This window comes from Neofelis nebulosa, chromosome 16 (genome assembly GCF_028018385.1).
Source record: "Neofelis nebulosa isolate mNeoNeb1 chromosome 16, mNeoNeb1.pri, whole genome shotgun sequence".
NCBI lineage: Eukaryota > Metazoa > Chordata > Mammalia > Carnivora > Felidae > Neofelis > Neofelis nebulosa.
In genome coordinates this window covers 8994723-9055670 of record NC_080797.1, presented here as the reverse complement: position 1 = coordinate 9055670, position 60948 = coordinate 8994723, and the positions used below count along the sequence as shown (strand labels likewise).

Below are 60948 nucleotides of genomic sequence, written 5' to 3'. Positions count from 1 at the left end.
CGTCGGGCTCCGTGCTGCCAGCTCAGAGCCCGGAGCCTGCTTCGGATTCTGTGTCTCCCCTCTCTCTCTGCCCCTCCCCTGCTCATGCTCTGTCTCTCTCTGTCTCTCAGTAATAAATAAATGTAAATAAATAAATAAATTGCTTAAAAAAAAAAAAAAAGAATGATTTTACGTTGGGGCGCCTGGGTGGCTCAGTCGGCTAATCATCTGACTTCGGCTCGGGTCACGATCTCATGGTTCTTGAGTTCAAGACCTGCGTCGGGCTCGCTGCGGTCAGCGCAGAGCCCGCTTTGGATCCGCCGTTCCCCTCCCTCTGTCCCTCCCCCGCTGGTTCTCTCAAAAAAAAAAAAAAGATTTTATATTGCCTCCAGTTTTGAAACACCTCACAGAAGGGTATAGAGTGTCGTTAGGAGGATGGCTCAGCTGTGGTTCTGGGAGAAGACGTCAGTGGGACGTCTGGGTGGCCTTATTATGACTATTGCTGTTTTGGACGCTTACATGGCCAGGAGCTGTATATATAGTCTCCTTTATTCCTCATAGTCCTTTTCTCATTCCCATTTGACAGCCGAGGAGACCGAGACCTGAGGGGCTGAGTGGCTTGCCCATCAACGTGAGCTATCAGGTTAAGATACCAGGCACGACTCCTGGCTTTAGAAACTTCGGTTGAGACCCTGAAATCATGGTGTTGCACGGTCAAGGGTGGAAGATCAAGGGTGGGATTGGTTGACTTCCGGTGACTGAGTTGCTCGAACCCATATTCCTTTGTGCCACAATCTCTGCCATGGGGGCCATGTCCTAAGGAATGTGTGGAACGGAATCTTCTTCCCCAGGCTCACTCCGTCCCCTAGAAGGAACCAGCGGCTTTGTGTAATGAACTGTTGGGTGTGTTTCCCTCAGAAATCTGCTTGGATCCTTCACTTACACGAAGGAATACCTGAACGATAACAGCTTAAACTTCTTCCAGCTAATGATGGAATGGCAGAGATCAGCCAGAAATCCTTTGCAGGAAGCATGAAGGTCCTCACGTGATTCCAGTTCCAAAAAGCCTGCTTTCCCCCAGTCGTTCCGACGAAGTCCTCGCTTCCCATTAGGTATATAAGGACGCTGAGGTTTCGGGAGAGGCCTTGACCGTGACTGTTAGTAGTTTGTAGGCCCGGGCCAGAATTCAGGTCTCTGGATCCTCCGTTGGGAAATCACATGGAGGAGTGAGTAACTTGAAGCCTCTCCCACCCTGGAATGTTCAGATTCCTGGCACAGGGCGATACTAGGGGCTTGGAACATTCCAGAGGAAACAAACGCAAGATGAGCAGAGGGACAAAGACCCGTTAACGGTAGGCTCACAGTGCACGGGAGAGGGTGGCCGGAAAATTCCCAGGGGTGGTGGCCGCCCAGGTCAAAGGACGCCAACAGGAAATGCTGACTCCCAGGGCCCCCAGGCTGGGAGGAGGCCTTGGCCTTGTCTCCAGGCTGAGCTGCTGTGAGGTCTTCAAGCTTTGAGAGTCAGCCCAAGGTGACTCAGACTTCCTGAGAAGCCTCTTATCTCAGCCGGCACAGACCTCTGTGCCTTCCCTTGCTGGAGATGTCACCCATTCGGGGCCATTCCCTCCTCCAGCCAGATCAATGGCCCTTCACCACTCTAGGGAGGGTCCTGTGAATGGCGCCATGACAAACGCTCGGGGATTGTCTCTCTAGGATTTCTGTTTGTTTCCACTTCCCTGTCGTCCTCCCTCTGCTCAGAGGCTCCCGAAAGTCCCGGAGGAATTGACTCATTCTCCCCATGAACGTTTTGCCTGCAGGAGAAACACAGCCATCGTTCTGGTGACCATTTTTTCCAAACTAAATCAGGACAAGATGCCGAGATGGAGAGAGGGTCCTGGTGGGACGTGAGGGCCCCGTGTTTTAAGTTGGCCTTATGAACGGGTTCTCTGGGTAGGGTCTAATCACAGGGAGGCCATGTGGGGGGGGGGGTGCGTGCGTGAGGCACACTCAAGCTCTCTCCAACCTGATCGCCAATGTCCTGCCCAGCTAGATTACTGCACGTGTCCTCAAAGACCATCGAGGAAGGGCCATGGTCGAAAATCCTGTCTGCCTTTTCTTGTTGATGGCGGTGGAGACCATGGGGCTTTACCACATGAGACACCGCTATATGGTCACTAGACTGTTTCAAAAGAAAGTTCTCGGGGCGCCTGGGTGGCTCTGTCGGTTAAGCGCCTGACCTCGGCTCAGGTCACGATCTCACGGTTCGTGAGTTCGAGCCCCGCGTCGGGCTCTGTGCTGACAACTCAGAGCCTAGAGCCTGCTTCGGATTCTGTGTCTCCTTCTCTCTCCGCCCCTCCCCCACTTGTGCTCTCTCTCTCTCTCAAAAATAAATAAATGTGAAAAAAAAAAAAGAAAGTTCTCAGCAAATTTACACCCCGAGGGCTATTCCTTTTAAGTTGATCTTTAGTTTTAGAGCTGTTAAGGATCTCCGAGACCCTTCCATTTTGGTGTTGAGGAAATAGAGTCTCAGAAGAGTTAAGTGATTGACCCAAACCCTTACAATCTTAGAGATGTTCAGACACAAATGGAAGATTCCTGGCTCCCGGCCCAGCGTTCTCCCCGGCAGATCAATCCTCCCCCGGCCGAGCAGGTAGCGTTTAATGTTCTAAGCAGCTCCTTTGCTCGCTAATACTTTGGTAGAAGATGTCAAGGCTCAGTAGGACACCATTCTAGCCCGACCAGGTTGATTCCAGAACCCAGATCCTCCGACTGAAAAACAGCCCTTTTATTTATTATTATTTTTTAAACTTTTTAACGTTTATTCAATTTTGAGAAAGAGAGACAGAGCATGAGTAGCGGAGGGACAGAGAGAGAGGGAGACACAGAATCCAAAGCAGGCTGCAGGCTCTAAGCTATCAGCACAGAGCCCGATGTGGGGCTCGAACTCATGAACCGTGAGATCATGACCTGAGCTGAAGTCAGCCGCTTAACCAACTGAGCCACCCAGGTGCCCCCAAAACAGCCCTTTTAATATGAATGGACAAAAGGTACACGAAAAAGTGCATCACTTGTCCTCAGGGAGATGCGAATCAAAACCACAACGAGAGATCTCGCCTCCCACGGGTAAGAATGGCCAATATCAGGAAGAACAAAAGGCAAGTGTTGGCGAGGGTGTGGAGGAAGGGGAACACTTGTGCACTATACGTGGAAATGTAAATTGGTGCAGCCACTACGGGAAAGAGTGCGGAGAGGGTCCTCAAAAAGTTAAAAATGGAACCCCCTGGGGACACCTGGGTGGCTCAGTCGGTCAAGCATCCGACTCTCGGTTTTGGTTCAACTCATGATCTCACCGGCGAGCTCGAGCCCCACCTCAGGCTCCAAGGTTAACAGTGTGGAACCTGCTTGGGATGCTTTCTCTCTCCCTCCCTCTCTCTCAGCCCCTCTCCCGCTCATGCTCTCTCTCTCTCTCTCTCTCAAAATAAATAAATAAACTTAAAAAAAAATGGAACTACCACATGACGCAGTGATTCCACTGCTGGGCATTTATTCCGAAGGAAATGAAGACACTGACTCGAAAAGATTTCTGCACGTCTGAGTTCACTGAAGCATTATTACAACGACCAAGATATGGAAACAACTTAAGTGTCCATCGGTGGATGAATGGATAAAGTTGTGGAGTATTATTCAGTCAGAAAAAAGGTAATCCTGCCATCTGGGACAGATGAATGGACCTTGAGGGCATTATGCTAAATGAAACAAGTCAGAGAAAGACAAAAACTGCATGATTTCACATATGGAATCTAAGAAAAATGAACTCAGTGGGCACCTGGGTGGCTTAGTCGGTTAAGTGTCCGACTTTGGCTCAGGTCATGATCTCGTGGTTCATGAGTTCAAGCCCTGCGTCGGGCTCTGTGCTGATGTCTCAGAGCCTGGAGTCTGCTTCAGTTTCTGTGTCTCCCTCTCTCTCTGCCCCTCCTCCCCTCAAGTTTTGTCTCCTCCTCCTCCCTCTCTCTTTCCCTCTCTCCCTCCCCCCCACCCCTCAAAAATAAATAAACATTATGGGGCACTTGGGTGGCTCAGTCAGTTAAGCATCTGACTTCGGCTCAGATCATGATCTCCTGGTCCATGAGTTTGAGCCCTGTGTCGGGCTCTGTGCCAACAGCTCAGAGCCTGGATGGAGCCTGCTTCCGATTCTGTGTCTCCCTCTCTCTCTGCCCCTCCCCCACTCACTCACTCTCTGTCTCTCCAAAAATGAATAAACGTTAAAAAACATGAATTCATAAATACAGAGAACAGATTGGCGGTTATCAGAGGTTGGGGGTGGAGATTGGGAGAAACGGATGAAGGGGATTAAGAAGTACAAAGTTCCAGTTATAAGCTAATAAGTCCCGGGATGTCACCTACAGCATGGTGACCATAATGAACCATAGCGTCACGTACGTTTGCAAGTTGCTAGGAGAGTAGATCTTAAAAATTCTCAGCAGAAGAAAAAAAAACAACATTGTGACATTACCTGGGCTTATTGTGACCATTTCACAACATATGCAAATATCGAATCATTGTGTTTTACACCTGAAATGAATACAACATTATACTTCAATTATGTCTCAGTAAAACTGGGCTGACTCCCCTCCCCTGGCCCTTTTAAGCCATTCCAAAGACGAGGAAAGAGAGATGAGCTAAGAAAACCATTTCTGGGACACTCACCCCTGGGGTGCTGAAGGCACCCAGAAGGGAGGGTGGAAAAGATCAACATGGGGTGGTCCCCTCCAACCTGCTTCCCACTGATCCGCTCGCCATCTGGGAGGCCCAGCTGCCTCCAGAGACTCAGTTCCTAGAGCACAAACACTCCCAGAGCCTGGAGCTGTGCTGGGCCCTTGGAAAATCCAGGTGGGGGGCGGGGTGGGGCGTGGGCATCGCCGCTGCCTTTCCAGGGGCTCACGGTCTGGTGCTGGAGACAGATGCTGAAACAGTTGCTTAGAGCTCAAGCGATGACTATAACACGAGTTTTCATCACATAAATAAAGGTCTGTAGAAACACAGGGGCGTGAGATGTTAATCCAGAGCAGGCGATGGGGGAAAACTTGATAGGTAGCTATGTTGTTGGACTGGGTTCTGAAGCAACAGTGGGGTCTCGGCAGCCAGGGAAGGGTTGAGGATTCTGTCAACGTCATCTGGGGAGAGCATGAGATGCTTCTGGATCGCCACGAGTCCTGTTTGACTAAGGCGGTGCTCCTTAGACTTGTTCCAGGGAACTCTAATCCTTCCAGACGAGCCACCAGAAAAGGGCTCGTAGCTCATGTGCATCAGGGAGCGTTGCTGGCTCTATAGGCTTGTTAGATTTCCTCCAGGTCAGAAGGATATTGAAGGCTCTTAGCAAAACAAACAAGACACAACCTGTGTAACCATTTACCTCCCCCCCCCCCCCCCCCCGAAAACATCTACTTTCATCCCCAGGATCCAGAGCCACACAGGACTCATTCTGGCTCACAGGACACAAGGAAGGGTGGGGAGTTTGGCTTTTAGAAAAGCCAGGATCTGCTAAGGACTTGAGGATTTCATCCCTGGGCAGTGAGAGCAGTGGCAAGATTTTTTTTTTTTTCCTTATTAGCTTTCTTTTATTCCTTTGTAAGTAACCCTTATCCATTGTAGAAAGCTTGCAGGGGGGAAAACACCCCAGGAAAGAAATCTGAAGGCACACATAAGGCGACACACAGAGACAATCATTTCTTGACTGCAAATAGATATATTTATTGACTACCTTCAGGAGGCCAAGCTGCGTGCTAAGTCCCGTGTGTTCAGCAGTAAAGAAAACCAACGCTAATCCCCACCGTCGTGGGAGCGCCCCTTCCAGCTGGGACACAATGGGGTAAGGATGTAGTGGGCTAGGTGGTGAGAAGGAAAATGAGGAACAAGGAAGCAAGACCATCGGTAAAGGGAGTGGAGAGTCCTGCCACCATAGGCAGGTGCGGGGTCCAAGGAAAGCCTCTCTGGCAAGCTGACGAGGTGACGTCTGATGAGGACCTGCGTGGGGTGAGGGGGTGAAGGAATGACGGCTACGAAGAGCTGGGGTTACCTATACGAGGAACAGCAAGACGGCTGGGGCCGGAGGGTCAGGGGAGGAGGGTAAGAGGTGAAGAGACCAGAAAGGAGATTGTACAAGCTGGGATCGGGGACCTTGAACGACGTGGCATCTGTCTGTATGAGGCAGGGTTTGTAAATAGCCATGTGGAACTGTAATTGACGTGCCATACAATTCACTCACTTAAATGTTACCGTTCGATGGTGTTCAGCGTATTCAGGGTTATGGAACCATCGCCCCATGTAATTTCGGAACCCCCTTCTCTGCTGGCAGTCACCCCCCATTCCTCCCTCTCTCCCTCCCTCCAACCCCTCGCAGCCATCCGTCCACTTAGATTTGTCTGTCCCTATGGATTTGTCTGTCCTGGCCATGTTACATACATGCAACACATAGCCTGGGATCTTTTCTGAAGGGCTTTCTCTGACTTAGCACAATGTTTTCAGGGTTCGATCCATGTTGTAAGACGTACCCCCGCTTCGGTCTTTTTTATTTCCGGGAAATATGCCGTCGTATGGGGATACACCGTATTTTGTTTACCCATTTGCCCATTGATGGTTATTTTGGTTGTTCTCCATGGCAGCGGTTTTGAGCGGAGGAGTGGCAGGACCTGGCTTTAACGGGACCCCCACCCTCGTGACTGTGTGGAGGGTCGGCGGAAGGTGGGCAAGCGCGGAGCCTGGGGGGCTGGTTGGGGGCTGTCGAGATGCAGATGATAATGGGTTTGGGCGCAGGGTGTAGCAGTGGAGGTACAAGGGGTAATGGCCGGAGGATCCCACGGCTGCATCTGGGTTCTCTTTTCCGTCTACACTCGCTTGGTGATCTCACTCATTGTCACAGCTTTGAGTATCTTCTATCTACTAAGACTCCCGACTGAATCTCCTGCCCAGACCCCTCCATTTGCCTACTTGACATCTCTATTCATTAGCTCCCTAGGGGCATCTCCAACGTGACACCTCCCACACCGAACTGTGGGCCCTCCCCACCCCCACCCCGGACCTTATCTCTTACTGTTTTCTCCCTCACTTTCTCTGCTCCAGCTGTCTGGTCTCTGGGCTGGGTTTTTTTTTTTTTTTTTTAATTTTTAAATATTTATTTTTTATTTTGGGGAAGGAGGGGCAGAGAGAGAGAGAGAGAGAGAGAGAGAGAGAGAGACACAGAATCCGAAGCAGGCTCCAGGCTCTGTGCTGACAGCGGGGCTTGAACCCACGAACCGTGAGATCATGACCTGAGCCGAAGTGGGGCGCTTAACCAACTAAGCCACCCAGGCGCCCCCTCCTGGCTGTTTTTTGAACTTTCCAAGAACTTCCCTACCTCAGGACCTTTGCACCAGCTGTCCTTTCTTCCTGGAATGCTCTTCCCTGATATCCACAAGGCTATTCCTTCCGGTCCTTCAATCTTTGTTTAAATGTCACTGACCAAAGCATGCCATGGCCTTCCATTTAACCATGAACTGGACACTTCACTCACCTTGCTTTACGCTTTCTTTTCTCCTAGGCCTTGAGAATCCTTTTAGCATCCAATATAATTTACATGTTATGCTTGTCTTTTGTTCATTATTTCTTCCTCCTAAGATACAAGGTCCAGGAGGATCTTAGTCTGTTTTGTTCACAGCACCAAGAATAGTGCCTAACACATTACAGTCAATCATGAAATTCAAAATGTATTAAATTGTGTTGATTCAAAATGAATCAGTCAGTGAACTTATCATGTGGCTATTTACATAAATGCCACCACACAACACATTAGACATTTAATTCACTTACTCAACGAATCCTGATGAAACACATGCTTAACCCCAGGAAGTATGGGGATTAAACCCTGAGATGTGACTCGCTCCAGAGAATGGAATATTATTCAGCGATAAGAAGAAATGAGCTATCAAGCCACGAAAAGACACGGAGGAAACTTACATGCACATTACTAAGTGAAGGAAGCTGGTCAGAAAAGACTACATGAAGTATGACTCCAATGATCTGATATTCTAGAAAAGACAACATTGGAGGCAACAAAGAGTTCAGTGGTCGGCAGGAGTTTGAGGAATGAGAAGGAGGGTGAATAGTTGAAGCACAGGGTACCTTTAGGGCAGCAAAACTATTCTGCAGCACTGCAATGGTGGATACGTGACATTACACGTTTGTCAAAACCTCTCGAAATCGACAACCCAAAGAGTGAGCCGTATGGCCAACTATGGACCTTAGTTAATAATACTGTTCCCATATTGATTCATCAGTTGTAACAAATGTAGCACACTAGTGCCGACTGGGAGAAGGAATGTACTGGAGCTCATCGTACTTTCTTCTCCGCTTTTCTGTAAAACTAACACCACTGTCAAAACAAATAAAGTCTAAGGTTTAAAACACCAGCACCAACGCTCACCAGCTAACTTCTCCCTAAAACCCAGGAATCCAGGAGTTGACTTGATCCCTTCCCACACTCAATTCTGGGTGTCATTCATCAGCAAGATGTGCGGCCTTGACCTCCTGAACGGTTCTGAATTCACTCTTTTCATGTCCACCACCCTTCCTGTTCGTCACCATCACATGGACCACTACGGCAGCCTCCTCGCAGTCTACCTGCCTCTGTCTTGACGTTTCCATTCTCTTTCGCGTGGCGTCTACCGTGACTTCAAAACACAAACCTGTGGGGCGCCTGGGTGGCTCAGTCGGTTGAGCGTCCGACTTCGGCTCAGGTCATGATCTCACGGTCTGTGAGTTCGAGCCCCGCGTCGGGCTCTGTGCTGACAGCTCAGAGCCTGGAGGCTGCTTCGGATTCTGTCTCTGTGTCTCCCTCTCTCTGACCCTCCCCCGCTCATGCTCTATCTCTCTTCCTCTCTCAAAAATAAATAAACATTAAAAAAAAAACCCTCCACAAATCTGAGAGTATCAGTTCCTGCTTAAAACCTTATGCCTTCCTATTCTTTTTAGGATGAAAACAAACCTTTTTTTTTTTTTTTTCCCTTCCATATGGCTTCTCTTCAGTATCTGTCCCTGCCAACTCTTCCGGGCCCATTTCCCGCTGCACCCCCTTGTGTATTTGAGGCATGTCCAGAGTCACTCTTTTTCACGACTCACCTTTGCACATTCTGTCCCTTCCCCTGGAATGATTCTTTCTCCGTTCTCCTCACTGGGTGGCTTCTCCTCAATCCCATAACCTTCAGTTGACTTACTACGTCTTTAGAGAAGCCTTCTCTAACCCCGGATCACCTCTCCGCATTTATGCTTCAAGCACCTTGGACTTGGATGTTAACTTGTGATTGGGGCCAGTCTGCGGGCTGTACAAACCGCACACCAGGAAGGGCCCCACGCTCCCGGTACGTAGAACGGAGCCCGCTTTTGCGGATTCTTGTTTCTCGTCCTTGACTACAGCACTCAAAAAAATATCTGTCGATGGGTGGACAAATCAGCAAATAAAGCGTCACTGATGATTTTGAGGTGGTGAATATCCACTCAAGCTCTCACGCGTGGCCATCACCTTTGCCTCTGGTTTAAAGCCAACAAAGAGACTGTGTCCTTTGTGTCTGCGTCCAGGCAGCAGACCTGTTCGAATGATTCAGAATTTCAGAGGGAGCTGCAGGTGTTGAATCTGTTATTTAAAACAATTTTTTAAGGTTTATTTATTTTTGAGAGAGAGAGAGAGAGAGAGAGGGAAAGACAGAGCACAAGTCGGAGAGGGGCAGAGAGAGAGAGGGAGACCCAGAATCCAAAAAAGGTTCCGGGCTCCGAGTCACCAGCACAGAGCCCGAGGCGGGGCTCGAACTCACGGACCGCGAGATCGTGACCCGAGCCGAAGTCGGAAGCTCAACCGACTGAGCCACCCAGGCGCCCCTCGAATCTGTCATTTTAGAATGCTGCTTTTTCAGAAAGCTCACCGACTCAGCTGTAAGTATTCACTCCATCCGTGATCTCATTCAGGGAGGGAGCCTTTTGGATTTAAACACATTTGGCTGTTGAAGAATCCTGATTTCAAAATAGGGTGACTTCATGCTCGTCTTTACAGCCCCCTTTAGAAAAAGCACAGCTCTCTTTGCACTGGGCCAGCCTGGTGAGAAGTTCCCTGAAGGAACAGAAAAACAGCCTTTAAGAGACATCCAGTGCTAGCTTCGTAAAAGGACCATTGTAGTGGGGTGTTTGTGTGTTTTTTTTTTTTTACATGTCCATTTGTAATGAAATTTCCATGTGTCTGTTACAGAATGTCACAGCAGCAGGCATTAGGTTTTCCAGTTTGGATGAAATTATTTATTACCCCCTTCCTGGGGTTCAGAGACCCACCCACCTCTGCAGATACCTTCCCATGCTTGGCCTTTACTACCCATTTCTCCTTTTTTGTGGAGGGGGTGGGGAGCGGGGAGATTAGAACTCTGGTTTTCCCTGGGGGAAAAAAATCCTCATCCTACTTTCAGACCCTGGGGTAGTGGGTGGAGGCCAGCCCTACGCCCAAGATTTAAGTCACTGACACTGGCTTCTAGGTCTTTTGTTGGAATTCCTTAGAAAAGAAGCTCTCCTCCCAGAGGGCTTGACCCAGGAGAGTTGTAGGTCTGTGGTGTCTGAGAGTTACCATGTAGCGACAGCTTGCCTGGGAGTGGAGCCCAGACTGAGGAGAGCCCAGCTTAGAGAAATCGAGAAAAATCGAGTTCTGATGACCCGGCGTTTTCTGCTTTAGCTGGTGTCTATCCGTGTTAGTTTCCCGGACCTGTTGCCACAAAGTATCGCAAACCGGGTGGCTTAAAAGTCGGGTCATTTGGGATTCAGGCCCACCCCGATGACCTCATTTTAACTTGATTACCTCTGTAAAGACTCTGTTTGCAAACAAGGGTCACCCACGCAGGTGCTGGGGGTTAGGGCTTCCAACATTTTGTCTTTATTTGGGACGCAGTTCAGCCCAGAACACATGTCATGCGGTCTGAGATCTGTCCGTGCGTCATGTTTCAGTTCCGCGGAGCAAATCCTGTATTTTGCAGGCGGCCATCCAAATGAAGGACAGGGATTTCCATTTCTTTTCATACAAGTTTTCTATGTCACCGGGAGGAAGGAGGCCAGAAACAAAACAACAAGACAGCAAACTGGATTTGAGGGAGAGAAGGCAGCATTGTATGTATCTTTTTGTTTGTTTTAATTTTATTTTATGTTTATGTTTGAGAGAGGGAGTGACAGAGTGCCAGCAGGGGAGGGGCAGAGGGAGAGGGAGACACAGAGTCCGAAGCAGGTTCCAGGCTCCGAGCTGTCAGCACAGAGCCCGACAAGGGGCTCAAACTCACGAACTGTGAGATCAAGACCTGAGCCAAAGTCGGATGCTTAACCGACTGAGCCACCCAGGGGCCCCTGTATGTATCTTGATAAACATAAATATCCATATACACACACGTAAACACACATATATGTGTACTTATATGAATTCTATATAATTCTATCTTATCTATCTATCTATCTATCTATCATCGATCATCAATCAATCATCCGTCTGTCATCTCTATGCTTATGGTACAGAATGTCTCAGGGTGCAAATGCTTTTCTTTCTCATGTGTTAATCCCAGGATAAAAACAACATCTAACCTGACTACTATTCGTCCCCTCAAAAAGGGGATTCTTCTTATTTCCCTGAATGCCTTTTGGGGGGACCAATAGCAGTCTCCCCCTGAGAAAGTCTCCCCCTGAGGCCACAGGTCACCCCGCCCAGCAGCCGGAGGTCTGGCAGAAAGGCGCAGAAGCTGGAGTTGGAGGCTACCCCAGCCCGGGGCGGCTGATGTCGCAGATCGGGTCTCCTCTGCGGCAGCTGCCCCAGGGGCTGAACCGACGCCCGATGTCGACATTTCTCTCTCAGGCTGGTTTCTTAGCAAGTCCACAACACCATCGCAAGAAGCTCTTTGGTGTCAGGCGCTCTTCTAGGTGCTGAGGACCCGGAAGTAAGCAAGAGAAACAGAGACTTGGATGTTACGGAGCTTACGTTCCGGTGGGGTTAGTGGAGTCTTTGTGTCATTCTAGGGAAGCGGGTCCAACACCATGAGCCCCCCGGCCCCGTCTTAGGGAGAATGCAACATAGAGAAAGGTCTTCCTTCCTTCCTTCCTTCCTTCTTTTCTCTTCTTTCTTTCTTTCTTTCTTTCTTCCTTTCTTTCTTTCCTTTTCTTTCTTTCCCTTTTTCTTTCTTTCTCTTCTTTCTTTCTTTCTTTCTTTCTTTCTTTCTTTCTTTCTCTTCCTTCCTTTCCCTTCCTTCCTCCTTCCTTCCTTCCTTCTTTTCTCTTTCTTTCTTTCTTTCTTCCTTCCTTCTTTCCTTTTCTCTTTCTTTCTTTCCTTTCCTTTCTTTCTCTTCCTTCCTTCCTTTCCTTTTCTTCTTTTCTTTCATTTTCTTTCTTTCTTTCTTTCTCTTCTTTCTTTCTTTCTTTTCCTTCCTTCCTTCCTTTTTTATTTCTTTCTCTTCCTTCCTTCTTTCTTTCTCTTCCTTTTTTCTCTCTTTCTTTCTTTCTTTCTTTCTTTCTTTTCCTTCCTTCCTTCCTTTTTTTCTCTTTCTCTTCCTTCCTTTCCTTTTCTTCCTTCCTTTCCTTTTCTTTCTTTCTTTCTTTCTTTCTTCCTCTTCCTTCCTTTCCTTTTCTTCTTTTCTTTCATTTTCTTTCTTTCTCTTCTTTCTTTCTTTCTTTCTTTTCCTTCCTTCCTTTTTTCTTTCTTCCTTCCTTCCTTTTTTTTTCTTTCTTTCTTTCTCTTCTTTCTTTCTTTTCCTTCCTTCCTTTTTTTTCTTCCTTTCTTCCTTTCTTTCTCTTCTTTCTTTCTTTCTTTTCCTTCCTTCCTTTTTTCTTCCTTCCTGCCTTCCTTCCTTTTTTTCTTTCTCTTTCTTTCTTTCTTTCTTTCTTTCGTTCTTCCTTTCTTTCTTTCTTTCTTTCTCTTCTCTATGTTTACTTATTTTTGAGAGAGAGAGAGAGAGAGAGAGAGAGAGAACGAGCAGGGGAGGGGCAGAGAGAGAAGGAGACACAGAATCTAAAGCAGGCTCCAGGCTCTGAGCTGCCAACACAGAGCCCAATACATGTCTTGAACCCACAAGCCATGAGATCATGACCTGAGCTGAAGTGGGATGCTTACCCAACTGAGCCACCCAGGTGCCCTGACAAAGGTCTTGTTTTCATGTTACCCGTGGGGACTGTGCCCATGTGCCTAGCATCTCTCACCAGGCTTCCTTGGGATATATGTCACCTAGACCCTCTTCCAAAGGGACACAAAATCCAGTAACGAGTCTGATTTTTAGTTGTCATTTTTGGCTGCTGTGGTTCCCATACTGTCGATGGTTTAACCTATCTCCAGTCCTTTGGCACCTTGAACCAGCAAATACCATGAGAGTCTCTATCCTTTTATGTACAGTAGCTTTTAGCTACCACTGTGAAAAAAATTTTTTTACTCATTAAATGTACCACATCAGATGCATCAAACACAGGGTGTTTTGAATTTTTTTTCTTTTTTGTTGAAAAGTCCTTCAAGCTTTCAGGAAAGTGGAAGTGATCTCTGCTCTGTCCCAGGAAATGAGAGTTTAGAGTGGCTTCTCACCGAGGGTTGAACAAATCTATGGACGGCCAGGGAAACTTGACCACTCTCTCTGGGATGGGGGAACCACGTAAGGCGGGGAAAGACTGTGGCCCCACGGGACACCTTGCTTTGAGTCTCAGTCTGACTGCTTCACAGCTGTGAACAATTTGGGGTCAGGTCCACTGGACTCAGCTTCCTCATCTAAGGACTTTGAAAAAAATATCCATTTCGTGGGCTTGTTTAGAAGTCACTCAGGAGGACTCTGGGGTCTCGAGTGGGTACCAGCGGGGGGCGTCTGAGAACCATTGTCGGGTGAAAACCCAACTGAAATTGATTCACATGATCAGCGCTATGTTGGAGAGTTGGTTAAACCAATCAGAATTAAGGGACTCAAAGTCTGGCTCTGCCCCTCTCCAGCTGTGTGTCTGAGCGAATTGCTCACCCTCTCTGTTGAGTTCGTGTCTGTAAAATGTTTAGATCGGGGCCTGGCACATAATACACTTTCAGTACATGTTAGCTAGTATTATTATTATTTTTTAAGTTTTATTTTTATTTATTCTGAGAGAGAGATAGAGAACCAGTGGGGGAGGGGCAGAGAGAGAGGGAGACAGAATCCCAAACAGACTCTACACTGACAGCGCAGAGCCCAATGCAGGGCTCGAACTCACGGACCGTGAGCTGAAATCGAGTCGGACGCTTAACCGGCTCAGCCACCCAGCCGCCCCAATTTTAGCTATTATTATCGATCCCCCCCATTTGGAAGTAGCTGATAACCCCAAGAGTGGCTTTCAGCTGGGGAATCATACTGGAATCATGATATTTAATTTCTAGTATTTATTAAAAAAAAATAAATAAAAATTTCTAGTATTTATTTATTTGAAACTTCAAATTGCATGAAGGATCTCCATTTTCATTTTCCAAAAGAAGTATGGGATTAAAAAAACGGTTGTCCTGCTACATAGTAAGATTGGGCTTGCCTAGTATTGTGTGCATTACTTAGCTCTTGCTTCGTATGGTGGTGAGTCTATTCTGTGTCAAATGTTTTATTTTGCACGTAGATGGAACTATTCTCCGTGCCAAGCCTGGCTAATCCACTTATAAAGAAGAAGCTGATAGCAAAACTCATACATTGGCATGGTCCTTGGACAGTTTATGAACATTTCCAAATCTATTCTTTAATTTAATGCTCCAAGTATCCTTGCAAAGTGAAGAGAACACGTGCTATTATGGTCTCTGTTTTATTTTATTTTTTAATTTAACATTTATTCATTTTTGAAAGGCAGAGAGAGACAGGGCACAATGGGGGAGGGGCAGAGAGAGAGGGAGACACAGAATCCGAAGCAGGCTCCAGGCTCCGAGCTGTCAGCATAGAGCCCGACGCGGGGCTCGAACCCACGGACCGTAAGATCATGACCTGAGCCGAAGTGGGCAACTCCACCGACTGAGCCACCCAGGCGCCCCACGATCTCTGTTTTATCATGAAGAAATTGTGCCCTTTGAGAAGGAAAGGGTCTTTCCTAAGGCTCCTAGGTTAGCAGAAAAAGCAGAACCCAATCCCTTCCCCACTGTGCCACAAGGTGCCCGGAACAGGAATACTTTCTGCCTGGGGTTTATAGGTGATCAGTGGCCACGAGAGCAATATGCTGGGAAGAGACCATGGCTATGTTGGGTCAGTAGGCAGAGACATGACTTATGGGATTATTATAGGCACACGGCATCCTGTCATCTAGGGCTGGAAAAGGAAATGGAAATGGTATCCCCTTTGTCTCATAGAAAAACCACCAACTCCTGGCACTGGTCCCTCTTAAAGGAATTTGGCAACAACGTAGCACGTTATCAGCGGTTATTTCCTGAATACTCTCTATGTGGGACTTGGATGTGCGCGCAGGGTCTGTTGTAGGTCAAGAGGGCCACAGGCCGCTTGAGGGTCCCTGGTTTTGTCAAACGCAGAAATGACAGGTTTCCAAACGTGTTGTGATATACACTCTTAGTATATGAACCAGCAATTGCGTTCCTGGGTATTTATCCAAGTGAACGCGCGCCTCCGTCCGTACAAAAAGCTGCACACACACGTTTTTTTTTGTTTTTTGTTTTTTTAAAATTTCTTTTTTTCAACGTTTTTTATTTATTTTTGGGACAGAGAGAGACAGAGCATGAACGGGGGAGGGGCAGAGAGAGAGAGGGAGACACAGAATCGGAAACAGGCTCCAGGCTCCGAGCCGTCAGCCCAGAGCCCGACGCGGGGCTCGAACTCACGGACCGCGAGATCGTGACCTGGCTGAAGTCGGACGCTTCACCGACTGCGCCACCCAGGCGCCCCTATAGCGGCTTTATTTATAATTGCCAATACTTGGAAGCAGCCAGTGTTGTTCTGCTGCTGAACAACAGATGAAGAGTTAAAGAAACTGCGGTACCTCCAGACAACGGAATGCTATTAGCATTCAACAGAAATGGGCTATTGGAGCACCCCGGAGGCTCAGTTGGTTGAACGTCCTGCCTGACTCTTGATTTTTGACTCAGGTCGTGATCCCAGGGTGGTGGGATTGAGCCCCCAGTCAGGCTCCACGCTGAGCGTGAAGCCTGCTTAAGACTCTCTCTCTGTCTCTGTCCCTCTCCCCTGCTCGTGCTCTCTCTTTCTAAAATAAAAATAAATAGGGGCGCCTGGGTGGCTCAGTCGGTTGGGCGTCTGACTTCGGCTCAGGTCACGATCTCGCGGTCCGTGAGTTCGAGTCCCGCGTCGGGCTCTGGGCTGACGGCTCAGAGCCTGGAGCCTGCTTCCGAGTCTGTGTCTCCCTCTCTCTCTGCCCCTCCCCCGTTCATGCTCTGTCTCTCTCTGTCCCAAAAATAAATAAATGTTAAAAAATAAAATAAAATAAAATAAAATAAAAATAAATAAATTAAAAAAAAAAGAGAGAGAGAGAGATGAGCTATCAAGCCATGAAAAGCCATGGAGGGACCATAAATGCGTATCAGTTACGAGTGACAGCATCTGAAAATGCTGCCTACACTGTGATTCCAAACCCAGAGAACACACACCACCAGGAGCGAACCCTAAGATAAGCTACGGGCTCCGGGTGATTCTGAGGTGCCCGTGTAGGTCCGCCAAGCGTTAACAGGTTGTACCAGCCTGCTGGGGGATGTTGATCACGGAGGAGGTGATGCATCTGTAGGGGCAGGCGGTACATGGGACATCTCGGGGCCACCCTCTCAATTTTGCTTAGACTAGACATCACGGCAAGAAAAAGTCTTTGAAAATCAGTAATGCTTTTCAGTATACTAAGAGGGCTGTGCAATATACTTGCGTTCTTTGCATTCGTTCTGGGATTTCTCAAAAGTAGTCATTCAATCGTGCACAGCGGGAGGTGTGGCCGGCCCTGGGCCAGCCCTTCCTGCCTTGGATACAGTGGTAACTAAAACACAGCCGCTACCCTCTGGAAGCCGCTGACCCACTGGAGTAAACAAATGAGAAGGGCCGCCAATATCCCAGTGGGGTAAGTATGAATGGCCTGCTAGGGGAGGTACGAAAGGAGTGGGGAGCTTTGCCTGGGGGGATCAGAGGAAGCCTCCCAGAGGTGAAGCTGACACTAAAGGATGGGTAGAGCTTTGCAAAGTAGAGGCGAGAACATTCCGGATGCGGGCAGCAGCGTGAATGTTCCCGATGTAGCCAAGAACGGTGAGCGTCCTGGAGCGTCCCCCTGACACTCAGAGGGAAATCCTATGATATGTATCCAATTTAAATGGTTTTAGTTTCCGTGGGGCAAGATTTTGCCTACGTGTCTCCGAGTCCTTACGAGACAGTTGAGTCCTTCCTTCCGCTCGGTTCTGGGGACTGATGAACAGTAGACGGCCCTAGTTGATGGGTCAGTGAGGGTCCCCAGTGGACGCCAGCTGGACACAGGGTCCCTTCCTCTCAGTGCTTCAGGGCTCTTGGTTCAGAGAATCTCTCTTTTCTCCTGTCTCGCTTCCTGTTCCCTCTGCTGGCACCCTGGGTAGCTCCAGACTTTCTTCTGGGACCGAGAACTTGTGTGAAGAGTTGCCAATGAAAAATGGAATGAGGCGAGTGGGTCTCTTGCAAAATAGATTACGTAAAGTGTCCCAAAGATAAAGGAAATTCCTATGGGTTGGCTATTCTGGATAACTGTATTACAACATTGCTTCTCCATTTCAAAGCTGAACGGTGGCCGGGTGAGATATGCCTTATGCTCCAGCTGGATGACGTGATTCAAAGGGGGGAGTTTTGAGGTACATCTTAAGAGAAGTAACAGGCACCCCGAATGATTGGGGGCACCGGAACTGGTGAGAAAGTGCCAGGTGAGCTGGCGGAGGAAGGACTGTGTCTAGATAACTTGGTGTTTATTACTACTGTCTTTGCTGTTTGACATTTTCTTATTTTATTTTAATTTAATTTAATTTAATTTAACTTTTGAGAGAGAGAGAGAGAGAGAGAGAGAGATATGGCGCATGAGCGGGGGAGGGGCAGAAAGACAGGGAGACACAGAATCCGAAGTGGGCTCCGGGCTCCGAGCCGTCAGCACAGAGCCCGACGCGGGGCTCGAACCCACGAACCGTGAGATCATGACCTGAGCGGAAGTCGGATGCCCAAGCAACTGAGCCACCCAGGGGCCCCAGAAGAGCATGTGATTTTTGATCTTGGGGTCATGAGTTCAAGCCCCACGTGGCGTGTAGAGATGACTTAAAGAAAAGAGTTTTATTGAGATATAACTCACATTCCGTATAAGTCACCAACTTAAATCATACCATTCAGTGGTTTTTCATATGTTAATAAAATTGTGAAAACGCCCCCACAGTCAACTTTTAGGGCACTGTCATCACCCCAGTGAGAAACCCCATAGCCTTTGGCTGCTCCTTTCCAGATTGTTCCATCCCTCACTCCCCCCCCCCCCCGCCCCAATCATCCTTGGAAACTACCACTCTACTTTCTGTCTCTGGGGATTTGCCTATTCTGACATTTCAGATAAATAGGATCGTACAATATGGTGTCTTTCATGAGTATTTCTGCTTAGCCTGATGTTTTCGAGGTTTAACCAGATAGTAAGTGTTGTTCTTTTTAAAAATTTTTTTAATGTTTATTTATTTATTTTTATTTATTTATTAAAAAAATTTTTTTTAATGTTTATTTTTGAGAGACAGAGAGAGACAGAGCGTGAGCAGGGGAGGGGCGAGAGAGAGAGGGAGACACAGAATGTGAAGCAGGCTCCAGGGTCCGAGCTGTCAGCACAGAGCCCGATGTGGGGCTTGAACGCACAGACTGTGGGATCATGACCTGAGCCGAGGTCGACCCTTCACTGACAGAGCCACCCAGGCGCCCCCAAATTCAACACTTGCGAGCAGGCAGTCACCCTCTTTCATGAATTAGGCTCATTTGTTTGGGACATTTATGTTCCCAGCCTGCTCCTTGTGGCCCTTGAGTTCTGTGCCCCGCTGTGGAAGATGGCCTTTGACCTGGAACTTGAAGTCTGGATCTGAATTAGCCAGACAGGAGGCAAAAGGGGGCAGGATGAGGGGGTGAGGATTTCTTATTTACTTACTCCCAAGTAGACAGTCCCACAACATGGATTAGTGTCACATACTTCCTTTTAAGAGTTAGTTTTTTGGGGCGCCTGGGTGTCTCAGACGGTTAATCGTCTGACTTTGGCTCAGGTCATGATCTCACGGTCCGTGAGTTCGAGCCCCGCGTCGGGCTCTGTGCTGACAGCTCGGAGCCTGGAGCCCGCTTCCGATTCTGTGTCTCCCTCTCTCTCTGCCCCTCGCCCCCTCTCAAAAATAAATAAACATTAAAAGAAAATTTTTTTTTCAATTAAAAAAAGAATTCGTTTTCCCACAACAAAGAAGTCATGCAGGCACGTGGTAAAGCAAAACTGCGGAACCCAAAGCAAGGCTCCCATCTTGGTCTGTGGTCTTCCTCTCTCTCCTTGGCTGCCGTCGGAATTTTGGAATTCCGCAGCCCTCCAGAAGCCGATCACCCGTGCGGATTCAAACATTTACACGCGCGTGGATCCCCTCGCCTCCTTTTGGCTTTTCTTTGAAAAGGGCCACACTTTGAAAACACTTTTAAAATAAAAAGTGAGGGAAAACCCACAAAAAATGAAAACACAGCCCAGAACCCTGTGGTTTTGTTTTGGTTTTCACTGTTATTACAGACGTTTTTGCAGAGTACAAACGAACAGAGACGCGAGCACAACGAACCCTCGCATCCCTCCCATCTGCGCCTACGTTGAACTCCCTTTTGCCCATTTTTTTTTTTTCATTCATAACCTGTTTTCTTTCATTTTGCTCGTTTTCCCTTGGGGTTGGAGTATGTTAAAGACCTTGCCGTTTTTGCGTAAATATGTGTTGTGATCGTTGTGTAGAGAGATTTGCCTCGTTCGTGGAAACAGAGATGTAAAATGTCCATTACGTGGATATTCCATATATTTAAAAAAATCTTTTTTAGGTTATTTACTTATTTTGAGAGAGAGGGCGAATTTGAGCAGGGAGGGGTAGAGGGAGGGGGAGAGAGAGAATCCTAAGTAGGCCGCGCATTGTCAGCGTGGAGCCTGATGTGGGGCTCGAACTCACTAATCGCAAGGTCGTGACCTGAGCTGAAATCAAGCGTCTGACGCTTAACGGACTGAGCCACCCAGGCGCCCCTGCGTATCCCGTATTTGAATCCACCCCCCTTCCTCCTCTTATATCAGCATTGAGTTCGTTTCCAGACTCTTGACATTATAAACAATGTCACCAGATGCATTCAGTTTCAGGCCGTGATGTCGTCATTTGACCTTACCCATTCTCCTGCCTGGGAAGTAGCATTGAGTGGCAGAGTTAATATTCCCCACCACTAGCCGGAGGGTCCGTACATGGTTCGGTGGAGAAGACATTTGCGTTACATTTTGCCTCCCCACTCCCTGGGTAGGAGTTTTATCAGTTAGGATTAGGTTCAACTGTGAGTGGCAGAAGATCGCAAGCAGTGGCTGAAGCCAGATAGAGGTTCATTATAGAAGTTCGTTTCTGTCTCACGTGAAAACCTTTACGTACTGGCTCCAGGGTGGGAGTGACCCTCCACGGTGTCAAGAACTCGAGCTCTTTTTACCTTGTTCTCCTGTGAGTGGTTTCCATTCCCAAAGTCATCATATGGTACAAAGTGGCTGCCCTAGCTCCAGCTATCGTGCCTGTATTCCAGGCAGCGAGAAAGAGGAAAGAAAAGGAAAAAGCACACTTCTGCTTTAGGCGCCTTTCCTGAAAGTTGCACATATCACTTCCACTTACGTTTCATGGGCCAGAACTTAGTCGCCACGGCCATCTGGTTGCAAGGGTGGTGAGAAAGGCAATCTTTATTTGGGGTGAATGTGACCTCGGCTACAAATCAGATGTAGGCATTTCACTGCTAGTGTGTGAACAAGGTGTGGTGGGGGCTGCCAACGATGCCTGAAGGGAGATCAGGAAAGGCTTCCTAGAGGAGGTGATACAGGAATTTGCCTAAGACAGGCGAGGTTTGCTTTTTATGAGATGAAACAGAATAAGCTGGGCATTAACGGGAAATTCCATTTAAAAACTTGAAGTTGTTCCCAAACCTTTCTCATTTTCTAAGAAATTCTGTATTGAGTCCGTGGCAAGAGTTAACTACCCCAGCTGAGGAATTATTTGTTGCGTGGATGAGTGAATGAGTGAGGAGAGAGGGTTGTGAATGACTCCCAGCGCTCTGACCCTGGGGGGTTCCTGGGGCAGACCTTCTTTTCTGAAGGTAGCCACGGTCATCCCTCTCACCTCACGGGCCCTTCCGCAATTTGTCCTTGTCGCTCCTCCGGAAGGTGGGATCTATCGCACGACCCCTGGGAATCTGGGCAAACGCTGTGGCTCCTTTGGCCCACAGAGCCGGGTACACGTGATGCTGCGTTAATTCTAGAAGAAGCCCTTAACTGGCCTTGTGGTTTCCACCTCCTGCTTCTTGTGACGACCCGGCTGGTGAGGAGCCCGAGTCACATGGAGAGGCCTGGAGGAGGAGACCCCACGGAGAGAGAGACGGAGAGAGAGACAGAGAGACAGAGAGGAAGAGAGAGAGGAAGGGAGAGACTAGGGCGGGTCAAGATGCCAGGCAAGTAATAAAGAAGTTAATTATCTTGGAAATGGACCTTCCAGTCCCGCTGCCCTGGCTGATGCCACGTGGGTTGGAGAACCGTCCCGCCGAGTCCTCCTTGGATTCCAGACCCACAAGTGCTCACGTGAAATAAATGTGGTTTGTAGCAGAGCAACGGATCTCTGGAAACCCGCCTTGAAAGGCTAGGCTATGGAGCATGCTGGGCTGTCCCTGGCAGAGCCCCATGACGGAGGGCCAGTGGAGGACATCTGGGGTGCACTGACGGGGTGACCAAAGCCAGCCGTGGGCGTAAGTCTCGTGTGGCCTCCGTCAGCCACCAGCCATTCTGCACGGAGAGAGAGAGGGCTCCTTAGAGGCACTATTTCACGTTTTAGATGCACCCAGAACTAGCCTGTCAGAAAAACAGCAAGGGAGCTCTCGGAACACATCTAGGCTCCTATCAAAAGGACTCAGGAACCCGCTTGAGAAGGTCCAGACTGGCCAGAGAAGAGACAATGTGAGCCTTCGTGAGGACAAGAGCCGGGATGGGCCTCGCCCCTCCCGGAAACTCCTCTCCCCGCCATGACACGAGCCTGCCTTGACTGCCCATGAGCCGGAGCCCCGCTCGGACCCTTCCTTTGTCTCTGTCGTTCTCCAAAAGGCTTGCTCCGTCTTCTCGATCCTCCCTTCTCTCCAGACACCAGATCTGCACGTCTTTCCCACCCCGTGACTCCCACAGCAGTGGGGCCATGGCCCCAGCCTCTCCTCGGGCATCATGGAGGCCACTCCAAGCAAGGATGGAGTGCGTTGGGCCTGGCTGTTCGGAGGGGCCGTAGGGCATGCATGAGCAGGGAAGGAAACGAGGTCTAGGCCCGTTCCGTCCTGTCTCCTGGTGAGTCCGGGGAAGACGGCGGGCGTCTTTGTGTGCAAAGGCCAGGAGCAGGGATGGGTTTGGAGTGCGGAGGATGGCCGGTTGACCTACCCCACGGTCTGGCAAGAACCTCCAAAGGAGAAGCCTTTAAAGCTTTTGGCAGCTTGAAGGGGTTGGGTTGCTGGTAAGCCCAGTGCCGCAGGTGACCTGGACTGGAGCCCGGATGGGAGCCAGATCTATTTTCCTCCCACAGGACCTGCCTGGCCTTTGTCGGCTGTAGGGAGGTGCATTTCCCCCTCCTCTGTGGGCAGCAAATTCCCCACGAGTCAGCAGGAAGTGCCTCTGGGCTCACCCACCGGCTTCTATTGGCTTGTGAGATGGACGAGCCAAGTGAGTGTGCAAGGCCTCTGTGCCTCCCTGGGGCCCACCAGCCCGGAGACGCCCGCGGGTGTCCCTCAGTGTACCTCACCAGCCCGGTCACTGGCCCTCCTTGTCACCTCCCGACATCCAGGTGCTGAGCATGGGCTCCTTCCCTTCATTCAGTGGAGAATAAATTAAGGCACCTGCGGTCAAGGCTTAAGGCTCTCGGTCCCCTGTGCACGTACCCCGTGCCGGGCACTGTCCTCAAGTTTTCACGCGCTAACCGGCCCAACGTCCGAACTCTGTTGCACGGACCCAACAGGTACGTTCTACTATTTTACTCCCCGCTTCACACGTGCAGAAACCGGCGAGCGACCCAAGGACGCACGGTTCCTCGGTAAGATAGCCAAGTCCCGCCTGGCTCCCAGAAGCTGTCCCAGGTTGACTCCCGCAATGACCGTGCCTTGTGTCCCAGCCGGCTCTGACTCTCCCCATCCTCTTGGGATCTTGGAGGATCTTTCAGATTTGGGGTCACGGGTGAGGCTAGAAGGTGCGTACCCAGCCCGCTGCAAACGTGGTCGGGTCGCCGGAGTGGCGGAAGAGGGGCCGATTCCAAACAGCTGCTTGGTGACAACAGTTCTCTCCTCCTGTTCATCCAGAGAGCATTTCGTTTCACAAGAATGCTGTAAGGGGCTGGCCGGAGAGGGCTCCCCGCCCGCGTCAGGTACTGATCAGAAACTCCGGGCTGGGACCAATAACGCGCTGTGTCTTCATAAGCTCTAGATGATTGTTGGCCGTAAGGAAGCTGACCGTTGGTCTCATCCGTCCCTGCACCTGGCCAGGGGTGGAACAGAATAAGTGCGCGTTACAATGAGTGAGATCAATAGCTCGTCTGCTCCTCTGCCATCAGAGACCTCAAATGAGACCGTGGACATAGAGTGCCTGATTGAAGGCTCAGCACACAGTAGGCCTTCACTAAGGGGGGGCAGGAAGGATTGTCCCGGGACCAAGGTTGGAGGGCTGCGCGCTGGGAGCCGGTGGGGCTCGCCGAGGAGGGAGAGAACCAGGACGGAAGATTCAAGGTTGGGGGGCATGGCGACTGCTGATGTCACAATGCCCCCATTTGCCTGGATGTGTCGGGCTCCTGGACCCCCCGAGGGTGGAAGAGGAGATGGCCGGCAGCAGCGAGAAGATCACCGGGGAAGTGGAATCCAGGACCAGGGGGACATTTGCGGACCAGAAATAAGCACGGGGCAGAAGAAGCACCAAGATACTGGCGGAGGCATGGGGAATCACCGAGACCTGTCAGGTACTGGTCCGGGTGGACTGGCAGGTGTCCCTGATGGGGAGAGTCCAGGGTCCAAGTGAAAGTGCACACCCCCAGCTACCAGGAGGGCACGTCCTTCACAGGAGCCCCCCCGTTTGTTTGCGGGTTCCCGGGGCATCAGGCGGTCGTTTCCTGGAGTGGCCTCAATTCTGGTCCCACGGCCTCCCGGGGACTCTGTCCAACGTACTGATGTCCCAGCCCCACCGCTCAGACCCTGATTCACTTTGCAGAGGGCTCGGGCACGGGTACATTTAAAAAAAATGGTCAGGTGATTCTACTGTGCTTTCAGGGCGACAATTCTACTTAAACAAGAAAACAAAACGCACACACACACACCCCTACACGATCCAGCTATGTCTTCTAATGAGCAGCGGGGGTCGCGTGTCGTGTCCCCCCAGAGATGCTCAGACTCTGGACAGAGCTCAACACCAAGAGAATGTTAAGCTAGGACTGGTAAAGTCATGATATTCACTATCAGGAATCTATAGGAACCGGGGCGCCTCCGGGGTGGCTCAGCCGGCTGAGCGTCCGACTTCGGCTCAGGTCACGATCGCGTGGTTCGTGAGTTTGTCCCGCGTCAGGCTCTGTGCTGACAGCTCAGAGCCTGGAGCCTGCTTCGGATTCTGTGTCTCCCTCGCTCTCTGCCCCTCCCCTGCTCACGCTCTGTCTCTCTGTCTCTCACAAATAACTAAGTGTTAAAAAAAATTAAAAAAAAAAAATAAATAAAAGCAACACTCAATAAACCTTATGACCGGTGAAGGCAGCGCGGTGTAGACGGGGTAGCGAGGAGAAAAGGCACTTTCTGCTGGGCCCAGCACCCAGGCAACCACCCCATCGTGGTGTTGCTGGAGGCCACAGCCCCAGAGGCCCCTCCGTGCCGGCCTCTCTGGTTCTATGCTTGATCCGGCTACACTGCGTCCGTCTGAGAAAAGCCGAAAGGCAGGAATATGAGAAGCCAGAGTTCTTGAGTTCAAATTCAGACCCTGCCGCTTGTCTGGGGGAGAGCTGCTGACTGTGTTCAGACAGTTGGTCCCTGCATGCTTGGGACCCGGGGTCACAGCCTCCAGACTCCCTGGCGGGCACTTTTCTCCCTGCGTTTTAGCGGACGTTACTGCAGGGATGCCTCCCCCGTGCTTGACGCCTGGGCTTGTGCAGGGCACCACGGTGGCTTCCTCCCCAGCTGAGCAATGTTCAGGCCCCGCAAAGCCCGGGTCTGCTCTGGGTGTGACAATTGTAGAAGGCTTGCTTTGGTCCCCGGGCTGAGCAGTGGACGGCCCTGGGCTTCCCTCCTCGCTCCCTCTGGTCAAAGCGAGAGCCCCTTGGTGCCATATTGGAATCGGTCAGTGCGTGTCTGTGTCTCCATGTACGTATGTCTGGGTGTCTGCGTGTCTGAATGTTTATGTGTGCGCACGTGCCTGGCTCTGTGTGCATGGCCTGCCCACCCACGCCTCCCGGAGTCCCCGATCGCTGTGCCTTCTGCTTACGTGTCACCCCACGGGCTCCTTCCTGCCCAGAGGTGGTCATGGAGCTGTGAGGACGGACGCCAGGCTGCAGAAACTTGGGGGGGGGGTGAGGAAGAGGGCAACAGTTAGTACAGGCCACTCCCTGGGGAACTGTGGCCGAGAAAAGGAGCAAAACAGAAGTCAGGGAAGCTCGGGGTCAAGGGAAGAATTTGTTAGAGACGGGGAGATGCGGGTTGTTTGGACACAGAAGGGGAGGAGCACAGGAGAGGGGCAGTTGGGAAATGCTGGCGGGGAGGCAGGCAGTGGGGCTGGATCAGAGAGGCTGAGGAGGGTGGGGCCGGTCCCAGGACTTGTTTCCCAGCCCCGAGGCCATGCGTACCCCCAGCGTCTAGTGTTGTCACCGCCCCCGGAATGAGCGCTCACCTGCAAAGGGGCGGACGGAGGCCAGCTTTGCCAAGGCAGCAAGCACTCAGTGGGGTGGCAGTAGTGCTCGCGACCTCCCGCGGGTCCATACCCTCAGTTCAGCCCGGCCAAGTCCAGCCAAGTTCACGCCTGGGCTGGGAGCCCATCTCAGTCTTTGACGGGCTCAGGATCCTCGAGGACACAGATGTGTCAGGCCTCTCACACCTGAAGGCTTGCCTGGCTCCTGGGTCTGAACCTCTGCCTAGGCCCAGCCCCAGCTCCGTAGCCATCCAGTCTCCCTCTCTGTGCCCATCCCCCTCCTTCACCGGCCCCAGGCTCACCTCTATGGTCATCCCCATGCTCACCTCTGTGCTCATCTCCGTGCTTGTCCTCAGGCTCATCCCCAGGCTCGTCCCTATGCTCATCCCCAGGCTCATCCCCAACCTTGTCCCCATGCTTGTCCCCAGGCTCATCCCCAGGCTCGTCCCCAGGCTCGTCCCCACCTCCGTCTCCAACTCTGTGCCCATCCGCATTCGTAATCCCAACCCCACACTCATTCTCGACATCTTCCTGTCTATACAATTCCCACTTTGCCAGAGGACAAAAGAGGTCAGTAACAAGCCCAAAGTTGTACCACTGGCTAGCCAGATCCAGCACTCGAACCTGACACCATTGGACACCAACGGTCAGGCTCTGAACTCCCACGCCACACTCCGGCATGGCATCGGTCCCTGGGTCCCCGGCCTCTGGCCCTTGTATGACCTCTGACCGGATTGCCCGCTTGACCTCCTGACGCCACTTTGCCGGCTCCTGACTTGGTCCCGATCGGTTCAAACTTCAGCCAGCCTGTGCGTCTCAGCTCAGTTGTACCAGCTACTGGCCCCTGGCCGGACCCTTAGCCCTGTTGCCTCCCCAGGACTTCATGGGGCTTCCCCATTCCCAGGTTTCCCCAGGCCACCACAACTCTGATGACGGGACGGACAGGCAGGTCGGAAGACAGGCTCAGAGGAGGGTGTCACGGAGGAGGTATTTTGGGTTGGAACGGGTCCGTTCACGTCCACGGCCTCCAGTCAATGGCATGGTGGGTTCTCCACTGCAGAGAGAGAAGATGGGGAGGAGAACCCACGGCTCCACAGAGGGTGGGGCTTGTGGAACGTGCCAGGGCATCAGCGAGGAAAGAATGATTTTGTTCCGGTTTCAGATGCTTGCTTTTGGCCGGAGGGAGACAGGGGCCAATTGGCTAATTATAGCCTGAAAGTCACTGGCTGATGGCCAGATCTCTTTTGATAGGTGCGGGCCACCGGCACTCTGTTCTTCTGCTAATTTCGCTGCTATTTCACTCACCTTCCCAAAGACCCAACCCTCCCCCACCCATGGCCGCTGGTTTTTCCAATACACTTGATCGTCTGTATCTTCTTCTGCCTCACCCCTGGGTCTGAGTCTCCTCACCGAGGCTAAAGAGAATCTTTCACGCAGGCGCACACCCGCCCCCCCCCCCCCCACGTCCACCCCACCCCTCCTTTTGGCAGCTTTTGTTCCATTTCTGCCCGCCCCACCCCCACTCCCTTCCCCCCGCCATCCTGAGATCTTAATTTTATTTCCTTATCCTTTATTATTACTATTTTTGAGAGACAGAAAGTGCAAGTCGGGGAAGGGCAGGGAGAATGTCAAGCAGGCTCTACACTGTCAGTGCGAGTCTGACGCGGGGCTCGAACCCACAAACCGTGAGATCATGACCCGAGTCAAAGTCAGACGCTTAACCGACTGAGCCTCCCAGGTGCCCCTGATATTGTCTTTTGTGACGAGCCTCTTCAAGTCTCTATTAATTTTCTATTTTTAAACAGATTTTATTATTAATTTTTTAATGTTTATTTTTGAGGGAGAGAGAAAGCCAGAGAGAGAGAGAGCATGAGTGGGGGAGAAGCAGAGAGAGAAGGGGGAACACAGAATCCGAACCAGGCACCAGGCTCTGAGCTGTCAGCACAGAGCCTGACTTGGGGCTCAAACCCACAAACCGTGAGATCATGACCAGACCCAAAGTCAGACGCTTAGCCAACTGAGTCATCCAGGCACCCCAGTTTTCTTTCTTTCTTTCTTTCTCCTTCCTTCCTTCATTTCTTCTTCTTTCTTTCTTTCTTTCTCCTTCCTTCCTTCCTTCCTTCCTTCCTTCCTTTCTCTTTCTTTCTTTCTTTCTTTCTTTCTTTCTTTCATTCTTTCTTTCTTTCTTTCTTTCATCTTTTTCTTATTGATTGTAGGGTTTAAAAATTTTTTTAAATACATTCTGGGGCACCTGGGTGCCTCAGTCGGTTCAGTGTCTGAGTCTCTTCTGAACTCAGGTCTTCATCTCAGGGTCATGAGTTCAAGCCCCACATTGGGCTCTGTGCTGAGCATGGAGACTACTTACATTTTTTTAAAAAAACTTTTTAAATGCATTCTGTATACACACTCTTTTTGATTATATGGAGTACCACAGTCCATTTGGACGGACGCTTGTCTTTTCATGCTCTCAGTGGTATCTTCCAGTGAACAGAAATTTAACTTGAGGGGCGCCTGGATGGTTTAGTCAGTTAAGCATCTGACTCTCGATCTCTGCTTCGGTTGTGATCTCACTGTTTGTGAGATCGAGCCTGGCGTTGGGCTCTGTGCTGACAGAAGGGAGCCTGCTTAAGATTCTCTCTCTTCCTCTCTGCCCCTCCCCTGCTTGCTCTCTCTCTCTCTCTCAAAATAAATAAACATTTAAAAAAATGTTTAACAGTAGAAATCTTTTTCTACTCTGAGGGCATGGAGATATTTTCCTCTGTTATCTTCTAGAAGCTTTATTGTTTTACTTGCAACATTTAGAGGTACGACTCATCTGGACTTGATATTTTGGGTATTATGAGAAGGCAATTATTTTTCCATGTGGATCAAGTGATCTAGCACCATTTAATGAAAATACCGTCCTTCACCCACTGCTCTGTGGAGCCATAAAGTGGATCTTTTCTGAGCTTTCTATTTTTTTTTTAATGTTTATTTCTGAGAGAGAGAGAGAGAGAGAGAGAGAGAGAGAGGCAGAGCATGAGTGGGGGAGGGGCAGAGAGAGGGAGACACAGAATCCGAAGCAGGCTCCAGGCTCCGAGCCGTCAGCACAGAGCCCGACGCGGGGCTCGAACTCACGGACCGCGAGATCATGACCTGAGCCCAAGTCGGACGCCCAACCGACTGAGCCAACCAGGCGTAACCCGCCCCCCACCCCCAACTTTGATATCTTTGAAACAATTGTACAAAGTATCTTTTTAGACATTTTATGCTTATGGCTGATGTTTAGAAATGCAAATGATTTTGATATGCTGTGTTTACATCCAGCAACCGTCTAGGTTTCTTTGCGTTTCTACCTATGTAATCAGGTATGCTAGTTGAAAACTCTGGTTTTAGAATCTGATTTTGTTTTGACTTTTTTTTTTTTTAACTAATCAATTTACGTAAAGTAGGCTCCATGCTCAATGTGGGACTTGAACTCACGACCCTGAGATCAAGAGTCCTTCGCTCTACCGACTGAGCCAGCCAGGCACCCCCTTGGTTTTCAATTCTAACCTCATCATTTACTAAACGTAGGACTTTGAGAACATTGCTTCATTTTTCTGAGTCTTGTTTCTTTTTCTACAGAGTGGTGATATTCTCTCATAGGCTTATAGTGAGGAATAACGAAACAAAGCACGCATCGTCTTGAGCCAGTGCTCACACACACTGGCACAATCCATTTGTGATTTGTTAATACATTCCTCGCCCTTGATTTCCCCTTTCCCGTTTAACTCCATAGCTCTCCAAATTCTGGCTTTTACCCTGTCGTTTGACAGAATTGCCCTCAAAGGTGTGTTCCTAGTGTCTACTTTCGTGGACTGCCCTGTTTCAAATGCTGGTTTCAAGTCCCATCTGTTCCCCTGGCTGACTATTAATTCGGGATTTCCCACAACCCCTTCATCCGGTTCGACGCTTTGCCAGAATGACTCCTAGAACTCAGGAGAATGCTTTACTAGGTTTACCAGTTTATTATAAAGGATACAAGTCAGGAACCGCCGCGTGTAAGAGATGGGGGTGGTTTCCGTGTCTTTTCCAGGCACGTCACCTTTCCAGTATGTTGATGTGTTCACAAACCTGGAAGTTGCCTGAACCCCATCACTTAGGAATTTTTATAGAGATTTCGTTAGGTAGCCATGATCGATTAGATCATTGGCCATTGGTGATTGAACTCAATTGCCAGCCCCTCTCCCTTTCACGGAGGTTGGGGGTGGGGCTGAAAGTTCGAACCCTCTACTTACCTGGTTGGTTCTTCTGGCCACCAAGCCGCCATCTTGAAGCTATCTAGGCTCCCCTACGTGTCATCTCATGAGTATACAAGAGGCAAATTCCAAAGGCTTCAGGAGCTTTGTGCCAGGAACAAGGGACAAAGATCATTTTTTTAAAAAAATTATACTACAGTCTTCTCGGCAGATACCTTCCCTTGGCTTCTTGAGACTACTCCCCTACTTTTCCTTCCTCTTGTCTGGGATCTCTGCCCAGTCTCCAAGTGGGCTTTTCTTTCCTCCCATGCCTTAAGTCCTGATTTCTTTCCATGGTTCAGTTCTCATCCCTTTTCTCAACTTAACTTTTGACCACATCTTTTATCAAATTTGTCTATCTGTAACCATGGCCGTTTTCTTGGATACCAGGTTCATATGGACAGTGGTTCACTGGGCATGACCACCTGGCTTTTCTATAATGCCCCGAATGACACGAAGCAGGTTTCCCCAAGCCTGCTCTCCCTCTCTATTAATTCCGTCCATCCCCTAACTCAGGGACCTGAGCATCACCTAGACCCATCTCACTCCTTCATCCCTACCGTTAGCTGTGGCCATGTTCTTTCCCTCATGTTTGTTTTCGTTGCCATTGACTTGGTTCACTTTCCCACAACTTTTCCCCCCAGTTGGGCAACACCAGCTTCACCTGGAAACTTATTAGATTTGCACATTCTCGGGCTCCAGCCAAGATCTATTGAGCCGGAGACTCTGGTGCTGGTACCTGACAGTCTGTGTCTTACTGGGCTTTCTAGGTGATTCTGGTACCAGGGAAGTAGACCACTGGTCTTGCCCAACTCTCTACGTGGCAGGTCTGGCCCCAGAATGATGACTCACTGAAATGAAGTCAGTGCTGCCCCTGGATGTTATCCTGACCTTCCCAGGCTGGGTGAGACATCACTCCCGTCTCATGACACCTTGTGTCTCCTTTGGTTGTGTCCCACCTCGTCCTGTAGTGGAACTGCAAATGGTGGCCCCGGAAAGGTAGGGATTCAGCCATATTCACCGTTCTCAGTAAGCGTTCATACAGTTTTGGGTCCTGAGATATATGTGGAAAAAGACAGACAAGTGCCTTTGTCCCATGGAACCGAAATTCTAAGAGGGCAGGCAGAAAAGAAATGGTAAACAAATTTAAGATAATTTCAGATGGTGGTAAATGCTGTAATGAAAATGAAACAAGATAATGTGATGGAAGGGGGCTGAGGGCTAGTGTAGATAGAAAGCTAAGGAACGCCTTTCTTGGAAGGCGCCATTGAGTTAAGATCTAAATGATCAGAAGCCAGCTATGGGAAAATGTGTAGGGAAAACCATCGTAGGTGGAGGGATAGCTGGAATTTGGTGAGTTTGAGGGCAGAGAGAAGAGCGATGTGATTGGAGGGGGAGAGAGGAAGAGAGAGAGAGAGAGAGAGAGAGAGAGAGAGAGAGGCAGAGGCAAACTCCTAACTCCATGGTCAGAGTTTCTTGGGATTTCACTCCAAGGGCTGTGTGGAAACCCTTGGGGAGGGATGTGAGTACTGGTGTGTGTTTTGGGAAGACCACTCGGGCTGCTGTGTGTATAATATAAATCCTATGGAGACAGGAGTAGAAGCAGGGAGGCCAGTTTGGAGGCCACGTGAGTATTCCTAGTGGATACAGAAGCAACCCTGGGAACGTGTGTTTAATCATGTGGATCCTGGTGCCCACCTCCAAATCCTGGGCCCTGCACAAAAGGGGTGGCTTTGGGCAAGTGACTGAACCTCTCTGTGTCTCAATTTTAACCTCTGGAAGAGGGGATAAAAGCAGCACTTAACTCATAGGTTTGTGGGGAAGGCTCAATGAGTTAATATAGAAAAGCATGGGCAGAGCTCTATGAGTTATTATCATTATTACTGGTGGTTGTTCTCCTTATAGCACGGAGGGAAAACAACGGGTTCAGGGTATTTCTACTGGCCGAGTTGACATGACTTGAGGATGAACTGGATCTTAAGGATGAAGGGGAGAAACGACTCCCTGGGTTTTGGCAAAAGGTTTAACACAATGGGGAGGGGCAGGTCTTGTGTGTGTGTGTGTGCGCGTGTGTGTGTGTGTTGAACAGGGTTCTGAGGCACCCCTAAAACATCCAAGAATAGATGCTCGGCAGGAGGTTGGATGCATGAGCCTGGAGTCTAGGGGAGAGCTCAGGGAAGCCTGGAGACACACGTGTACGAGTCGTGGCGGAGTGATGGTGTCCCCACGGGAGAGCGTGCAGACGGGGAAGAGAAGGACACCCATTAGGACAGAGTGCTGGGCTCTCAATCCTCTCCTGGACGGCCAAGAAGGATTCGCTGAGCCCCAAAGACAGCGGACCGAACAGCTGCCACGGAAAAGATCCCACCTGCTTCATTGCTCCTGAGCAGAGAAACGACCCTTGCCTCTTTTTCACCATAAGGTTTTAGGACCCACCAGTGAAAGGGGACCAAGCTGAGGTGGAAAAAGCGTTTCTGAAGCTGGACTCAAACATTTCCAATGGCACCACGGTGGGGCACCGCTGTTTTGAATCCGGGAGCATGTTAACGCACCATTTCTAAGACTTTCCCGCATCAGACCCGTAACCTTTGACACGAGTCTTTTCCCTGTTACCCATGGAGGTGCGGACGGATCAGATCAGTGGTTCTCAAACTTTCTCGACCATCGGTGTTGGCTGCGGGCTGGCTAGAGGGCAGGTGGCCGAGTCCCGCCCCACAGTTTCTGATGCAGTTGGCCAGGGTGGGACCGGAGAAATTGCTGACAAGCCCCCACGCGATGCCATCACCACTGGGGGCGCCGAGGTCCCTGGACCACCCTTGATAACCTCTGGTCCAGATTCTGTGCTCCCTGAAAGCAGCGATGGAATCCGTCTTATTCACCTGGTTCGGTAGGAGGCACTCAATCCGTGTTAAGTGAGGGAATTAAATGCCCCTTCTGTGGATCCCTCCGGGCTTAGGAATGGGCGGTCAGGGTCAAAGACAGGCTGTCCCCTGATTTGCTGTTGCCCCTAAGCTCCCCAGCAGCCCCACCTTCCTCATGGAAGCCTCAGAGTTTTGGGTGGCCAAGAGCCATCAAGAACTCTCTGCGTTGTTCCCCCTCGAGCCATTCCCAGCCCGTAGGTCTCATCCCACACATTGATTGTCGGAAAACTTTTAACAACTTGGTTCGTGCCCTCGTCTCCGTGGGTGGAGTTTAGGCAGAATTTGAGGCGGAGGGACACTGTGACACAAGTGATTTAATGTGTAACGTCTTTCTTGGATCCATTTAGGCGGCCCCTGGGTGAAGCCAGTCCTCCCTCTCCGCTCTCCAGGGCCAGGGGAGATGGGGTGGGGACCTGGCACAGGGCTTTGGAGGGATGGAATTAGTTAAGTCTCAGTCCAGGCGGGATGAACGCTGGTGGCCACATCCCACGGAGCTCACACGTCTTCTAGTTCGAGGCCCAGCACCCAGGCCGTGCACACAGAGCCTTCTTTCTTCGTCGAGGAAGAGTGCCCCTTTCACAGCCTGCCACAGGCAAGGGAAATGGAAAATCCCAGAGCATCCCGAGCCCCTCTCAATTTCCAAGGGCACTTCGCCTCTCCCAAGTTCAGGGACAGGACAGGGCGTTTGCATGTGGGCTGGGTCCTGTGGCGAAGCAGCAAGTTCTATAGCTGGAGGGCTGCGGGCAGCACCGGCCCTGTCTGCCCGGGAGGGGAGAGGTCCCCGAGTGCCGACCGCCCAGCCTTGACCGTGTCGTAGTCAGAAAACAGCTCCGGGGGGCGCCTGGGTGGCGCAGTCGGTTAAGCGTCCGACTTCAGCCGGGTCACGATCTCCCGCTCCGTGAGTTCGAGCCCCGCGTCGGGCTCTGGGCTGACGGCTCGGAGCCTGGAGCCTGTTTCCGATTCTGTGTCTCCCTCTCTCTCTGCCCCTCCCCCGTTCATGCTCTGTCTCTCTCTGTCCCAAAAATAAATAAAAAATGTTGAAAAAAAAAAAAAAAAGAAAACAGCTCCGGAGCCCCTCCTGGCCCTCCTGGGCCACAGCCCCAAGCAGAGTAGCAGAAGCGATGGCTTTTCTGAGAAGCTGCTGATCTCAACCCTGCTGGCTGTACATTCCTGGATGATGAGGGAGGGATTCCAGTGTTTACTTTGAACAATGTTTTCCTGTGTCTGAACCGACTGGGTGTTAAATTCTTCCAGATTTCTGGCTCCGTGTTGCAAGTCCAACGGGACAGAAACAGGTTTACGGCAGTTGGCAGGGCAGCAGAAGCGGGGTCGGTCTGGGCACCTTCTGCGTCTAGAATTTCCACTCGGTGGATGGAAAAACCGTCAGTGCCAGCTCTGTGAGCTCGGCGCCTGGGAGGGGGGTTTGCTGTGGTCCCAGCTCGGAGCCTTGCACATTTCCCACCCGAGAGGGCAAAATTAGCTTGTCTTTTGTTTTTTTTTTTTTTTGAAACACAGCAAGGAGTGAGAACAAGCTGAATTTTGAAGGTCAGGCCTTGCAGTGCTTTCTCCGTTAGTATAAACCCAGAAGTTGTGCTCATAAGGAATTCATTTGGTGGGATATTGGGAAACCGGAGTGAATTCCGGTTCCTGGGGCCTGCGGTGTGAGGAGGTTTCAGGGACACGCAGGAGCTCAGGGCTGGACGGGGGACGGGAGACCCGAATCCTTACTTTTACACAGGGGGAAACTGAGGCACGGAGAGCCCCTCCCCCCCTCCCCCAGTGACATGAGGGTTAGGATGTTGAGTTGGAAGGAACTGTCCCCGACGGAGCTGGATGGATCTCTGCAGGGGTTGGGGGACTGTGGCAACTTGGAGCTATTGCTAATCCTTTTTGCCCAGGAGGATGACCATATAACCACGTGGGGCCACGGGAGGAGGCATTCTTCATTACGTGTTCATAAATCAATGGCTTTAACGATAGAGAACTTCAGGAAACCAAGTTCAAAGATAAGGGCGCTCTTGACTTGCACCGCGCACATGAACGGTGTCTCTATTCTCACGTTCTCAGATGTGCGCGATGCAGGGGGTGTCTCCCACGGGACCCCCCCCCAAGGACTTGCTCTCTGGAGAGTTCTCGGGGAAGCTCCAGCCTCTGGGCAGGTGCCTGTCAGCCTATTTAATTGGAGCAGCCCAAGTCCCAGGAGGGCATGGGGCGGAGGGTGGCCTGGACACTCACATCATTAAAAAAAAAAATTGTTTTTTAATGTTTATATTTATTTTTGAGACAAGAGGGAGACAGAGCATGAGCAGGGGAGGGGCAGAGAGAGAGAGAGAAACTTCTGCTGTATCAAAATGGCCTCCTCAAAATTGGCTTTTAGAGGATGGCCTTAATTCTGTGGTGTTTTGTAGCCATAAATTCTTTACCGTACGCACTCCCTTCTTCTAGCAGAAATTGCTTCTAGCAGAGATGGGAGTGGGATTGAGGCGGCGGAATCACTCCCACTGCTGGAAGGATAGGACGTTCTCTCCCATCTCATCTCTGGGGTTTCCTTAGCATGTCTGGTAAGGACCCTGTATCAGTTATCTCTTGCTGCGTAACAAAGTACCCCAAGACTCGGTTGCTTAAAACAAACATCTGTTATCTCGCAGATTCCGTGGGTCAAGAATCCGAGTGTGGTGCGGCCGTGTGCCTCCGTGTCAAGGTCTCTTCATGAGGGTGCAGTCGTGGCTTAGGCTGGGGCTGTGGTCCCATCTGGAGGCTTAACTAGGGGGCGGGGGAGGATCCACTTCCAAGCTCACCCATATGGCTGTTGGCAAAATTAAGTTTCTCACAGGCTGTTGAACTAAGGGCCTCACTTCCTTGTTTGTTGTTGACCACAAGTCTTCTCCAGAGAGCGGCTCACAACATGGCAGCCGGCTTCCCTCGGAACGAATGACTGGGAGAACGAGAGGGAGAGGGAGCATGCTCAAGATGGAAGGCACAGTTTTTTGTAAACTAGTCTCACAAGCGACGTCACACCATTTTACCGCGTTGGGAGGGAGTCGCGTTGGTAGCTTATACTCAAAGTGAGGATGTGAATACCAGGAGGTGGGATCACTGGGGGCCATCTTGGAGGCTGCCTACCATAGGCCTTTGGGCCGGGCTGCTTTTGAGTCTGTTCAACCTGTGGGCCGTGACACCTCAGCAGTTCTGATACGCCAGTGGCTGTGAGGGGCAGAGGGAAAGGAACTCTGTGGTCCCTCCTACTTCTCCTCGGGGGTGGGTCCCTTCACTGGCATAGCCTTCTGAAGACCTCTCAGGGGCAAATGATTCTAAATTTCTAAACTAGGTACACTTACCCTCCACTCTTCCGACCCGTCCCACCTTCCTTCTAAGGGAAGAGCCCAAGGCAGCCCTCTCTCTGAGGTCTTTGTCACTTCTGAGTAAAGCTCCACGACAGGGCGGCCTTCCCCAGAGTTCACCTGATGCTCACCTTGGGCGCCAATGTTAGTCTGTATTCTTGTCACCGAAATGAGCCCTGGTCACAAACCAGAGAGTGAAAGCTCTGCCATTCGTTCAGGAGTTCATGGTCTTCAACACAAAAGCAGAATGTTATAAATATCTTTACGGGTCACGGAATACTCGCGTCTCAGTTAATCGGATCGTCCTCGCGTCCTCACATGAGGCGGGATGTTTCTCCTCCTGGATATGAGGAAACTGAGGTTCAGATAGATTAAGTAACTTGCTCGAGATTGGACAGAAAGAAATGAAGCTGGGGTTTCGAACCCGTTCTCCTGACTCCAGTTCTGTGCTCCGCCCTGCGTCCCTTTTAAAGTTGTTTGCAGCCCCGAGTCCCCAGATTCTTCCCAGTAGGAATCTGGCGAGACTTCTCGGCCCTGGTTTGCTCCTTAAGTCATTCTAGATCAGGGCTGCAGTGACCTGAGAAGAGAAATAGAAGCTGGGCTGTTGGGGCCTGGAAAGTGGGGTAGGGTGGGTGAGACGTGGGCTCGGCAGTAGGGCAGCAGTTGTGTTGGGGGCGAGGGGGTCCCCTGAGCCCAACCTCTGCCCTCTCACTGCGCCAATCTCTTCCCCGATCTTCAAGTTATTGTCCCATTTTTGATGAGACACATTTGGCCCGTGTCTCCAGCCGGAAAGCCGGACCACCTTGTTTTGGCATTTGTGAGAGCTGTCACAGTCCTGCATTCGTGATGATGATAACGATCCGCCCCCCCTCCCCCCGCCACCAGCGGGTTCTTACCACGTGCCTGGGAAGCATCTTCCCACGAGGCTTCGTGGGAATTATCGCATGACCAGCATCCTCGGGGCCATCCAAGGATAAGTTCTTGCTATTGCCTCAATTTTATAGATGGGCGCACAGGGATCAGGAAGTGAACCTGTCTTATTTCTGGTCACACAGCCAAGGAGCAGCCGGCCTGTCCTGAGCTCGTGTTCGTCGTTCCACACTGTGCTCTGCTGCAAACAATTGTCCGACACGCAGCCTCGCCTTTTTTAAGAGCTTTGGCCGATTCTCTCATCAGCTGCCCTCTTGAGATGTTGAAACACACAACGAGATCACGGGAACACAGCAAGAACAGCCAGGAGAGAGTTGGTTTTCCTGCAGGGATTGCCCGAGGGTGCCTCTCGAAGGCCAGGCCCTCGCCGGGCAGAGGACGTCCACGCAATGCCCTCCATGAGGGGCCTGTTCCCGGAGTTTCAAAGCGTTCGATGCCGCCCTCCCGCGTGCCAAGGCCTCGTTGTTTCATTGGGCCTCTGACTCCACAAAAACTCCCTTTGTCAGAACTTCAAAATTTCCTGGCATGGTCCCCACACATATTTTCGATGTGGATGGCTGTGACGTTTCACTATGCATTTACTTGTGTCTATTTGTGCCTAGAAAGATTCGTTTGAAGCTAGCAGCTAAATATTTCTCCCCAATTTCTTTTTTCTTTAGGTTTATTTATTTTTGAGAGAGAGAGAGAGAGAGAGAGAGTGAGCGTGCTCACGCCCAAGTGGGGAAAAGGCAGAGAGGGCGGGGGACCCAGGACCCGAAGCAGGCTCCAGGCTCTGTGCTGCGAGGTGGGGTTCGAACCCACGAACGGTGAGATCATGACCTGACCTGAAGTTGGATGCTTCACCGACCGAGCCACCCAGGTGCCCCTATCTTTCTCCCCAATTTCAAGAGGCCTCCCCCCCGCCCCGCCCCCCCCTGCTTCCTCCTTGACCTCTGGGAGGTTGGCTATTTTCTCTTTCAGCTGGAGGGAACAGAATTCTATATATTCAGTTGTCTGCTTCCCCTCCCAAACTATCCATGTTAGTTACACTATCTTATGTTTTACAAGTTGACTTCTCTCATTCCTTCCCCCCAACCCCTCCAGAAACCTAGTTAAATGAACTGCACCAGGGACTTGTAAGAGCTTCCAGATGGGAGAAGGGAGGACCAGAAGAGATCAGAACAAGGTAAGCAGGTGTGGCCTTAGGTCTTGACCGTGGTCTGTCCTCAAAGTAGGCGACGTGAGGGCCAGGAGTTGCTTGGAAGTCAAAGATCTTCCTTCGGAGCTTTAAGAAACACAATTTAGGAAGGGAGAGAGAGCGGTACCAGCTCGGTAGCACGCACTGGGGATACGTGACCCTGACTGGTGAGGCGTGTGTGAGCCCACGCGCAGGGCTGGCCACCCGCCAAGGGAAGAGTCCCCGGAGCAGCCGTGGAAGGAGAGATAAAGGGACCTGTGGGGGGGGAGGGGCGCGCATCTAATTTGTGATCATTGTGAGGGAGGAAAACGTCTCACATCCAGCAACTCCCGATGGAAGATCCCCCAGGTGTGGCGTCCGATGTAGGCGACACCTGGCCGTGTCTGGGGGGCGGGAAGCAGCGGGGACAGGACACAAGCTGTGCCGGAAAGGGATACACAGGCAGGTTGGCAGGGAAAGCAGACTCGGGCCTGAGCTGGAATTCAGTGCATTGAGGCCCCGTGGACTTTTCCTGCTAGATAAGGTTTCACTTAGCCTTTGCGAGAAGCCCGAATCCTGGAGGTCACGGCTGCAAGGGATCCCATTGTTCTTTCTGGGCACTTCACGCAAAGTGTCTCATTTAACCTTCGTCAGAATCCTACAAGGGAGGCGAGTCATCCCCATTTTACAGATGGGAAAGACTTCAGGCTCAGAGAGAGAGGGGAAGTGATTTGCCTGCACTTAAAAGCAGTGAGGGATGGTGCCAGGAATTGAACCCAGCTCTCGCCAGGAGCCGTTATCTGTGTGTCATATTTATTAGGGTGATGCCCCGCTTTCCCCGATGAATCTTCTTATTTTTTTCCCCCAAGGTTTTTATTTATTTTGACAGAGACAGAGGGGGTGCAAGCAGGGGGAGGGCAGAGAGAGAGGGAGAATCCCAAGCAGGCCCCGCGCTGTCAGCACAGAGATTGTTTGAGATTTTCGAACTGGGCAGTGTGGTGCAGGGTGATGGCTTTCTCTGAGATGGAAAAGACCAGAGAGGAAGACTTCCGGGGGTAAGGTGGAGAGCTCTGTTTGGACCCTGAAAAGTTTGAGGTCTTATTAAGATATGCAAATGATGACAAAGATGGCCGCTGGATATATAAGTTTGGTCTTTGGGGATTGGCCACAAGATTTGGCAAACGGATGAGCTTTGAGGCAACAGAACTCAGCGAAGCCATCTTGGGGACATGCAGGGATTAAAAAAAAAAAAAAAGGGAGCCCAGAAATCATCTGTGTGGGGACTGAAAAGGAGCGATGGCACCACGGGTCTGAGTGGCGTTAAGTCTGTTTGGAAGCCAAGTTGGAAGATGTTTCAGGAACACGAGGGGGGTCACCTATTACCCATGACCACTTTTGGAAGGTAATGAGGGAGAAGCTTGGGCTGCAGGGGAGAGGTGTTTTGTTGACAAGAGTCAAAAGGGAAGTGGGAGGGAAGGCAGCACGTATGTGTCATTCATGAGATGTTCAGAAACCACTGTTGACGATAAGGGTGACGGTACAAAGGGAAACCAGTGTTCCAGAAACTGAGGCCGTCGGTGGCTGAGGACAGAGGCTGGCAGCAACCAGGTGGGAAGGGGGTATGGTCTGATAGGATGAGCTTCAAAGGGGAGGGAGGAACATGGTCTGAGAACGGCGGATTAAGGCGGATGAACACCCACCTCCGGGTCCAGAAACCTGCGGGTCACGAGGGGAGAAACAGCCCTCCATTGAGAGGAGAGAGCGTCTATCCTTCGGTGGTGATTTGACAAAGCATTCTTGGCAGGAAGTCCCAGGGATGTATAGGGGTGGGGGTTTCTCCAAATTTCGGGTTCTGATCCTCAGCTTTTCGGGTTTTGAACACAATTTTATCCATTTCCTCAAGGCTCCAGATAAATCCCACACCTTTTGCTCCCTGGCAGTTCTCTTCCCGTAATGTGGTGGATGCCATTTGTAATAGGGTCATTTTTTTCCTTCTTCCAAGAGCACAGGGGAAGGGTAGGGTCTCTCCTTGGGAGGAGTTAGGAAAGGCTTCTCTGAGTGGTTGAGCTGTGCTCTGGGTTTTGGGGGACATGCAGCCCATTAGAAGTGGGAAGTGAGGAGAAGGACTCAGGACATGCCCATGAGAAGGACCCATGCCCAGGGCTCGAGTGCGCAGGGGGACAGTCATGGTGACAAGAGCTCAGATTGGAAGGCGCTTCTGGGACTAGATTGTGGGGGGGGGGTGCATTTTATCTCTAGGAAATAGGTAGCAAATACGTTTTGAACAGAAGCGTGACCTTCCCGAGACCGGGACCTTCTCGGTTTTTCTCTGATTAGAATGTCATGCCTGGCGTAGTGCTCGAACAAGCACTCAGTAAATATTTGTTGAATGGATGAATGGATATATTGATCAATGATGCCTCTTGCAGCCGCCGAACGGAGGATGAGCCGGAGGGAAAGAGAATAGAGGTAGCAGGACGTATTTGGAGAACAGAGCCTGAATTTGGGGTGTGAGAGGGAAGGAGGAGTTGAGTTTTTACTTTGAGGGCACGCGATTTGACAGCTTCTTGATGGCTCAGGGACCTTATCAAGAGCATGTACGGTTTCTACTGGGAGTGATAATGCCCGGGATGGCCTCGTTACAGCCGGGGGCTGGAGTGGGGAGTTGGAACCGGTGACCCCTTCCCTAAATGGCTCATGCCCATTGTGCTTTTCTAGAAAACCGGTTGGCTTTTTGAGGTTCTTTGGTTCCTTCAGCTGTCACCCAGGGTCCTGACAATTGGCTGGAATAGTTTGTCCCTCCTCGTTTGGAGGTGGGGTGACATTCGTTGAGAGGCTTTCACTTGAGTCCTACGCCTTGAACTCTAGGCCCCATACCTTGAAAGTTTAGAGCACTTGTCATTGATCTCACTGCTATCTCCTTGCTAGCATACGTAGTCTTTTTTAATTTAAAAAAATGTTTATTTATTTTGAGAGAGGGAGAGAGCGAAAACACATGCCTGCGAGTGGGGGAGGAGCAGGGAGAGAAGGAGAGGGAGAATCCCCAGCAGGTTCCTTGCTGTCAGTGCAGAGCCCAATGCGGGGCTTGACCCCTCAAATTGTGAGATCACGACCTGAGCCTAAATCAAGAACTGGGCCCTCAACCGACTGAGCCACCCAGGCACCCCTAGTTCTCCGCTTTAAAGGACAGTGTCATCACTTATAGTGGCTAAAATTGGAAAGATCTTAAAATCCCCAAATGCAGGCATGATTTTTTAAATGTTTATTTATTTTTGAGGGAGAGTGAGTATGAGAGAGGGGGCGGGGCAGAGAGAGAGGGGGACACGGACTCTGAAGCTGGCTCCAGGCTCTGAGCGGTCAGCGCAGGGCCCAATGTGGGTCTCGAACCCACAAGCCATGAGAGACCACAAACCTGGGCTGAAGCTGGGTGCTCAACCGACTGATGGATCCTGATGGATTGTTAGGCGGCCTCTAACATAACTGTGAGGAATCTCTAAGAACATGAGAAAATACAATCAGATGTTTGGGCAAAAATGATGGGTTCAGAAGGATACGGACATTTTGCGGCCACAATCACATAAGCCGGGAAGGAGAGCACGAAGATAAATGTTGTGTGATGGTAATGGGATTATGAGGTTCAAAAAATAACCCTTTCCAAACTTTCTATAATGCGGATACGCGATTTCTGTTACGAGACCACATGGGAATAAATACAGCAAAATGCCACCGGCCGTCATCGACATGACTCATGCCTAGAATTGCTTTTCTAGGAAAGCTGATGATTTTTTTTCTGGTTCCTCCCCACAATCTGCTAGTGCAGGAGGGGGCTGGCCACGGTGCGGGAAGGAATTTGGGACTCTGCTAATCGGATAGAGCTGTCTTGGCACGGCGGCGGAATTAACCTCCTTCACCCCACCGGCCACAGCTCCCCCCAGACGTTTGAGAGCTTTGCTTTCATCGTGGTCGGGAGTTCTCTGTGACCCAAGAGTTGGGTGCGTGATGGATGGATTTGTTTACCTTCTGGTGGGAACGGGGATAACTGTGTCCTCCTGAGGACACGCGGGCGATAGGCTGACGGAATAACTGAATCCTACGGAAGGCAGCTACCTTCGTGCTTTGCTTTGAGGCCAAGCCTCAAATACAAGTCCCGTTCTTCAAGACAAACACCGGCCTGGATTCCTAGTGCGTTGAGCATTTTAAAAGGGGGTGGCCTGGCCCATTGATTGAGGCCAGTCCTGGGAAATCCCTGCCTGTTTCCACTATGAGTTCGCTGGGTTCACAATGACCCCATTGTTCCGGGGAAGCAGGACTTCCTTCTTCTGATTGATTGAACATTGTGGGGCCACACATTGTCATAGTCCCGCTGCTCACGAGCCGGCTGTCTGGCAGAGAGAGGGTCTCCGAGCACAAAATGCTGAGAGCCTTCCTTATTTGGTTTCCTGAATGTGAAGTTATAAGACTGTTTCTCGCTGCCTGTTTTTCCACATCTTTCCTACCTGTCTAGCCTATCCATTTACAAGTGTCCCCCAAACGTCCACGGAAGGGAAAGGTTGAAAAGCTCTCTCCTCTGATGTTGCCTGTTTGGTTTGTTCTGGAAGTTTCGTTTTGAAATTTGGAACTTGATCTCCAGACAATAGGATCCCACGTGCTTTGTGCCTAATGGGTCTTCATGTGACATCATCTTAAAAGGGAATTTTAATATTTATGGTTGGCTATTCCTTGGGTAAATATGAAATTCAAATCCGTAGTTCTACCGGAACGACGTCACAACGCCCAACGCCCAACGCTTCTTCCGGTAGTGAATTTGTAAAGCGGTCGTTTAGCCAGCTCAACACTGTAGTTCGTATGCAGAAGACGTACCGTTTGGAAACAGGCTTTAAGATTTGCATACTGGGGGTGCCTGGGTGGCTCAGTCGGTTAAGCGCCCGACTCCGGCTGAGGACGTGATCTCACGGTTCGTGGGTTCGAGCCCCGCGTCGGGCTCTGTGCTGATGGCTCAGAGCCCGGAGCCTACTTCTCATTCTGTGTCTCCCTCTCTATCGGCCCCTTCCCGGCTCACGCTCTCTCTCAAAAACAAATAAATGTAAAAAAAAAAAAAAAAAGATTTGACTACTGGAAGAAGAATGTGGGCCCTGATCACATCAGTCAACATTTGAAAACACTGGAGGCTGCCATTTGAACCATGCCCATGATTTCCCTTGTCTTTCAAGACTCACCATAAACCTCTTCTCTTCTTGAATCTTGTTCCTTGACCTCCCTCCCCACCCGGCCGAGTTAGGAAGCTCGTGCTCTGTCTACTTCAAGGGGCCGTGAGTTCCTTGAACCAAGGCTGCGCCTCGTTCTGTTTTGTGTCTCCAGGACCCAGCACAATACTCGGTACACGGAGCTGCTCAGTAATCATCTGCAGAGCGGCTGCCGTGCCTTGCGTTGGCCTGTGTACAGGGAACTTCTCCGCTTTATTTTTCTTGACGATAAAGACAACGTGGATTATTCTTGTTTGATTTGTTATTGGCCTTGGCAGAAAACAAATCTGCCTTGTGAGCCTTTGACATTGAGAAGGGTAGATCCCAAAGCAAGAGGTGAATGTGGAGAATCGGCCAGATGTTTGGGGTGAGCACACAGAACTAACTCACAGGCATTACAAGTCTCGTGTTTGGAACTCAATGTTGAAGGCATGCGTGAGTGAATGAATGGATAGCCTATGGCCGTAGGTACTTGAACTTTGTTGCCACTCTGCATCTCTCAAGGCACACACGTGACCGTAAGAGGAAATAGGTAGCGTCCAGAAGCGTTTTCGAGAAGCAGTGTACCCCCTCCCACCCACCATAAACGATGAATCAGGAATGCCAGGTCTGTGTTAGAAGATGGGCATTTCTTTTCTTTTCTTTTCTTCTTCTTTTTTTAATTTTTAAAAAATGTTTATTTATTTTTGAAGGAGAGAGAGAGAGAGAGAGAGAGAGAGAGAGTGTGAGCAGGGGAGGGGCAGAGAAAGAGAGGGAGAGAGAGAATCCGAAGCAGGCACCAGGCTCGGGGCCGTCGGCACAGAGCCCAACGCGGGGCTCGAACTCACGGACCGCGAGATCACGACCTGAGCCGAAGTCGGACATAGCTAACAACTATGCCATCCACTGTGTGCAACTTAATAGGGTACAGTAATAGGCTCACTTCCCCTCTCTTTAGAGCGGAGTGTGTGTGTTTGGGGAGGGGCAGGGATGGGGGGGGGGGAAGGTGGCCAGCATATCGTTGCATAAGGAGATGGGGAGACCAGCTTGCTTCTCCCCACCCTCGCTCTCCTCTGGCTTAACGGTTCTGGGATTCCCCACACTCCCGGCCTCAGTGTTTCTAAAGACACATCAAACCCGTATGTTGTAGGTGCCCCCCTGGAGCCCATCAGGGAGAGGTGAGGCTATGGCAAGAGTTTCCGTATCGTCCACAGGGAGGCAGGGTAGAGAGGTGGAGAGAGTCATGATGAGGCAGGGCTCCTGGGAAGCTCGTTGGGTGTGCACTGTATTTCCCTGGAACACAGGGGGTCAGAGCATGCACTTGGCCTGTAAGGTGGGGGGGTGTTCTATGTGTCTCCCGGGAGGGCCACTTGGGACGGACATCGGTGCGTCAGCCACGCACTGCACCAGGAACATTTCTGCTGATCTTCGAGATAAACCTTCCAAGATGCTAACAGCCTAAGTGGCAGCTTCCTCTTCAGCCAAAAGAAATGAAGAGTAGCCAGAAGGCAGAAAAGGAAACAGAGGGCAGGGGTGAATAGGCAAGGTTGAGGGGGGATAACGCGCAGAGGTGAAACAAAACTCTGCATCCGCTTCCCGTTTGGGAACTTGTTCTCCTTCTGGGGCCAGACCAGACTCTGGGGTGTGGGAAGACAAGACGCCTGCAGACTGCAGCAGGGGAGAGAGGAAAGGGGCTGAACAGAGGAAAATAGGGCTAGTTCCCAACGGAGCGCAAGGCTCTCACGTTGGCCTGTTCCTCTCCGTATGGACGCTCTTGGGGGACCAAGCCTCTGAGGCCGATTTCGGAGGAAGTGAGTCATTGAAGACCCGGCTATCCCTTGAGCAAGTTCACCCTTCCATTCTCTTATGTTATCACCGTCTATGGTGCTCCGGGTTCCAAAAGAAGGCTGGGGAAGGATGTTGCTTTGGAATCCACACCCATGTTCTCCTGGTAACTAGTTCCAGGACATGCTCTACCCAATGGATGGATGGATCCTTCCCTGGTCAAATGAGGTTAGGGGGTACTGCCTAACAATTCCCCCTTTTGGAGGGTGACAGAGTGAGGCAACATATTTAGAGGCTCTGAGAAGTGCTGTACTAAAGGCATTTGTTTAACAGCTCATTTTCCAAACTTCCCTGGCCGAGGGCAGGCTTGCTGTATTTATATTGCATAACATCATAGACCGTGTGAATGGTGTCCCCTGGATTAAATAATCCATGTGGGTTTACAGGGTGACCCTTGGCATGGACCTCCCCTGTCCCCTTTTTAAAAGAAAAAAATATTTTTTTTTTTATTTTATTTTTTTATTTTTAAATTTTTTTTTTCAACGTTTTTTATTTATTTTTGGGACAGAGAGAGACAGAGCATGAATGGGGGAGGGGCACAGAGAGAGGGAGACACAGAATCGGAAACAGGCTCCAGGCTCCGAGCCATCAGCCCAGAGCCCGACGCGGGGCTCGAACTCACGGACCGCGAGATCGTGACCTGGCTGAAGTCGGACGCTTAACCGACTGCGCCACCCAGGCGCCCCAAGAAAAAAATATTTTTAATGTTTATTTTTGAGAGAGAGAAAGACAGAGCGAGAGCAGGGGAGGGGCAGAGACAGAAGGAGACACGGGATCGGAAGCAGGCTCCAAGCTCTGAGCCATCAGCACAGAGCCAGAGGCAGGGCTCGAACTCACAAACCGTGAGATCGTGACCTGAGCCGAAGTTGGACGCTTAACCGACTGAGCCACCCAAGTGCCCCCCTTTGGTCTGCTGCTTTGGGGAAATTCGGAATTGGTGGTGGGCTCACCGCAGTGGGTTTCCTTTTCTCTGATCTGCTGGCGCAAATCCTGGTGGTCTTAGTGTCAAAATGATGCTCTCAAACAGATTTTGAGAAGTTTGGTCCGATTGTTTTCACGGTTCTCAGCCAGGAGAATTTATCTGCTACAAGCTGCTGTACAAGAAGCCCCTTTTAATTTGAAAACAAAAATTCTTTATTTACTTTGAAAGGGTTTATGTTAACTTCATAGATTTTATTCGGAAAAAAAACCCAAAAAACCGTATCTTCCCTTGTGGGTTGGAGGGGTCAAGCCCGGCCTGCCCCAAAATGTGCCACTTTGTCACGTTGATTATTTTATTTTATTTATTATTTTTAAAAAAAATTTTTTTTCAACGTTTTTAATTTATTTTTGGGACAGAGAGAGACAGAGCATGAACGGGGGAGGGGCAGAGAGAGAGGGAGACACAGGATCGGAAACAGGCTCCAGGCTCCGAGCCGTCAGCCCAGAGCCTGACGCGGGGCTCGAACCCATGGACCGCGAGATCGTGACCTGGTTGAAGTCGGACGCTTAACCGACTGCGCCACCCAGGCGCCCCAATGTTGATTATTTTAAATGAAAGTTATTTAAGAGACAGACTATGCAGGAAGGGCGTTCGGACCCTCTGCTTCCCCTTGAAAACAGGACATAAATCTCCCACGTGGAAACATCCTCCCTATATGGCGAAGTAAAGAGAGCCTGGGGGGCTCAGTTGGTTAAGCATCTGATTCTTGGTTTCAGCTCAGGTCGTGATCTTGCCATTTGTGAGATCAAGCCCTTCACTGGTCTCCGCACTTATGCAGAGCCTGCTTGGGATTCTCTCTCTCCCTCTCTCTTTGCCCCTTCCCTGCTCGCTCTCTCTCTCTCAAAATAAATAAATACACTTTTTTTTTTTTTAAAGACACCAGAGACAGGGACTTTAAAGCTGAGAAAGCTGTACAAACAAACCTTGTTACTTTTTTTACTAATTTACTAACTCAGCCCAAGTTCTGCTTTAGAATTCCTTAGTCATTAAAACTCCCAAACACCCATTTTCCTTATCCTGTAAAGTTCTCACAAATTTAATGTCTCTTTATCCAGAAGGTGTAAAACCTGCCCGCCTCTGTCATTTCTTTGGGTCTCCATTTTGTTATTGGGCCTCTATGCCTGTGTAATAAAACTTTGGGTTTTTCTTCTGTCGTTAACCTGTCTCGTCTGAATTTTTGTTTCTTTTTTTTTTGTTTATTTGTTTATTTTGGGAGAGACAGAGACGGCATGAGTAGGGGAGGGGCAGAGAGAGAGAGAGAGAGGGAGAGAGAGAGAGAGAGAGAGAGAGAGAGCATGAGTGGGGGAGGGGCAGAGAGAGAGGGAGACACAAAATCCGAAGCAGGCTCCAGGCTCCCAGCTGTCAGCCCAGAGCCGGACGCGGGGCTCGAACCCACGAACTGTGAGATCATGACCCGAGCCAAAATCAAGAGTTGGTTGCTTAACCGACCGAGCCACCCAGGCACCCCAACAAGTATGTATTTCTTGATTCTCGATAGGAATTTTGACCAAGAATGAATGAATGAATGAATGAATTAATTAATTTCTGAGAAGTTATATTAAATGTGACCAGGTTTTTCCAGTCTTTATCAAGAACCCGTTTTTTTTTTTTTTTTTTTCTATTTGCAATCAGCTCTGATGGGAAATCCTATCCACATTTTTCTTAGTATCGACTTATCCATTTTTCTAGCGAACTAAAAGCTACCTTTTCATGGGGCCATTATTCTTTTGACGAATTGTTGGGTTATTTTTAGTAGTTTATTGAGGCTTTTTTGGTGTTTATATTTATAAACTAGATTGATTTTGAAGTTTCTGGTGTGGTTTCTTAATACGTTTTAGTCTTAGGGTTCTATACAGGCTGTCACAGGAGTGGAGACAGCTCCGTTTGTTATGTTTCGTTACGGGACTTCTGTAAATACAAGTATTATTGGGTCAGCAATGGAAATTCTCTGGTTCTAGCAGAGTGATCCTATGAGCTTTGGAACAGCCCTGGTATCTTCCTCAGTTTTCTGTTTCACAATTTGTTTCCTATGGAAGTGTTTGGACTCTTAATTTACTTTGATGATTTATATATTTTTCTAGGACATCATCCACTTTCTTCAGATTTTCTAACTTACTTTTTAAAGTTATACAGGCGTTTCTAATTATAGTTTTAAACCCTCTGTATCAACTTCCTTGTTCTTAATTTTGCACATCTGTGCTTCCTTTTTCTTGATGAGCCATGGTGGTGGTTTCCCTCTCCTATTTTCTGAAAAAATATCATTTTTGTTAATTTTGCATATTTTTTCTTTTTCTTTTTTTTTGGAACCTTTATTTATTTTTGAGAGAGAGACAGAGCATGAGCAGGGGAGGGGCAGAGAGAGAGGGAGACTCAGAATCGGAAGCAGGCTCCAGGCTCCGAGCTGTCAGCACAGAGCCTGATGCGGGGCTTGAACTCACAGACCGTGAGATCAGGACTGGAGCTGAGGTCGGACGCTCAACCGACTGAGCCACCCAGGCGCCCCGTTTCCCCCCTCTTTTAAGTAAGTAACATCAGTTAACATCTTGAGAGATTCTTGCTTTCTGTGGGACACGGTTTAGGAAACACTGGATTACGATAATGTTTTGATCATCGTGAGTGTGCGAATGGCTTCGCCTCCACAGCATTAGTGGGCTAGAAAGTCTGAGCGGAGTTGACTGGTATCAATACGCTTATCTCTCAGTCCTGCCTGGAATCCACAAAATCCCTTTGGAAGATGGTTTCCTGAGATAAGGATGCGGCTTGTGGCCGCAGACAGAGGGTGAGATTAGCTTTGTGTGAGATTACCACCCCGCAGCCACAGTTTTCTTAGCTCAGTACTTTAAGGCTCTGGCTGTCCTTTGATCGAAGTAAATTCTCGTATTGGCAGGTGGTAATGGAAATGTACTAGGGTCCTTTTAAATGTTTAAAGGCCACTGACATTCGGTACTATATATATATGGATCCATATCTATTCATGAATGCATCAATGAAAATATGTCTTAAAACAACGAAAGGGCTGAATGATGCCCCTGATCTGTTTCCTAATAAGGCTAAGTTTCTTAAGTGGCTAATACCCTCTAAATCTTCAGTGTTTTTTTGACTTGGTCGCTAAAAATGGTGGTTCCCAAACCTTGCAGTACATTAGAACCAAGCTTTTGAATTCTCATGGTTGTATTGCGTCTCATTCTTACTAAATCACAATGCTGCCAGGCATAGGACTTTTTTTTTTTTTTTTAATGTTTATTTCTCTTTGAGAGAGAAAGACAGAGCCTGAGTGGGGAAGGGGCAGAGAGAGAGAGAGGGAGGCACAGAATCTGAAACCGGCTCCAGGCTCTGAGCTGTCAGCAGAGAGAGCCTGACGTGGGGCTCGAACTCAGAAATGGCGAGATCGTGACCTGAGCTGAAGTTGGTCGCCCAACCGACTGAGCCACCCAGGTGCCTCCTGGCATATGAATTTGTAAAAGATCCCCGGTAATTCCAATGTGCAGCAAAGGTGGAGGACTGATGACTTGGAAACCCTTTAAGCTGCAGACAGCTTATTATAACATCCATACCTCCGTAAGAGAAATAAGACAGGAATTCACATTCATCTCCTAAGTTGAGATAATGGAGGTCCTAAGACCATGTCAAGGAACGTGACCAAGGTCACAGATTTGTGTCTGATTCCAGGCAAGTGTCTGGAGGCACTTCAGGCAAGGCTGGCCGAGGCCAGCATATCAGGCAAGATTCTGGAAATGGTAGGACAAGAGATTGGGTTCGGGTGGGAGGAGATGGGCTTGAAAACCCAGTGGACTGAACACAGGCCTTTGTGCCTAGAGGAGAAACAAGAAAAGCACTTCAATGTTATGCCTCCTGCCCCTCCCATCAATGCTGTTTCTGTCTGTAGCCTGCTGGTTTGCATTTCGTTTATAGGGAGACAAAATGGAACCTTTGTGCCGGACTCGAAGGAGATTGTAAAAGCCCACAGCTTGTCTTCAGACTTAATGTCAACTATGTGTGTCTTTTATTTTCAGACAAACAAGTCCTCACCATGAGTTCTGAGGCCGTCTCAAACACTCCCTGCCTTGGGCTTGTAGCGTCCTGGTTCTTGCATCAACAAGTATGACAAAAACCCACCATTCTGGAGAACCTGTGTGTCAGCCACGGTGGGCTGCCCTTGGGGTCCGGTGACATAGGGCGGGAGGGCTTGAGCAAGGTGTTGGGCGAAACGAATGCACGCTGGTGTCGACACGAGCGATTCCCTGAGAACCGAGCTTCTTTGAGGCCTCGGGGGTTTCTTCACTAGAAACACAGAACCGAGGATGGAAGGCATTCTCTGCAAGTCCCCGAATATCGCGAACTCACGACATCTCCCTAATGTTTCCCAAACGTGTCCCGTTTCTCAAAACATTTCAATCTGGCACAATTGATTAACCCTAGCGTGCGTATGGGGCGGGGTACAAACACATTTCTAACAGTTCTGTAGACAAGGGGATAAGTCAAGAAATCTCTTTCCTTGGAGGGGAACAGGCATGGGCCGGGTGATCGCTGGGGCGACACCCTCTACATTACTGGGGACTTGGGATGGGTGACCCACAGTTCTGAGATCCATGGTGGGTCTTAGAAGGACAGATGAGTTGCTCCAACTCTCTTGTTTTTTGTCGTTTATTATTACACAAAGCCTTAGGTTAGAGGTCTATGTGAACGAGTTGTTTCTTCTGTGACCTCAGAAAAACGATACTGTGACTTCTCCTAACAATGTGTCGTCATGGGGATGCCTGGGTGGCTCAGTCGTTTGAGTCCGACTCTTGATTTCGGCTCAGGTCATGATCTCATGGTTGTGAGATCGAGCCCCGTGTTAGGCCCTGAGCTGACAGCGAGGAGCCTGCTTGGGAGTCTCTGTCTCTTTCTCTCTCTTCCCCTCCCCCCGCCCCCTCAATAAATAAATAAATAAATGTGTACAGATGCATATACGATTAAATGTCACTTATTCTTAGGTAGTTTTCACTTTTCTTGTTGCTATGGGGAATACAGTTTCATATTTTGAGCTTTGTATATGAAGGGAAGCGATTTTTAATTTCTGTAATAAAAAATACTTTATTCTCTTGGTTTTTAAAAAGTTGTATCATCTACAAACGATGGTAACTGTCTTTTCTCACAGGTAGGCATGCTTCTAATTTCTTTTTCAGGCGTTAGGCTAACAGCTACCACTTTTATTTATTTATTACATTTTTTTAAATTTATTTTTGAGAGACAGAACACAAGTCGGGGAGAGGCAGAGAGAGAGAGGGAGACGCAAAATCCAAAGCAGGCTCCAGGCTGTCCTCACAGAGCCTGACGCGGGGCTCGAACTCCCGAACTGCGAGATCATGACCTGAGCCAAAGTCGGACGCTTCACCGACTGAGCCACTCGGGCACCCCAACAGCTACGACTTCTAGAACAATGTTAAACAAAAGCGACACATGGGACAACACAAGAATGCCCTGTACTGTGAAATGTGGTATTGGCTATTGGGCAGATTTTTAACAATCGTATCGAGAAAACATTGCTCTTGTAGTAAGAGTATTTTTAAACATCAGTAGCGGCTATTGAAAGGACGTGGCTTTTAAAACACATTAATGGGGGCACCTGGGTGGCTCAGTGGGTTGAGCATCTGACTCTTGATTTTGGTCATGATCTCAGTTTGTGAGACTGAGCCCTGAGTCGAACTCTGCACTGACTGCAGGGCACCTGCTTGGGATTCTCTCCCTCCCTCTCTCTCTCTGCCCCTCCTCTGCCCTCTCCCTCTCTCTCAAAATAAGTAAGACAAACTTAAAGAATGTGTTGTCATGAAAGATCGCCACTAAGACAGAACAGTGGGGCCTCTGTAAAGCCTGGATCTGAGCCGATTTGACAGAAAGTAGCTTTTTTTTTTTTTTTTAGAGTATGAATAAATGTCTAGAATGCGATCCTTTGTTAGGTGTGTAATAATAAAATGCTGACATTGGGAATAACTTACTTTAGAACTATAGTGGGATTTAAGGTTGCCCCCATCAATAACGCATTTACTTGCATACCACAATGGTTCCTTGGCTAGGAGAATAAAGGGGGCGGAAAACCTGGAGATTTGCTTCTCTCAGGGGAGCGTTTCACACACAGCAGGGCAGCCCCTACAGATGTTGCAGCCGAAAGAAAGATATAGAACCATTAGTCCGTCTAAAGCAGCTCTACTCAGTGTGTGGTCTTCAGACCAGCACTGTCCCCTGGGATCTTCTTGGCAAATGCAAATTCTCGGGTCCCCAAAGCAGACCTACTGAACCAGAATCATAGGGTGCCCCCCCCCCCCACCCTGACGCTGTGTTTTAACAAGCTCTCCCGGCAGTGTTAGCCTTCACTGAGGTTTGAGAAGCCCTGCTCTAGGCTGACGGTTCCCATAGTGTGGTCGCCTGACCGCTGGCACGAGCATCACCCGAAAGCTTGTTCAAAAGCCTCTGAGACTTTTCCCACAGCAGAAATGCTCCATGGCGTTTCAGACGTTCAAGTTCAGATGTTCAAGGACCCCAGAGATGCACAGCCCTGAGTGTACCAAATAACGAATTCTTGGATAACAATTCTCCGATGCGCGTGTTTCCAGTCTTAGCACTAACTAGAAGGGAACTACCAAGCTCTCCCGGACCTGTTTCCTGTCACTAGGTAGTTAACGATAAAACCTTACAAACCGTCCGCATCTCCCGCCCCGCCTCTGGTTTAGGACGCTGGTTGTCGAATCTGGAGCTCTGGTGGGGAATGCTCAACACTGCGTTCTTTTCTTTTCTTTTTTAAAAACATGTTAACGTTTACTTTGGAGAGAGCGACAGAGTGTGAGCGGAGGAGGGGCAGAGGGAGGGGGAGACACGGAATCCGAAGCAGGCTCCGGGCTCCGAGCCGTCAGCACAGAGCCCGACGCGGGGCTCGAACTCACAAATCGTGAGATCGTGGCCTGAGCCGAAGTCGGACGCTCCACCGACTGAGCCACCCAGGGGCCCCTCAACACTTGTGTCCCAACAAACCCTTCATACAGAGGCAGCCGTCCTCCAGTTCGAGAACCACTAGACCACAGGTCCCATCAAACTACCCACACGCGTGGCCTCATAGAGCATTGAGACTTCTCTATTTCAGCCTGTACTTGGGGCACCTGCGTCTTGACTCTGGGCTGTAGCCCATGTCTGCCCCTCCCTCTCCTCGGTGCTGGCTGAGAAGCGTAGCCAGGAGGTGGAAATTCGGCCCAGTAACAGCACAATGGGACTCTGGTAGCAAAGATGATGTCTACTGGGACTTCCCGAGCTGAGCTCCCCTGCCCTCTCCCCCGCTCCACGGGAGATCTGTCCTCTTCTTGAAGATCGCCCTGTGGTAACCCTGGCTAACAAGTGTGTTTTCCCGAAGGTATCTGGGCCTTGAATGTGAAGAAGAACTCTTTAATGATGGAGGTGATTGAAGCAAGAAAGGCGAAGAGACACAAAGGTAGGGCTTGGGGCTTAGCAACGGGAGCTCCTGCTGCAGGGCTGGTTGAAGCTTCCAGACCTGGGGAGGGAAGGCAAAGGGGGGGGGCTCTGGGTGGCGGCTCCTGTTATACACGTAGAAGAGTATAGCCTCGGAGGACTGTGGTTCATCATGACCTTCGCCTCTGCCAGATACAAGCAAACGCCTCGGCCCGCAAGCTCGTTGCATTCTTTAATAAAAATATTTTGTTTTGAAGCAATCTCCGTACCCCCACACGGAGCGCAAACTCATGACCTCGAGCCCAAGGGTAGCCTGCTCTACTGACTGAGCCAGCAGGTGGCCAGAGACCTTTGCATTTTGCGTTTGCTTTGAGGGCACAGAAATGAGCCGTCGAGTCTATACTTGGAAGCTTGGGTGTGCGTGTTTTGTTTTGTTTTGTTTTGTTTTTGGCGAAAGGTGATTTTGCATATCTTGCCTTCCTTGGGCCGAATAATACACAGTTCTTGCAGGGGAATGAAACCTTCCACAATCCGTTCTTTATTGACAGAGCTGCTCCTAAACGAGCTCCAGCTCAGGAAACGTCTGCCAGGCAGCCTGGGAATAACTGTCGAATCTGCATTTTCTCTGGTTATCCCCACGGCTAGTGTTTGATTTTTGTTTTTTTGTTTTTTTTCACTGAAGTTAGGTTGGACACGGCGAGACCAACCTTTTAACTTCCTTGCCTTCCCCAACCCCCAAAGGAACGGGCTGTTTGGTACACTAATGAACAGACTTTCTAGTAAAGCCTCCCTAACCCCAAATGCTCAGAACCTCTGGCCAGCGCTATAGTGAAAAGCTTGAGGATTTTTGATCCCCTTAGATTTGAGTTCAACGCCCCCCATTTGCCAGTTGTGCAAGCTAATCCGCTTCAGTAAAAGCTTTACATAACCTATTTCTTGTAACCCGCAAGAAGGCTCTATGAGATCAAATCTTGCTCTGCCCACGATTTGACCCAGGAGGCAGCTACGGTTTAGAAGGGCTACCGGGCTTGCTCGAGGTTCGCGGTGATCTCGCAGGTAGAGAAGGAGTTTGGACTCAACCGGTCTAATTGCAGAGCCCGTGTTCTCAGGGCTGAACTATCGCGCGAACCTGTTCCAAGCCCTTCAAACGTATCGTTTTGGCTAATCCTTACAATTGCCTTCCGGTAACCAATTTTATCGGTGAAAAAAACATTAGACGGTCAGAGCGCGCACAATTTGACGCTCTGCGAAGGTCTGAGGCTGACCTCAGGGCCAGCCTCCCGAGGTCCCTTGGGCCAGCCTCCCAAGGTCCCCACCTTTTACCACCACGCTGTTCTTCAGCTGGTAGACACTCTGGAATGTCACTCTGTCTCCCATCTTTGGATTCGCTCTTATCCCCGCTGAATACAAGGGGTGTAAGGGCCGTTAGGCATGATGGGGGAAACGTTCAAAACGTGGTTCCAAGACCCTCCGATTCGTTGAAGAACTGGTCTGTGGTACCCGAGTGCCTCTAAATCACCCGTGTTTCTCTTTGCTGGTAGAACTCACAGAGAACATCGGGCTTCCCCTGAGTCTGCTTGAAAAGCACAGCCCGTGGCCAGCCTATGTCACCTACACATCCCCGATGGTGGAAAAACTCATTGAGAAAAGCAAAGCCAGGGACCTGGGTTCTATGCAAGCACTTGAAGAAAGCCAGCGGGCCTCAAGGCAGAGCCAACCTTCCGGCATCGCGCAGCTGAAAAGGAGAAAGTCATCTAAGTCCTCCGGAGACACGCTGTCCAAGGACAGGAGGTCAGAGACCATGTTATCGGTATGGAGCACGTGTGCGGTGACGAGCCTGGGGCCCGCCGTCATGCCCGAACCGATACGCTTTCATACGGAGTCCAGAGAAAACCCCACTGCAAACTATAACAAGATCATCTTCTCTCGAAAACCTATGATGAGGATCCTTCCATACAGCTCACTTCTAGCCAACAAGGAGACACATTCGAATATTTAGCAGGGAATCCCTGCAACCACCCACCCCCCTCCCTTCCCAAGACGGTGCAGCAACGAAGCTCCATTTGTCACCAAGTTTGCTACGTCCTCTGAATGTGAACTTGCCCCTGCTTGTGCAGAGGTTGGCCGGAGACAAACCAGATCAGAATGTGGGCCGTGGGGGTGGGGGGGGGTGGGGGTGGGGTGGGGGAACCCTCTCCAGCGTCACCATCTGGTAGGGATGGGAAAGTGCCATGTTCTAGTTCCTGCCGCAGATGCTTAGAACCTAACTGAGGGTGAATCAGTCCTGGTCTAGGCAGGAGACCGAAATCACCCCGGTTGTGATGCCAGCGATAATGTAATGTAGAGAATTACTAACCAGGTGGCTGGAAAAGGCAGGGGGGAGGCCACACAGGTATTAGGGGCGGTAGCACCTGTAGGAAGCAGTTTTCACAAGGCTGCACGAGGGAAGATATCGGACTTGTTAAAGTTAGGCACTTGGAGAAGGGGTATGCGGGCTGGATCTCAGATTTCTGAGCTGCGGGGGACAGGGGTGCTCCTCAGCAGGTTCTCGGGGTCTCTGAGCTCGGAGAAAAGTTCCTGCGGGGCCGGTACCTCTGAATCTGAGGAGGAGAAGGTCTCTGGCTGAGGCGGGCTCCGTGGTTGCTGAGAAAACCAAAACACCCGAGTCCAATGCTTCTGGAAGGGATTGACCCTGCCTGAGTGAACAACAAGCACTGCGAGTGGAAACAGGGACAGGAAGCCAATAGAGGTAAATGGGAAGAAGACCTGGAGAGAGCTTCTCCCTCCTTTTCCAGCTTCGTGCCCCCTCTCCCCAGTCCCCCCCAGATGGGCAGAACCTATCAGAGAAGAGAGCAGGCGTGCGGTCTGCAGAATCCCAACCCCAGCCTCTCCCAGCAAAGTATAAAAGGACAGACTTGAGGCCAAGAGAATGTTAGCTTCAAAACTAACATGGCGGGGTTCTGAGTGATTCCACCTTGCTGCACCTGGCCCCCGAACTTGGCATTGGGATTGTTTTCCTCGGAGGGTTTACAAAGTGGCCGTGGGGACGTGAGTGTCCCCTGTTGAACCATGGAGGAGTTTTCTCTCCCGTATTTCTCCAAGGCTTGCCTTGTGGAGTCGAGCTGGCAGGGGAGAAATTCCTGGCCGGACCTTCAGCTGTCATTTGTCGACCACACTTAAAATTGGTCCCCCCCCCCCTCCCACCCCCTGTGCTTTGAGCAGTTCCCAAGAAGCCCCAGGGCAACTGATGTTAAACTGAGTCTCGAAGCAGTCAGGCCTTGTCTTTAGATTCAAGGGGGATCTTGTCAAGAGAGGGAGACCTAGCTGATCTTACCTTTGGGGTTTGTCTATTGAGCATGGCTCCACTGATCGCTCGTCTCTTCTTTGACCTCTATAGTCACATCTGTGAAGCAATGAACACCCACCTCGCTTCCCTCAGCAGAGGCGTAGAGGATGTGATGTGCAAGTCGCTATGAGGGCCATTCGAAGAAGTTGGATTTGCCATCCACGTGGCCACTCTCTGCATACACGAATCGTGCAGAAACGTCGGCACTCACCTCTGGCTGCTGTGAGTGGTGTTGGGAGAGCTGCACAAATGAAGAGCTCCGGACCGATTCCTGGGGTATCCGACCTTGGCCAGAACCAACTCTTGCACAAATATAGGTGGTTTCCAGCTGAGTGACTGCATTTTGTTTTTTTTTTTTTTAAATATTTTTTTTTTCAACGTTTTTTATTTATTTTTGGGACAGAGAGAGACAGAGCATGAACGGGGGAGGGGCAGAGAGAGGGAGACACAGAATCGGAAACAGGCTCCAGGCTCCGAGCCATCAGCCCAGAGCCTGACGCGGGGCTCGAACTCACAGACCGCGAGATCGTGACCTGGCTGAAGTCGGACGCTTAACCGACTGCGCCACCCAGGCGCCCCTAGTGACTGCATTTTGTATCCACGGGTCATTTATAGACGTGGAGGCAGGTGATACATTTCTCCAACGAGACTTACTATTTCTTCTATCCTTTGATGGGAATTTATAGCCAGAACATATCTGGAGTGTCTTTGGGAGCGTATTTACCTATCCTGGGAGCACCAGGCATGTCTCTCAGGTTCTCGTGGGCGAAGCTAGTCCCACCAAATGTCTAACATAGAGCGTGAGAGTTGATGGAGATTTGGGATTATTTCTTCCAATCCCTTTGAGGGCCGAGCGGTTACGGTTTGAGACAAAGCTTTCTAGGTCTTTAATACTTTTTACAAACGTGTCTGTATGCTCTCTAAATTAAAATGGTTGTCTTTCTTTTTTAGACAGATAACATCGTTTAGATTAAGGTAATTCTCAGCCCATTGTAACAACACAAACACGAGCGGAAGGACCTTGACACCTTATGTCGTCATGAAAATTGCTTGTGTCTGTGACTACAGCCCAGACATGCTGCCCCAACCCCCCAGCCCGAGGCAATTGTAAGAAAGAACAGGTCTAATTCTTTTTTGAAGCGGACGGTCTGTGTTCGGGCCCAAGCCGGGGTTCACGGGCCCAGCCCCCGTGGGGGTTTGACCGGCTAGGACCACGTTTGGGACTGAGGTGGCTTCGGGGAAGAAGCCGTGTTCGGACGAGACCAGCTGGACCCAGCAGTGAAGCCTTGGTCACTGGGGGAGGGGGAAGGGGATCCTGAATGATCTGTGGAGTCTGTTGTTTAGATTTGCTCTTTGGTCCAGACCTCCCTGCGCGCGATGGAGGTGGAGGCCCATGAGTCGCACCGTTAAAAGGCTCTTTTGCTAAAACCCGAGAAAGCCCCAGAATATGCACGAAAAGGGGGAGGAGAGCTTCTGGATTTCACAGCACACCAGCACGCAGGGTCCTGGGTCTGGCAGGGGTTGGCGGATTGCTTGGTGGGAAAGCTTTGTGCGTAAAAACTTAGAGAGAGAGCAGGCGTGAAGCCCTTCTGGTGTTGGGGGCGGGGGGCATGGAAAGAAATGGGGATTCTTCCTAGTGTAACCTCATCAGCCTGTTCAAGCTGGAGGGGTCTGGGCCATCTCCAGTTCCTCCAAGCGTGTTGAACTTCCGTCGCCCGGAGGGAACTAGCTCTCTCTGATGTTTCCCAGACCACAGCCTCTTCCAGTTTATCTCCTCAGCATCTGGAATGTTCCGTTTGGCAGGGGAGCGGCTTCTCTCGGTCTCCCTGCTGTAGTAGGTTTAGGAAACACCCGACTGTGTATTTTGTTGGCCCTTCCGGGTTGCTCTGTCACCAAGGCCTCGTTCTGACACATACCGGGGAGCTGTTTTTGAACAAAAATCTTGGGCTCCTGCACACGGCGATGGTATGTATCCATTCGCAAGTTCTAACGTTGCTGTTTCAACGGTTTAACCTGGGCTGCTGGTCGTTTTCACTCTGGCGGGTCCGTACGGGCCTCAAAAGGTCCCACGTTCTGCAGTGTCTCAGCCGGGGCCCCAGAGCACGTCTTGAAGATCAGGCTACTTGCCAGATGAGATGCCCTGAAGGAGGTGACTGCAGAAACCCGCTATGCAGGTATATGCAAGCCAGATGTTTGGGGGTAGTTTGGGAGCTGTCTGCCTGGGATAGGAGGCCTGGAATTATGGATCTCAAGAATTAGGGACCTTAGTAACAGTGCATGGGACTAACACAGCACGAACCGTTTTCTTTTCTCGACCCGAGGTCCTTATGCGGGAGACAACGACTTTCACGGTGGTCCCCTTGGCCATTCTGTTAGGACAGGGAGAACAAAACGGGTACCTGAGGTAGGGCTTTTGACCCCTGGGCTTTGCTAAGGGTCCTCGGAGGAAGCCGACAAGTTCCCCGGAGCAGGGAATCCGGCACAGGAATCCCCATCAGGGACTGACGGTGCGAGAGAAAACCGCAAGCAGGCATCCCGGGCCTGTGACTTCGCCCCACCGGCGACAGAGGCGGTGAAAAGATCCCCAAAGTGCTTTTGGTGAGGTGTGTGTGTGTGTGCAAATGTTTGCATCTAGACCATGTGGCTCTCTTCAGCCTTGACTGAGTCATGCGTTCCTAAAATCTCTTTGGTATCCCCACCCTTCTCGAGTGACCGCGCATTTTCAGAGGCCGAGCTTCATCAGGGCCAGATAAGAGAGGACCGAACGAGAGATGGGAGGCGGGGAGTGCACGGGGACGGGGGATCTGCTGTGATCCCATGCGGTCAGAGCCCGACTGAAGCTCAGGCTTGGGTTTATGTTCATCCAGTAATCAGGAAACCCTTTCTCTGCCTCCTTCACCACTCCTCCCCCATCCCAACCTCTTACCGGGGACCCCGAGCCTCAGCCAGCTACCGAGGTCACAGATAGTGTCCCAAACCTGTCGGGTAATGGCTGGGCCAGGCCTGTTCCTGGACGGAGTGTGTATGTGAGTTTTCTCTGGGGCTTTGCTGATAGGCGGCATGCAGGAACACCTCAATTTTAGGTGGAACCCATGCTACCCCATGCTCTGTGCCTTGATCCTGACCATGACCCAATTTGCATACGGCACAGGGCAGAGTAAACAGTGGCACGAAAAAGATATTGGAGGACTTGGGGTCGAGACCCCTATCTCTCCTTTCGGGCTCTGTATCCCAGGGGAAATAAAAATTGCTATTCCCCCCCTCCCCCACCGCCCTCCCCCCCCCGCCCCAGGCCCCTCTAGGAAGAGCTTCCGGCTGGGGGGGCCCAGCACGTCTCACATCAACTCACTTCCTTCCTAGAGCCTGCTTGGGATTCTCTCTCTCCCTCCCTCTCTGCCCCTCCCGG

General features: G+C 50.3%; 1 protein-coding gene across 3 annotated transcripts; it reads left to right on the top strand.

The window, feature by feature from the left end:
* The first annotated feature begins 23269 nt into the window (after positions 1-23269).
* CDRT4 (CMT1A duplicated region transcript 4) lies at positions 23270-57874 on the top strand. 3 transcript variants are annotated; one of them, XM_058703634.1, is made up of 5 exons: positions 24067-24181; positions 38638-38719; positions 54141-54218; positions 55738-56945; positions 57594-57874. In XM_058703634.1, exons 3-4 carry the CDS (start codon positions 54176-54178, stop codon positions 56193-56195), a joined length of 501 nt encoding a protein of 166 aa, XP_058559617.1. In that variant the 5' UTR covers positions 24067-24181; positions 38638-38719; positions 54141-54175; the 3' UTR covers positions 56196-56945; positions 57594-57874. The 3 variants fall into 3 exon arrangements, with proteins under 3 accessions (XP_058559616.1, XP_058559617.1, XP_058559618.1); XM_058703635.1 differs by lacking the exon at positions 38638-38719 and adding an exon at positions 31133-31361 and having other exon boundaries at positions 24093-24181; XM_058703633.1 differs by lacking the exon at positions 38638-38719 and having other exon boundaries at positions 23270-24181.
* The last annotated feature ends 3074 nt before the right edge of the window (positions 57875-60948 follow it).

What these genes read in the sequence shown, in the direction of transcription:
- CDRT4 (XM_058703633.1), top strand. Translation starts at nt 23,743, where the DNA reads ATGAGTGAGATCAATAGCTCGTCTGCTCCTCTGCCATCAGAGACCTCA. An exon ending in GAATCACCGAGACCTGTCAG is followed by an intron (nt 24,182 to 54,140) that starts GTACTGGTCCGG and finishes GTTTTCCCGAAG; the next exon opens with GTATCTGGGCCTTGAATGTG. An exon ending in AAAGGCGAAGAGACACAAAG is followed by an intron (nt 54,219 to 55,737) that starts GTAGGGCTTGGG and finishes CTTTGCTGGTAG; the next exon opens with AACTCACAGAGAACATCGGG.